The sequence below is a fragment of the Pararge aegeria genome, chromosome 1, assembly GCF_905163445.1.
Source record: "Pararge aegeria chromosome 1, ilParAegt1.1, whole genome shotgun sequence".
Taxonomy (NCBI): domain Eukaryota; kingdom Metazoa; phylum Arthropoda; class Insecta; order Lepidoptera; family Nymphalidae; genus Pararge; species Pararge aegeria.
The window spans coordinates 17,198,924-17,271,012 of NC_053180.1; the positions used below are offsets into that span (position 1 = coordinate 17,198,924).

Here is a 72,089-nt window from a genome sequence, read left to right on the forward strand (position 1 = left end):
AAGTAGATTTTATCATCGTAAATGTTGCATCTATATTCAAAGCATTTTGTTATTAACCTTACCTCTTTTAGTCATTTTAACGCAAGTTTAATTCACTTCATAATCCAATAAATCTTCTACATCTGCGATAAACTAGAATGTTCCTGCAATTTATCAAGTGACAAAAAGTAATCATGTTTTATAATACAACAGCGTCATCGTTCCCAATATAGTCCTGTGTGTTTCACCTAATGCATTTTTAATTAATACAATCGCGATTGAATTCTTTCGCGTCTCATTTATTATCCTTGACGTCACGAAACGGTTTTTAAGATAATGAATATGAAAATTTCGTCAGTCCACTGGCATTCGCTGAGCCTATAATAAATTGCTATAATATTTCTTTCTGAATACCCAAATAGAAGAAAGAAGGTAATGTGTTTAATATTAAATTCAAACGACGTTGGTGGTTTAACACGGTCATAAGAATTGTAATGATCAATACAACTGCGGTGGTCACCGAATACGCCTTTTTTAAAATATTTATCATCATCATCATCATAATCATCAACAGCCTACAAGCGTCCACTGCTGAACATAGGCATTTCCAAGAGCGCGCCACCATACACGGTCCTCCGCCTTTCTCATCCAGCCGCTTCCAGCCACCTTTTCTAGGTCGTCTGTCCAGCGGGCTGGAGGTCGAGCCACACTGCTTACCGATTCACGGTCTCCACTCTAGAACACGTCTGCCCCAACGGCCATCGGTCCTACGACAGACATGACCCGCCCACTGCCACTTGAAACTTGCTTATCCTTTGAGCTATGTCGGTGACCTTGGTTCTTCTACAGATTTCGTAGTTGCGAATTCTATCCCGAAGAGAGACTCCCAACATAGCTCGCTCCATAGCGCGTTGCGCGACTTTAAATTTGTGGATCAGGTCGACTGTCAGTCTTAAATATTAAATCTTCGTTATTAAAAAGTTTTTGAGTTTTATTTCATTTGGGTTTCATACTAAAATCACAAGCCCATATTAAATTCAGTAACCAATAATGTTCTGGACTTGAAACTGGGAATAGTTATAAATCATGCTTCACTATGCCAAAACCATAACCTATTGAAATCCGCTTAGCAGTTGATGAATAAATTACCTAGGAGATGGCGAACCTGATGGTAAGTGAAAAACCTTCGCCTATATGAGCAACACTTTGCAGGGCATGCAAGAAACACGTCCTACAATCTACCGGATTGTGTCCATCAACCTGTGGGGTAGGTGTCTAGCCTGTAAAAATTTCAGCAACCACGCACTTCAAACCCGAGAACAGCATAAGAGTGGCGGTAGTACTTCCTAAGACGAGATCTGTCACAAAAATCTGACCTAATCAAATATGACCTATATATTTGCTCTGTATGTATTTGTATATATGTTTATATATACATCTATATATATAAAATGTTTTGTTGGTTGTTTCTATCTATTTTTCTCAACCATTCAATCACAATGTGCCACAGCGAAGCGTGGCAGGGTACAGCTAGTATTTTTATATGTGTATATATTTATTTCTATATTATTTGTATTTGTATTAGCTATTTATGTATTATTGATATATATAGTTGATGTAGTTTATGATTTGACATATTTTAAAAATTGTCCTATCCCGTTTCCATAATCATTTTCTTTTTTCATTAAGGGTTGTCTGGGGGAGATCGCTTAAAGCGCTAAGACCGCCTTTGCGCATTTTTATTTTTCTTGTATTTATGTTTTCAATATATATTATCTTTATCCCTTAATTGTGTGCAATAAAGAATTTATATATCTATCTATCTATGACCTCATTTCGACTTCAATTAATAAATCGGAACTGTCCCTTCGTTTGCACTGCTCAAGTTCACAGTAATGTTTGTGAAGTCTAAAGTCCCTGCGAGAAAGTTAGCTTGTTCCCAGTGGGATTAATATGCCGTTACTTTAACTGTATATCCTCTTCTTATGAAAGTCTCGAAACTCAATATCCTAAATAAATTGAGTTAACAAAGGTGTATAAGTCAGAACATACCTATTCTAAGAGCCAGTGAATTATATGTTTGGTGTTGTTCATTAGATCTCATATTAAGGATGACTCATTCAACGTTTTTTTTTTAAATAATACAAAGTAGATTACATACATTTATTTTATTGAAAGCCTTTTTAAAACTAAACATTTCTGATACATTTCAAAGAAATCTAAATCTCTTAAGGAATAACTTTTAAAATTTTAATTGCTATGGCCATATTTACCGTGAGAGTAAGTGTGTTCGGATTGACCTTTAAGGTAACCTTCCATGGCAGCAGCCAAAATAGTCAATCAAGGAAACCTCACCATCTTTGTTACCAAAGCATCATTCCCTTTTAAACCACTCCCGGACTGTATGTCTGTGCCTTCACTTGAAATTTGGTTTTCCAAGTAAAAACATTGAAATTATTGACAAATTAATTTAGGTGTTAATACGGCGGAAACCTCATTACAATGAGTCTGATGTATGCGATGTATGCGGATGCTCAGAGAGCCTGTTTTGTTATATTCTATTCTGTTCTGTTCTATTTTATTCTGCTCTGTTCTGTTCTATTCTATTCTGTTTTGTTCTGTTTTTTTCTGTTCTGTTCTATTCTATTCAGCTCTGTTCTGTTCTTTTCTATTATATTCTGTTCTATTCTATGTTCTTTTCTATTCTATTATATTATATTATATTTTATTATTTTTATTCTGATCTGTTCTGTTCTATTATTTTCTATTCTATTCTGTTCTATTCGTTTCTGATCTATTCAATTCTGCTCTGTTCTTAAAGGAGACCCTTGGCCTGTAGTGGACTCATGTGGTCGGTAATGGGTTCATATTGATGACGATGATGATGATAAATAAGGCAACCCGTTTCGGTTGACCCAACTGTATATAATAAGTTACAATGTATTATAAGCTCTTTTATCATTTTGTACGAAAATCGCAATAAACATATCTTTGATGTTAATATAAAGAATTTTGTTAGCAATTTTAATAGGTTTATTTCATGTACGGTTTGACTCAATAAGAGGGTGTGTCCTGCAAACTTTGGTGATAAAACTTGCACAGTATTGGTAGTAAATCGACGCGACTATGTATAGGTATGGCATGCCTGAAGCAAATCTTAACTGTTACTTTGCAGCTGCTTTCACAGAATTGGAAAAATTGGGTATACGCGCAGCAAGACAATTCTCATGTATTATTTCTGCGTTGTCCAATAATTGGTTTTCGTAAAAGGATCAATAGACCAGCTGAGTTTATTCTACTAAAAAACTCTACCAGTTTTACCATTTGTGTATTTGTATACAATTTAGAAATAAAATTTGTCTTAAGTAAAAGTGGATATTAATAATCGAATTAGGAAACTGCTTTAAATTTTAAACATTTGAACATCGTCAGCAAAAGATACAGAAAATCTTAGTGGATTTTAGTCCAATTTTAAACGACATTATGCTGAAGTTTGGTTTAAAAAATTTTTTTATCACATTTAGGTAGGTACTTAGCAAACTTAACTAAAAGAACATCAATTTAGGATGTTCTTTTAGTTAAGTTTGCTTAGAAGCAGCAGGTTCCACTTTCATCTCACATGTTAATTAGGACTGCTTGAGTTTTTCCGGCTTCATCTCGGTAGAATCTGTGTTCCAAGTAGTGGAAGAGTTAAACGTTTGTAAAGTGCAAACAAAAGGACCAGTACGCCTTATTAGAATCATTGAATTTTTTGTATACCATTGTGTATACAAAACGTCATTGAATTTTGAAAACCGGAAACCGTAAAAAAAAACTTTTCCCATACACTCCGTAAGAAGAAAAGTGTTTGTTTGATGTAAAATTGCGAACGTTGTAAACGCTTCAAAGAAAAGGCACCCATGTGTTTTGAACCATTATAAACACTTCCAAAGAAACGTTCAGCAGCTTTCAGACTACCACTGATAAGCCAAGAGGCTTCGCGAGCGTGAACTCAAATATTGGCAATATTCTTTCCCCTTTTCCCTTGTTTGATAATGATATTGAGTGGAATTTAGAGCTTCGTCCTCGCGCAAATATTTTTATTGGTGACGACGAATATTTATTTTGTAACTTTAATATACGCTGATGTTTCAGATGGGACATTATAGGGATATGCTAATACTTCAGCCTAGTAACCTCCCACTGCCAGGTTTCCTATCTTATATAAATAAATAAATGAATAAATAGACGATGGCGATGTGACACATCGCCATCTAGCCCCAAAGTGAGCGTAGCTTGTGTTATGGGTACGAAGATGACTGAAGAATATTTTTTTGAATAATAAGTATAAATACTTATAGTAGAGTATAGTATACATATAAACACCCAGACACTGCAAAACATTCATGTTCATAACACAAACATTGTCGGAATCGAATCCTAGGCCTTGGACTCAGAATGCAGGTTCGCTGCCCACTGCGCTATTCAGACGTCAAATTCGGCATAGTCGTCGGCATGTCTTAAGAGTAGGGTTAAATAAATACACAAAAAAATATAACTCATTATTTACATCATCATAATAATTGTCAGACTATTCATGTTCGACTGCTAGACATAGCGTTTTAGGGAATGGAGTGAGAATGAAATCTATTATTATAATACTACCAGTAACATTTTCAGTTGCTATCATGAGAATTATTTATTTTAGAGAGAGAATATACATTTTTCTTCTTAATAAAACAAAGATAAAAAATTAAAAGCAATAAATTCCTATATATCGCAGGAACCCTGGACCTTCATAATGCGCACCAATAGCTTTTTTTTTGCTTTTTCGGAAGGACACTTGCCGATAACCTCCTAAGGGGTTGCTACGGCGTCACCGGGGGAGTGGGGCGAGCGCGAAAGCTCGCCATGAGAAGAGCCCCAGGGCTCGACGACATCGGGGGGAGTATGGGAGACGTCGACCCGAGGGTGCCTCCTGCGAGGACTCGGACCTCGGCTCGGTTCGACGTTAATCTGACTGTTGGTGGACTTTTGGACTAATCATTGTTTAGTCCGAACGCCCCCGTGACCGTGGTAAGGATCCACGTCCGGATGACATCAGAAATCGGGGCCCTCGACTTCGCCGGCGAAGACGCTGTGAATGTTGCGTGTGTGTGTGTTGTTGGGACACGTTGTCGGTAGTTATTTTGTCGTCAGGGTCGTCAAGGACATGCTTCGGACGTCGCCGCTTTGGTTCGACGTCGGGGACGGGGGTATAAGTGGACGCCTCGACCACTAGGGGGTTGGGGTGTCGGACTGCATTTTCAAAGTAGGTCTTTGATAATGTTTTCATGTACTGGGCTATGGTGGGAAGATCGAGGTCTCGGTGGAGATCTACGTTGCGCATGTACCACGGACTGTCCGTGGTAATACGCATAAATTTGTTCTGCAGGACTTGAAAGCTCCTGTAAGAGCTGTGAGGGCGATGGGCGAATACGACGCTGGCGTATGTCATAATGGGACGTATGCACGTTTTATACAAGGTTACCTTGTGACGGAGGGATAATTTGCTTTTGCGGCAAATCATCGGATAGAGACGACCCATCACATACGCAGCCTTGTTGCGGGCCTTGCGAATGTGTGCGGTGAAGCTCATTCTATGATCGAACGTTACTCCCAGGTATTTGGCCTTGTCTTGCCAGGGTATGGGACGCCCGTAGAGGGTGACCTCTGCGGGGTTTACCGTGAAGCGGCCTCTCGGTTTGCCCGTGAAGAGCACCGCTGCGCTCTTCTCGGGGTTAACCTCGATCCTCCAGAGGCGGAACCACTTGCCCAGCAGGTGGAGCGCCTTTTGGAGTCGACTTGCAATGTTGCTCTTTTTGGGATCGGTCGCAAAGAGAGCGGTATCGTCGGCGAATTGGGCCAGTTTGACCGTCGCCGGTAGGTCGCGGGGAATGTCGCTCGTGAAGAGCGCGTATAGAAGTGGGGAGAGCGCGGAGCCCTGAGGGACTCCCGCTCGTATGGGTCTAGGGGAAGAGAGCGTACCGTCTAGACGATAGCGAAATGTGCGATCGGTGAGATACGCTCGCAGCAAACGAACGAGACTAGCTGGCACGCCCAGATGGTGCAGCTTGTACAACAAGCCGGCGTGCCAGACCCTGTCGAAGGCCTTGGCAATGTCTAAGAACACGGCCCCAGTGGGGCTCATGTGTCTGTATCGATTGAATCCTGCCAGTATGTGCTCCGTGAGGCGGTGCGCTTGGTGGACGCAAGAGTGCTTGGCTCGAAAGCCGAATTGCTCGTCGTTAAGGAGGTTTTTCTCCTCTACGACTGCCTTCAGTCTGTGTAATATTACCCTCTCATACACCTTTGCTAAGGTGTTGAGGAGGCTTATAGGGCGATAACTGGAGGGAAGGTCGCGGGGTTTGCCCGACTTGTGGATACCTATGACTGTTGCTTCCTTCCACTGGTTGGGGAAGTAGCAGTTTGCCAAGAATACATTAAAAATTACCACAAGTAGGTTGACAATTTGTCCTGGGAGTAACTTTAGGGTTTTATTGGTAATGCCGTCGGGGCCTGGGGCTTTCTTAGAGTGGAAACCCTTGATAATAGTATGAACTTCATCGCAGGTCGTCGGGGCGAGAGGTTCACCATCGGGAGGGGTCGAGAGGATTGTTGCGAGTTCGCTTTCGACTCGCAAGACGTGGGGCCTATCAATGGATACGGTGCTCGGAGAGCATTGGGATTCGAGGCAGTCAGCCATGCATTCAGCCTTATCGATATCTTCAAAGGCGGGCGGAAGGTCGGGGCGTGCTAACGGTGGGAGGGCGGGAGCGCGGGTCATTTTGAGAGCCTTCGCCAGTTTGTAGAACGCACTACGCGATGGCGAGAGCTCCCCCAAGAACCTGTCCCATTGTCCGTGTCGGAGTGCGGTAATGATAGACACTACCTTCCTCTGGGCTCTCCAGAGTTCTAACCGATTCTGTCGTGTCGGATATTTGTCATGCTCCCTATGGGCCCTATTCTTGTTTGTGATTAGCTCTCGCGCGTCCTCCGTGAGTACCATGCGGTAAAATCCGCACGGCATCTCGCGGGAGCATTCGCTCGTAGCGTCACAAACGTGGTTGGTCAGGTGCAGTGAGGCTGCCTGGGCTTGCTCTAATGTCTCTACGACGTCAGGAATTTTAGAGAGGTGCACAGAGTCCTTCGCTTCGAGTAGCCCGGAGAGCTTCTTGAAGTCGATGACTTTACGGGTCGGGAGGATCGCGGGGCCTACGGGGCCTAGCTGTAGTTTGACAGGTCTGTGATCCGAATATAGCTCGGATAGCACTTCCACAGAGTTCACCTGAAGGGTGATATTCTTGAGGAGCGCTATGTCGAGTATGTCCGGTCGGTCGGTCGAACTATCCGACATCGGGAAGCGAGTCGGCGAGTCTGGGGCAACTACGATAAAGTTGAGGTCGGGTCGTCTGACAAGTATGTTAAGTTGTCGTCCGTGCGCGTTAGTGGAGCGGGACCAGTCGGTGTGCTTAGCGTTGAAGTCGCCAGCCAAAATGACAGAGTCACCTAAGGAGAGGAGAGCGAGTAAGTCACTCTCTAAAAAGGTTTTGTTCGGTGAGAGATAAACGGATGCTAGTATGATCGACGGATGGCCGGTCATACCCACCTGACATACGGAGGCTTCCATGTTGGTAAGCTGTGGAGGATCGAGAGGAGTGCAGTGAAGAGCCCTTCTGTAATAGATCGCGGTACCACCCAACCGGTTGGTGGTCCGATCATTTCTAATTAAGTTATAATTTCCAACTTTGGGATCGCTTCTACTAGGTTTTAAGAAGGTCTCTTGCACTAGGAAGATATCGATTTGTTGTGCACATATAAATTCACGGATTTGATGCATTTGATCGATAATGCCGTTTGCATTAAAGAAGCTGACTGCCAGGGAGTGTGGTTTTACCCTACCTTTATATGTACTACCCATTAACGGATTGCTTTTTGGATAGTCCCGATGGTTGTTAGGAGGCTAGAGTGCTCACGCATAGCCTGGTTGAGGGAGACCTTTGCCTTTGCAAAGAATACTTTTACCTCGTTCATGTCAACCGCAGACACGAGGTACTGGATGAAGTCCAGGGGGTCCATATCCGGAGATAGGTGCATGGGCGAGGGCGCTGAGGCCGGGTGGGCCGCTGCCGGTGCGGTGGCCTGAGGGGCTACCGGCACCGGTGCGGGGGCGGGGGCGGAGGCGCTAGGCGCTCCGTTAAGGGGCTTGGCCCATGCGCTGGTAGCGGGTACCGGCGCTGGGACGAAGCGTTGGGCGGGCTGTGCTGCGGGTCTCCGAGCCGGCGGCGGACCCCTGCGCCGTGTAAACTGCGGCGCCTTTGGGCATCCGCGATAATTCGCGGGGTGCCCTTGGGTGTAGCAGAGTACACAGCTCGGTGGTTCGTCGACGGTCGGGTCCCGTCGGGAGCAATCGGCGGTGCCGTGGTCGCCCAGGCACTTGACGCACCTAGGGCGGGCGAAACAATTCCTTGCGGAATGGCCGTACAGTTGGCATCGGTGGCACTGGCCGACCTTGCCTCTGTTATGGGGCTTCTCGATAGTGAGTCCTGAAAGGTGGCACACTTTTTCGAGATTGTAAATCTCTTTACCTTCGGGGGAAAGTTCTAATAAAACGAGAACCATCTCGTAGACATATTTCGTCCTGGTATTGTACATCCTATGTACCTCCAGGACAGGTAGATTTTGCGACAAAAGGTCGGCTTTTATTACCTCGGAGCTAATCTCCTTCGGTAATCCTTTAATGACGACGCGGAGAATGCGTTCGTCTCTTAGGGCGTAGGTATGAAAACCTATATTATGCTCTCTGAGCATTGAAGTTAGCCGACGGTGGTCGTCGGAGGATAGGCACTGTACTCTAATGCCTATAGCGGTGGATCGGGCACCGGTGAAGCCGATGCCGTTCGCTTCAAGAAGCGGGATGATTTTCATCCATGCGAGCTTGTCGCGGATGAAGAGAGGTGGGATTCTATCCCTGGGTTGGGGTTGCTCCTCCATAGGGGAGTCTTCGGGCTCGTCTTCGTCCGCAGGGGAAGCCTGGGACGCTGCGCGAGGCGCTGCGCGGGGCGCTTGGGACTGGGTCTTAATCGGGCGGTCCGTTACCACTTTCTTTGGCGGGTTCGCCTTGGATTTGGAAGCCTTAAGCTTCCGCTTTTTAGCACCGACGACGGTGAAGCCGTCGTCGGTCTCGGATGATGCCGGGGAGGTAGATTCTTCGATCGCTATCGCAGGGATAGCGACCGGGTCTTCAGTAGTCGGCTCTGCGGGAGCCGGGGATTGCGGGCTGTCCGTGAACACTCTAGGCCTAACAGTCCTAAAGCGGTTTAGGTAACCCGCGTTATTCTCCTGGAGGTCCTTTAAGAGGGCCTCCAGATTAAGGTCGGAGTCGGCGAGGGCCATGGCGGCCCCCGGGGTAGCGGTTGACCTCCCTGCCATGCAGGGAGGTGTGTGCCTAAAAAAAGGGTGTGGCCCTATGGGGCCTCGCCTTTAGGTGACGAGGGTGTTAAACTACGCTAATAATAACACGTGTACTTACAGGAATCCTAGACCCTAGAACTACACTGCACTACCACAACGCAGAAACGGACACTGATTTCCACTGACACTTTCACCTCGAGCAATCGGTTGCGAGACAGACATCCGTACGGGACGGATGCGCGAGTCGGAATCATGCGCACCAATAAGTCCAGTAAGTCGTTATAAACCTTAAGATGCCTCGCAGTTGGATGGTAAATAGTGAGGGGGGGAACTCGACGAAATAGTTTTAGTATACTTTTTTGCTTTTTCGGAAGGACATTTGCCGATAACCACCTGAGGGGTTGCTACGGCGTCACCGGGGGAGTGGGGCGAGCGCAAAAGCTCGCCATGAGAAGAGCTCCAGGGCTCGACGACATCGGGGGGGAGAGTGGGAGACGTCGACCCGAGGGTGCCTCCTGCGAGGACTCGGACCTCGGCTCGTTTCGACGTTAATCTGACTGTTGGTGGACTTTTGGACTAATCATTGTTTAGTCCGAACGCCCCCGTGACCGTGGTAAAGATCCACGTCCGGATGACGTCAAAAATCGGGGCTCTCGTCTTCGCCGGCGAAGACGCTGTGTTTGTTGCTTACAGTTTTAGTATACTGTCTGACATATACATTTCGTGGAATACCGATAGACAGCAACTTGGTGAAGATGTTCCAAACTTTGAAGTTAAATTTGATCAAAAAGATCCCAATATGTGAGTCTGACTGTATTATTCTTTCGAACTGCGAAAGTTTCGTCTTAATCAGTGTTTTCGTGATGCGTACAAAAACGGGAAACTTTTTCGACTTTACTAAACGGTCTAGAAGCTTAACTAAACAAAACACATCAACATCTATAGATGTGTTGATAAATCTATATCAACACATCTATAGATGTTCTTCTATCTCTATTATTTCTAGATCTATTATTTAATATAATGCAACTGCTAGATTGACTGATATAGTTTTATCAATTATGTTGTATTTTTGTTCAATCAAGTGGAATTAAATTAATTCCATCGTAAGTAGACCGCAGAACTCTAGAACGGCTATCATAAAATGTGTAAAATGGCTTCACGCTTCTCACTACAATAACATTAATTAACACTAAAATGTTTATTTACCGACTCATAATTAAAATTAATTGAACAAGTTCCGGCTTCATAATAATATTTCTTGTTGATTTTCATTAAACACGCAATTCGTAATGTCGGGTTTGTGATATTAATGTCTCAATTTATAACAATAATTATAATATTCGAAAATGTTCTGATACATAATAAGGTATTATTACTACAATTTAATCTAAAAGAAAAATAACAAAAAAATAAGGAAAAATAACAGAAAAATAAAATCCGATGAAAAGAAACACAGTGTATTCAATTAGGCCTTATTGCTACATAGCGATCTCCAAATGGCGTAAAAAAACAGTTACAGAAAAATAAAGCTGGTGCATATACATATATACCTACTAATATAATATCGGTACATATTTGAAAATTAATTTAACGCCCATAAAAATATACGTACATAACTTGGAAAAGGAAACGGACCGTATCAATGTGAATGTTATAAGTGAAAATAAACTCGTGCAGTTTACTAAGCTTCATAAAATAAGTAATTCATTCAAGAGAAATCGTATATTATTTGATAACTAATTACCGAATGAAATCTTTGAGATGTCCCTTAATAAGTACAAAGTATATATATATAATATATGTATATAAAAATCTCCTGTCACGATGTTTGTCCGCGATGGACTCCTAAACAACTTAACCGATTTTAAAATAAATTGACACACCGTGAGCAGTCTGGTCCGACTTAAGAGATAGGATAGCTTAGATCTTTAATTATAGTCGCAATTTTATTTTATTGCAAATTATTTGTCTATAATTAATTGACAGTCACATGTTATATATATACTACTATACTTATTTAAGGCTTAGCGATACTGAATACTTTAAAAACAATATCAAACGCAGACGAAGTCGCGGGCAACAGCTAGTATAATTATATAAAGCGTAATCTTATAGAAAAATAAATTACTCAAACAATAAAAAAAAGCTTGAGTATGAATTGCTCTAAATATTCATAGCTAATTAATACTAATAGAATGTGAGATGGTGATAACCAAAAAAAATAACCAGGCTAAGTTTGTTGTGGAATCTTATAGACTAGGGCGCATTTGGAACCCTCCTTGCTTTGGGTTTATGTTTAAGATAACGAAGTAGTAAACAGAAATGAAATACATAGAAAAAATGATTTTTTTTCTATTCCACGACATGTTACTGTTGGCCTTTGACTGCAATATCACCTACTGGTAAGTGATCATGCAGTCTAGGATGGCAAAGGGAAAAGCTGTCATGGGTATGGGAGTTATATTAAACCCATACTTCTTATCGCTTTATACGCGACATTTTACCGGAAAACCAAATAGCTTAGTGGCATGTTTATGTCGCTAGAGTGGTAACTAGCCACGGCCATGTATAGGCCCAGGATTTGGCGGCGTGTCACATGTATATTTAATCCAAAAAAAATGTCTGATTTCTTTATGCTTATTTGTTTTTTATCAACATTTCTTTTACCCTACCATTAAAAAACTCAATAAATAATTGATTAATTGACTAAATTATTTTATACATCCGCCTATCTACAAAATAGAACCTAAGTTTTGCCAGATATTGGAGCTGTATTTCAATCTATTATTTTTTAGAAATCGAATCAGAAATTACGATACTTTTTGGCTAATAAAAATGTTAATTTACCTTTATTTAGACTTTAAAATAATAATAAAATATCTAACTACCAAGTAGTGAACGAATCACGTGAAATCGAAAATTACTTGAAAGCTTCAATGCTTCAAATATAATTTTTCCTTAAAAATATAATTCTATAATGAATACTAATTACGATATTACTTAATAATAATAACGACTTCAAAAATCGAGTGTCAAAATAGTTATATCTAGCAACACCATATATACATTCAGCCAATTGCGGTAAGTTGTTTTTGTCTTACATCATAATACCGGATATATAATATTTTACCGGATATACTTCGGTGAGTGTGCTCATGAACTTCACAATCTTGTTCCTCCTTCCCCGTTCTACCACAGAACAGCGAGACACCGTGAGCGGTGGCATCCTTATGTGGTTGATATTCCATCAACATGCACGAAACGTTTTTTACCCACGTTTCTGATACGTGCCGCTAAGATGTGGAACGCCCTCCCGGCAACTCTGTTTCCTGCCACGTATAATTTGAGTACCTCAAGGCTAGAGTGAATAGGCTTTTTCTAGGCAAGCGTGCTCAAACCTAGACCTCATCATTGCTTTCTAACGGGCATGATTGTCGTCAAACGCTGGCCTATCGTTAATAAAAAATAAAATAATAATAATAAGATATAACCTCTATTTCAGCTACTTAAACAAAAAGATTTCTCTTAAACTTGGGTGATTAAATCAAAAAAGTTTGCAGAATTTTGAAAGATAATTGTTTTTCTACGTAATAAAATGAAAACCACCGTGACATAACATAATGTCATTAGGGGCCCAAAGCTCCTAAGAATATGGGCAATGTGCTTTACCAGGTGAGATTGCACTCGATGGCAAACTTTTAATAGAAAAAATCGAGTTTTTGCGTTGTTATTCTTATTTATTAAGCGAGGCTTTGGTGAAATTTTAACCTATTCATCAAAACTTCTAACAAATAAACTCAACTCAGTTCCGCATTATGTCCGGAACAGTATCCAGGAGTCACGTTCCGGCGTTTTCCTTTCCGGATGCCTCGCCCCGCACCTGTCAAATTTATATTTGTGGAAAAGAGATTCGTAAAGAGAACGAAATATTTTTTTCTCGTTCGTTAGATTTTGAGATTCACATGTGCTAAACAACAGTATTTTATAGCTAGTAGAATCTGTCCCTGTAGAGCCCTATTTGCGTGAAGTTATAACATAAACCTTAGTATTATATGTCACTGTAAGATCTTCACTGCAATAATAATATTTAAATTGAAAATTTTAAAAACATTATTCTACCAGTCATGCTATTTCATTTTATCTCGCACCAGGGCGTCCTAAATTACACAGTGCTGCACTTTCTAAGCTAATATAATAAAGCTAATATATAAGTTTACCAAACTGTGCTTTTGACTATTACTCTGGGTTTCGGAACTATATGATACTAGGATATCACATCGATAGCGCGAGACAAAGCACTAGTGATGCCATCTATCGCAATTGAAATTAAACTAATTGAATTTAAATATTGTAGTCATTCTAAAGTCCAATTCAAACTATTTCAATCAATTTGATGCCAATTTTGAGGAAGTTGTGGCGCAATATGTAAACCTGAATTTTGTGGCGTGTTGGCTTTTGAGCATGGACGTGTTTAGAACCTTGTTGTTACAGCGTTAACGAATGTATAAATCATAATAGATTTTTTTAATAGATATACAATTTGACTGCGCTAATCTCTAAAACTACTAGAAGGATTTAGTTGGCCATTATTGCAGTTGTGAGCCTCAATCGAAATTAAGTAAAGTTCGAAATGCATTTTTTCTTTATTCCACTACAAGTTACCAGTTACCTGTTGGTAAGTGATGAAGCAGTGTAAGATGGTAGTGGACTGACCTTTTCGGGGACCGGTAGTTATATTAAACCCATTCTCACAATCGGTTTCTACGCAACATAGTACCGGAACGAACAAACGGGATTATAACCACGGACGGAGTCTCCCACCAGACCACACCAGAATAATTTCCCAAATGTCTCCGCTGGGGATCAACCCCGGTATCTCCACTTGTAAGTCTGAGCGTTTCGCTGCACCACAGAGGTCGTCAAAATGTATGCACACTTGATTCGAACCTCTGCCATTTAGAAGTCGGTTGAACACACAAATTCTGTTCTATATTCAGTACACAATGCCTGTCACACAATCTGGGCGGGAAAACCTGGTCCAACAGAGAAAAATGTGTTGGAAAACAATACCAATAGATTTTGTACAGTTTCACTGAGTCACTGGATTGTGTTTGGGTCAACAGTTTGAATGGAGCTCCCCGGACAATTAAACGTTTCATGCAGGTGCGCACGAATAAATCGCGGGAAATTTAACTGGTTGGAGTTTTTATAAAATTCTACATAAATTTTATATTGTGCGGCGTATTCATACATATCCTAATCCTAATTAATATTATAGCTAATAGAAAATCCCATTATAGTATGAACGACTGCGTAATTGATTAGAAGGTTGGGTTTAAATTGTTGCTGTAACCAGGTTGCTCTTCTAATAATTTTAAATGACAATGTCAGATGGTGACAACAAAAAAAACACCCGACTAAGTTAGTCGCGGCATTCTTCTTAAACCAGGGTGCGTTTGGAACCCCTTAGTTTAGTTTTAAGTTAACGAATTATTTTATCGCCATTATCTCACTACTGTGTACACATTTATAATGTAATGTACGCATTGTAAGTCCCATTTATGGGCTTACTTCAATAAAGATATTTTTTACTTTGACTTTGACTTTGACTTTAGAAGTAAAAAATGTATTGGATGCTTCGTTAGGGCTTCGAGGAAGAAAAAACACTTTTGCATAATAATTAGGCTTTAACTTTTTTAGTAACGTATTTTGTATTTACAACCATGTGACTGATACCACAACCTGCAATCGTCTACCCTCTATCTTTATAACTTTCAAAAAAAAACAAAGGGCTGTTATAAATTTGACGTAACAGTGCGTGCGCGTGTGTGTGTCTGTCTGTGGCATTGTTTTTCCCGAAAGATCTATGTTTGATGAAAATTGGTCCAAGTCTTCCAAGATGGCCGCCAGTGGCGTGCATAGAGGGTATGCACAGGGTATGCAGATGATATAAAATGAGTTATATTATAAATAATAATAATAAATATACTACGACAATACCCACATCGCCATCTAGCCCCAATGTAAGCGTAATGCCTGATGAAAATTTTTATGAATAGCATACTTAAATACTTAGAATATAAGTACATATAAACACCCAGACGGTGAAAAACATTCATGCTCATCACACAGACATTTTCCAGTAGAGGGAATCAAACCCACGGCCTTTGGCTCAGAAAGCAGGGTCGCTGCAAACTACGCCAATCGGCCGTCGAAATCATATTAATCAAGTACGAGTTATAAAACTTAAGGATAGGATTTTTATAACTCTTACAAAACCTATCCTTAAGTTTTTTATAGCTTGTATTGAGATTTTTATAATTATATATAATCTGCATACCCTATGCATACACACCACTGATGGCCGCCCCCACAAGATGTCAGATAACATATTTTTCAACTTCCTCAATATCGTCTCAAATGAAAGGGCTTAGCTAGTAGAATACTTAAGTTACGATAAATTTCAAATACAAGATGGCCGCCAAAACAAAATGGAGATTTTTTTTTCTCAAATCCTTTAATATGGATATCAAATGAATGGGCTCATAAAACGTAATATTATTATATTGAAAGTCGGAGGTTTTAAATTTTTAGTTTTTATACATATTTATGCAAGTATAATGTTTATTTAAGTACATAATATTGTGAGTAGTACTTATCAGTTTATAAACATGATATGTTCCTGGTGTAAGCATTTAGTGTAAGCATGATTTGGACTGGCAGTAGGCAACATCTGTGCAATCGGGTAAGTCTTAAATATCTATAGACTTATAGTCGTAGTTAGTCTCACTAAACTCTGCGGCCAATTTCGTACTTACACTATTCGAAGGGATTAAGGACGTAGTCCGCCATGCTGGCCCAGTGCGGATTGGTGTCCTTCACGCACCTTTAAGAACATTATGGAGAGCTCTCAGGCATGCAGGGTTCCTCACGATGTTTCCCAACACCGTTGAAGCAAGTGATATTTTAATTCCTAAAAACGCACATAACTTTGAAAAGTTGGAGGTGCGTGCCGGGATTCGAACTCGCCCCCTCTAAAGTGAAGTCGAAGTCCTACCCACTGGGCTGGCAACGCTTCGCTTTATGCATGGATAAAATAGATTAATAAATATATACTTATCATTATTTCACCCGCTGTACCTGTTCTTTACTAAAAGAAACATTGAATAGAATAGTCCAAAAGCCCGAAAACATTTTGTGAAATTTTCAAAACGATGATACATCGTTCGGACCGGCTAATATAGAAATGATCGATTGCAGAGCGTAAAATTTCGCTAGCTTTGAAATGGAACTGATCCATCTTTCGGAGCTGTCTTTTCACATGAAAAATATACCAATCTAAAACATTTCCACAATTTCTTCGAGAGCATCTTCTGTGCTCAACATACTTCGAACATATTTTAAAATGAGTAAGAACAATAAACTAAGCCTAGTGATAGCCTAGTTGTTAGAGCTTCGGAGTACCGAGTTCGATTCTCGGCACGCACGTCTAACTTTCGGAGTTACGTGCGTTTTTAGATTAAGAAATTTCAAATATCACTTGCTTTAATAGTTAAGGAAAACATCGTTAGGCAACCAGTTTGCCTGAGAGTTCTCCATTACGTTCTCAGTGTTTTTTTTTATTCCACTACAAGTTAGCCCTTGGCTGCTATCTCACCTGGTGTTTGAAGGTGTATGAAGTCTACCAATCCGCACTTGTCAGCGTGGTGGACTATGGCCTAAAACTCTCTGGCCTAAAACTCTGGTGGCTGGCTCATTTTTTTTGCAAAAGATCAGCCGGACTTATCAGCTTTGGACATGTGATGTCAGATCAGAATACAGTTGTTACGAGGTGACTTTTACGAGGTGACTAAGGGAGCATAACGCAGAAAGGGTAGCAGCGTCCTCGGTGCTACTACTACCAACTACTACGATCAGTAGCTCGTCTGCCCCGCGTGGCGATTATGGTTAAACCCTCAAAGGCTTTTAGTATAGACTGGCATAAGCTATAGGTAGATTATTCACTTTGTTTCTTTACTTATTATATTTTAGGATACAGTATTTTTGATGTTTGTATCTTATACGATACTACCGCATAACGCATGCATACTCGAGCTAAGAGCCCTTTATCGAAAATAATAATATTAAGTGAACTTATTTTTAGATTGTTGTTTATTTTTACATGTTTATAATAAATAAACCTATTTCCTCATTTTTACTTTTATATTTATATTATATTCCATACGCATGTGGTTTGCTTGCTGACTTTAACAGGACAGCGGTCGGGACATAGGTTAATATATCCTGCAAAAGCTGCTGGTCAAAATTACCCGCAGTTTTTAAAAAAATATGCATTTAACTTATCTTGGTGAAATATTGCATAAACATAGAGCATCCTAGAGACGGACATAGCATTTCATCCGGGCAAAATAAAGGGTTCCTAGTGGATTTTTAAAAACCAAAATTAATGCGGACGAAGTCGCTAGCAACAGATTGTGAATTACAATTTTATTACTTATTGTTTAAGTATATTACTACCTCATTAAAATGTTAAATTAAAACTTCATACCCGGACAATAGCGTCCCCTTAACCTAATAAATTGTGGTGCAAATAGGAATGTTTAGATTAAACTTCTGTAGAGGTACTTGAACAATAAGAAAAACAGCGCAACCTTAACCTAATAAATCGCGGTGCAAATGAAAAAATTGTACAAAATCAAGAGGTTCATGTGAAATATGTGGCGGAAATTGAATCCCGGCTCGGCAGGCACTTTGTCAAATGCGATCTTTTGCGACATGATCACGTTTTTGTACGGCTTTTCGAAATGATTAGCTGTCTTTTGACATGCGGCCGCTTTCATTACGAAGCCTGACGAGTAGTAGTTACGAAGCTAGTGGTAAAATATTAAGATTCATGTAAACAGACATTGAAAATTGTCGGGCTAACTATAAATTTAAATTTAAATTTAAAATTAATTTATATCAAGTAGGCTTACACTATAAGCACTTTTGAAACGACAAGTCTGTCTGAAGCCGGCAAGAAAGTCAGTAGTTGCTCTTTTTCAACATCAACAATTAACATTTTACATTTTAACATTATTCTCTGTGTGCCACCCTAGGATATGAGTAAGATAATTTTATATTGTGGTTAAAGATCAAATAAAGATACAATACACAATAACTAATATATAAATATTTAACTTAGCAGTAGTGAGTGCTGGTATATAATATTCGTCTACAAGATACCCTTTGACAGCAATCTCACCGATACCGCGCGGGAACCGATTAGGGGTATCTTTATATATAAAGGGCAAAGGTGACTGACTGACTGTCAGCACAGCTCTAACCACTTGACGAATCGGGCTGAATTTTTGCACACAGATAGTTGCCCGCCTGTCTGCCCGCCTGCCTGCCCGCCTACCTGCCCACTTGTCTACCCGCCTGTCTGCACACTTGTCTACCCGCCTGTCTGCGCGCCTGTCTACCCGCCTGTCTACCCACCTGCCTTCCCGCCTGTCTACCCACTAGCCTGCCCTCCTGCCTGCCCGCCTGACTGCCCGCCTGTCTACCCGCCTGCCTGCTCGCCTGCCTACCCGTACTGTCCATTTTCACTTTAGCTTTGTGACTCGCTGAGCTATGTCGCTAACTGTGGTTCTTCTAGATATTCCCAACATTGCTATATTGTAATATAATGATATTTTGCATTAAAATATTAAATAGTTGTTAAGCTTGATAATAATATACTCCATCTTTCATTCAATCTTTCTTTATTAGGATACTATTCAGAAGTTTCTCTTCTATCCTCTGTGAATTGTGCAGGATTTTTACATGTTGTAGGTATATAGTTTTGAAGTAAGGTTTAGTAACTGAGCATAGCTTCGCATTATATTTACCAATGTTATAATATCACTGCAAACTATTAACTAAATACTAACTAACATACCTATAACTAAGGACAAAGAACTAGTACCAAAATTACCACTAGCTCCTTAGCTATAGGGGTACCTATAGCTCGTCGACGAACATAATTTGAAATTGAAATGTTTTTAAGTACCTACTTGTAGCAACCAAGGTTATGCTTATGAGTTAGCTCAACTGGCGTGTCTCGGTAATTTTCAGTGTTTATTTGATTTCTATTTACTTTCGTACGCTCTTTAGTATTTATGTTAATAACTAACATTTATCAAAGTTGTGTGTGCGTTTGCATTTTGTATTAAGAAAACTATGTTGCACTGTTCATTAAACTATGTTTTTTTATTGAAAGGTTAGTTTCTATAAACTAGCGAGAGAAATTTGTAGTAATTAGTCGTCTGAGAGTAAATTCCATAGTATATCCTTGCATTCAGCTAAAGGCAGCAGTCTGCTATACGAGACGGCACTGCAGGATAATAAATGAAAACATCAAAAATAAAGTTGATGGTATCTCTTAATTAAGAATATAAAATATGCATAGTATTGATCATATTTATCTTTTATCCAATTACTAGTATATAATAAATTAGCTGATGCCCGCGACTTCGTCCGCGTTTGTTTAGGTGTTTTAAGAATCCCGTTAAAGTGTAGGTAACTTCATAAAGAATACACCCTTCGAAATTCATGAAATGGGCTGTGCATTGATTTATCAGTAAGTCAGGACTTTGAATTTTATATTATAGATTAATCTTGCAGCTTACAGAAAAATGACAAAGATACTTTGCGATCGCAATTGCAGACTCCCATTGCGTATAATTTGGTCCTTCTTTACTACGTCTTCTCCGCTCTCCAATATGGGGTGGAAATCTTGACGGAACCCCATGCAAGACAATAGAAGCAAATTTCGAAATTTGGGTGTATAGAAGAATACTGAGAATTTCATGAGTAAAGCATGTAAGGAGCACCACAGTATTACAGATGCTAGGAAAACATCTAGAAATACTTAAAACAATTTTTATACGGGGCGGCAATCTGGACGGAACCCTATGCAAGACAATAAATAGAAGGTTTCGAAATGTGGGCGTATAGAAGAATACTGAGAATTTCAGAAGGTGCTAGGAAAACATCTAAAAAAACTTAAAACTTAAAAGCAGAAGTTTTAAGTTTTTCTAGATGTTTCGACAGATTATGGTAAACAATAAATATGACCTCCGTCAGCTCATTATGCAGCGGAAATTAGCCGGCAAAAGACGACCTGGCCGCAAAAGACTATCGTGGCAGAAAAATTTACGCCAATGTTTCGGGAAAAGTACCCAATCGTTGTCCTGTGCAGCTACGTCCAAAGTCCAGGTAGTTGGTTGGTCCATTAATGGCTGCCAACTTCCGATACGAGACTGCACTGCAAGAAGAAGATTCAAGTTGTGCTAGTCTGTCGATCAATCAAACAAAACTAAATAAATGATGCTCACCAAACAATAGACAATAATAAAACAAGTTCATTCGAATCAACCTCATAGAAAATAACTAATCGATCGATGATAGCTCATAGAGCATTACAGTTACGAATGATCATTGATCTAAAGTTGATGTTAGTTAATTCCACTGTTATAATATACCAATCGTGTAGGTATAAAAACACCCTTAAGAATCTGAGTTTGCAGGCACTTTGTCAAATGAGACCTTTGCGGAGTGGTTAGGTTTTTTTTTTTTGAAATAATTAGCTGCCTTTTGATATGCAGCAATTTTCATCGCAGGCCTGATGAGTTTTTTCGCTACGTCGAAGTCGAAAGAGCCTTTTTGCGTGCGCCACAGGCCTCTGCCACTCTGCGTAAGCTTATGCAACGGCGTGTATTAAAAATGCACTACTTATTTCGCTTTTAGTAAGTCGTGTTTTTATTCAATCTTCATGACGCTTGTGGCCTTTCTAAAATGACTCGTGCCGTCGGCTTTATTATCGTAAACCGTAACTTCGTTTTAGCAGATATTTACGAGTAAAAAAACAGATGCCTACATCTGTTAATAACCGGCTAAGTCTTAGACCATGGTGCGTTTGGAACCATCGTAGCTTTTTTATTTAAGTTGAAGAATTTAGTCATCGCCATCAACTCACTTCTACGTCACATTTTACATGTAATGTACGCATCAAAAGTGCCATCTATGTGCCTATTTGAATAAAGAAATATTTGACTTTGACTTTGTTTTTTTTTACTCTTAAATATTCATATTTTTTATTTGCGGAAACTCCAATACTTACAATAATTAAGCTAAAATGGAATTGATCTATAATTTCTAGAATCTAGGTTAAGCTAAACAACTGTAGTTTTTAATTAAAAGGACGTGAAATCCAATTAATACTTTTGTTAGAAGTACCCTAGAGTACGCTAGTGTTTATCATTTATATTACAGTAACATACTATATACTTTATTCCAATCGGACATTAAAAGTTATCGTGGGATTAAAAAAAAGAAAGATTATTGTTAATTTGTACCAGGATTGAAGAATAGTTATGCTCCAATAGCACAGGTGCGATTTCAACCATTTCTTCGCCAAAACAAAGCTAAACTATCACGAAGTAATATGGGATATAATCTATTTTTCACTTCTTATGCTATTATATAGTACTTTAGGCTATGTGTAGGCGCACTAAAACTCTTAAAAAGGTTATTGTTGATCATAAGGTATACTTAACGGGTGGGGATAATTTTTGTTGATGTAAAGAGCATGTACCTATGTAAACACTACGTTGTTTGTTACTTTCCTAATTTTCTTTCTTTTTCTAGTTCATTAAAACATTTTCATCCAATATTAATTTATTCCTTGATTTTATAAAATTCCAATTATCTGTATAGGTATAGTGCTTTCATCATATATGAAATCTAAATAAGAAACAAAGCTTATCTCGTTCATAAAACCCATTTTTTCGTTCACTTAGAAATTGACCTGACCCGGAAAACTAGAACTTTCCTGATAAATACTTGATGATTATCCTGATAATAGATAGTTATCACCCGAGCCGAAGTCGAGGGTTGATATTTAAGTCGAGGAATGTATTAAGCCCTTGTAGCACTATATACAATTAAAAAAAAATTGGATAACCCTCATAAAAGTGCAAAAATGTAACCCAAAGTAAAAAAAAATATTTCTATATTATGCTATTGATAATTTTTTTTATATCGGTTGTAAACTCAAAAGATATACAAACTACTTTGAAAGACGGACGGACGGACGGACGGACTAAGTCAAGTAACTTTCAAATAAACTCACTTTTCTCGGTCGATTATTTTAGTCTTATAATACTTTCATCGTCAGCTTATTACTACAAAAACTAGTACGCTTTGAAATTTCAAAGACTTTTATTCCATAAGTTCCCGGAATTTAATAAAGTGCGGGGCAAATTCTTTAGATATTTTTAAAGATAATATACTACATTTTATATCTACGCTAGTAAAGTGTCTTAAGTCGGAAATGTGCATTTATCTGTAAGAATTACATGAAATAAACAGAACGAGTGGTTGAATAGAAAACCAATACCGGCCCACTACAGGGCACGTGTCAAAATGAGAAGAGTTTAGACCTTAGTCCACCATACTGGCCCAGTGCGGATTGTTGGACTCCACGCGCCTTTGAGAACATTGCAGAGAACTCTCGGGTATGCAGTTTTCCCCAAGATATTTTCCTTCACCGTTGATGCAAGTAATATTGTAATTGTTGAAAATGCACATAACTCGAATAGTTAGTGGGTGCAGGGATTCGAGTTCGGCCCCCCGAAACTATAGCCGAAGTCCGAACAACTAGGCTATATCACTGCTTCAAGAGAGATAACCTCTTCTACATTATTATCTAGTCCTATAGTATGGAAGTTAACTCTACTAAGTTATTATTATGCGGTTATTATTATATCATTTTTACGATGCACGCATAACATATATTGTGCTAAATTTCATAAAGATCGGTTGATCCTAACACAGGTAACAAACAAACATACTTTCAAATTTATAGTATAAGTGTATAGAACGTATGTAGCAAAAGTCCTAATTGATATTAATATTATGTGGATTTTTCTTCCTTTCCTTATAATTAAAAAAAAAACCCTTAACGAATGGAATGATTTTCATGTGATTTTTACGGCTTGACTGTCAACTCTCCTTATCAAGCTCATGTTGAGGGTAATTTCAATTAAATTTGATTGTACCTTTGAAATGTCAATTAGGATATCTGTCTTACCCTGATCTGTTTAATAAATGCATTTATATTTAAATAAATAAAACTACGTTACCTTCTATTTTTACCAACGGTGGGTCATCTTAAAATTGATAACCATTAACTAGGTTAAAACTTAAATTTAATTAAGTACGCACCAATTTAAACACTAACTCATGTAGGTAATAATTATTTTTTAAGTTGTACCACTTTAACTTTGATGTCATTTGAGCGTGTTAGCACATTCCTAAATATTTCATACTTATGAAATTCGTTTCAGCAAATATCAATTTTACAGCAGCGACGCCCCGCATCCGTAACTCCGTACACCGGAAAAATAGCGGAACGTGACTCCCGGATACCGCTCCGGATAAAAAGTGGAATTGTTTCCGATTGGAATTTATTTATTTAGGGTTAAACCGAAATTAAATTATCCGTAAAATTTAGGGTAGGGTTTACGTCCCTTCGATTTTAAATCACGCAATTTTACGACTCCAAAATTAATTTTATTTAACTGACAGTAAGCTTAAAATGCTGACAGGCGATTTTAATTAGTTTACTTAGGACACTACCAGCAAAGGTAAAGCTGCATACTGCTTTTAATTTAAAAAAATTTGGGCATAATTTGAGATAATAACGGTAGGTAATGGCAGATCAGAGCATATTTGACGCCGTGTGGTGAGGGCAGATCAAAATACATTTGCACCCAACCCTTCTCTTAATACAAATGTCGTACGAGGCCACTAAGGGAATATTGCAGAGACCCGCTCTCTAGTAGCGTTATCTGTGCTACTACTACCATCTACTGCGACCAACAAACCGTTGCCATGCGAGATTATTATAACCAAACCCTCCCATGAGGCCTTCTCTGATTTAAATCCAGCAATGGATTGTTGGAGGCTATTACTTTATTTATTTATTTATTTGACATCTTGGAGATGTCTCTTAAAAAGTTCAAATTTTGTATTAAACGTAAGCTTATAGAAAAGTCCTATTATAGTATAAAGGACTACGTAAACGATAAAAAAGCTTTTGTGTAAATTATTGCTCTAACCAGGTTGCTCTCCTAATAATTTAAAACGACATTGTGAGATGGTGATAACAAAAAAAAAAAAAAAACCCGGCTTAGTTTGTTGTGGGCTTCTTCTTAGACCGGGACGCTTTTGGAACCCTCGTAGCTTTAGTTTTAAGTTTACGAATGTGGTTATCGCCATCATCTCACTACCGTGTAATTCTTATGTACGCATCAAAAGTGCCACCTGTGGGCCTGTACTTGAATAAAGATATTTTAAACTTTGACTTTGACATTGACTTTGACTTTATTTACACCAACAAATTATGACGACCTCACTGGCGCAACGGTTAGCACCGTGAATTTAAGTAGGAGGTCCCGGGTTCCATTCCCGGCAGGTGCAATTTGGAAATCGAACCCGGGACCTTCAACTATAAAAATAAAGACATCAGCTCTAGTAGGCCAATTTTTCTCTACTTTTTTGATACGTTTTACCCTCTTACCTTTTAACACAGCTAGCATTTACCGAGCTTTAAATTAAAATAAATACTACATCCATTTGGCTAGTCAAAACTCATATAAAAACATAGTCTCAATTCGAATCCGGGACCTCCAAGTATAAAAATACAGACATCTGCCCTAGTACGCCATTTTTTCTCTACTTTTTTGTTGCGTTTTACCCGCTTACCTTTAAACACAGCTAGCATTTGAAAATAAGTACTACATCCATCTGGCTAGTCAAAGTCATGCAAAAACGTAGTCCCAAATCGTGGAAAAGCAAAACAAGCTATTCGAATACCGCCTGCAAGCGTGAACACAAAACGTGAAGGACTCTCAGTTGCTTTGATATAAGACCCAGTCAGTGCGCCTGAATCTTTTACCACTTTCGAGTTTCCAGAAAGTTTTTATGTCTAGGCACTTTCAAAAATAACAAGCGGTGATAGCCTAATGGATAGGACGTCTGCTTCACTTTCAGAAGGGCCGAGTTCGAACCCCGGCACGCACCTCTACCTTAAAAATAAACGTAAAAACCGTATAAAATACTGTTTATTTAGAGTCACTTTCACATTTATAATATAAGTAGGACGGAATATAGTAGACGTATTCATATTAGTATGGATTCTGATTTTTGTGTTACGTTTAAGTGTTCAATCAGTCAAATTTTTAGCACCATTTTACTGTAAGTTTGGTATGTTCCTATGTAACGGAATCTATTAACCTGATTTTCACCCCCTTAGCAAGGTAGGATTAATTTGAAACTTTGAAATTAACTGTAGTAGCATGTAAGGAATATCACGAATTTAAATTAATAAGAAAATAAATAAAGAGTATCTCAAACAAATTTACTAACAAACACCGTAACAACATACAGTACATGAAACATGTTAAATTAACTGTCGAGTGTTTTTTACACTAATAGAGATAGCAAACACTTAATCGCTGTCCAAGTCGGCTAATATCTGCAAAATTTGAATGAATAAGTTCACAATCGACGTGTAAAGTATATATGCCGCTAAAATGTGATCTTCTTCGCTAATTTCTATGGATTTGCCGCCTATAACCATCTGGAGTTCCATGATCAGTAACTGAAAAGTTAAATAATTTAAAAAAAATTGTAGTAAGTACCTACGAAGAAAGAAACAAAGAAAATTTATATTTTCCCACATAATTTCTTACAATTGTATACAAAAAAATATCTAACAAAAACAACAACAGAAAGCATGTGGACAAATAGGGTTCCGCCTCAGCATGAAGCTTTCGGGACCCTGTGTGCTCACAGACGTGCTTGCGACTGCTTCCATCCATGCCAAACCCTAAATCTATACATATTAAAAATAAAAATAAAACACGGTACGTAATATAAAATTTACAGAGCTAAACAAAGAAGCTAACAACAAAGTCAGCCAGTGTCCATGGTACGAACGAATACCAATTTTTATTTAAAATGAATGAATGCATGAATACTCTTTAATTCGACGTCACAGAGAAATTAACAAAAATTAAAAGCAAAAACATTAGAATGATAAGGTAAAAGGTAAAATTTTGCAGCCTTATCGCAATCCTTTGCAGGCTTTAAAAGGCGTTAAAATAAAATTCATATTGTAAGTTTCAAGAAACTTCTCATTAGCGTTAGCGTAATTCCTTTTAAAACTAAGGCGAATTCGGTGCGCGACGCGGCACGCGATTAATAGCGATTTGCTTGCTCGCTTAACCTCTCAAAGTGCCGGGACCACCTGCTCTATTTTTGGTTTCTCAGTGGAGAAAATGTCTGTTCATTTTGAAGAAAAAGTGTTTTATCTTGTTAACTTGTCATCATCGTAAGATTCAAGTTAGGTATAAATCCATTTTTAAAAAGTAGTTTAACCATCGTATCAAAATAAAATGAATGCGGAGCGGGACGCGACGCGACGTCCCGTTATAGTTTCGCGTTAATTCGCATGTTTAAACACACAAGTTAGTTAACACGATCGGCATCTCACGGTACATGTTATGTAACGTACGCTATCTACGTATTTGAATAAAGAAATATGTGAGTTTCTCTTAGACTTCGAGTGACTTTTGTCCCACTTCCCGCACTTTGTTACTTTTTAAAAAAAACTGAAATTAATTCATTTCGCAAGATGAACGACCAACCACATAAATAGTAAGATTATTTTTCGGTAATCTGCAACCAACTGCGTTTTGCTATATATTTGTTTATGTATGAGAGCCTACATTAGGGGATCCGTCCACAGTAACTTGCGTTTATGGCAAACCGCGTGTTTACGTACCAATCCTAGGTGTTACGAAAATTGTTTTATCGCTAGTTTACAGAACAGCCCCTACCTTGCTGGCTATGGGACTAATTGTGTCGCGAGAATGTTATGAACGATATTAATAAATATATGGGTAGAACCTTCGCGCGTCGCACCGGCGACTTTCGTCGCTAACCGTGACGTGCATCGTATATTTCCCTGCATTTCTTACAGCCATTAGAAGCTTCACCGGTCGCGCCGAGTTTAAAATGTTGCAGCGCGAATGTCCCGTGGCCATTCATCATCATCAACCGATAGATGTCCACTGCCGGACATAGGTCTTTTGTAGGGAGTTCCAAATTCCACGGCAGTCTTGTGCCGCTTGAATCCAGCGGCTACCTGCGACGTGCCTAATGTCGTCCGTCCACCTCGTCGGGGGCGACCAACGCTGCGTTTACCAGTGCGGGGCTGCCATTCCAGCACCTTGGGACCCCAACGTCCATCCCTCCTCCGAACTATGTGCCCCGCCCATTGCCAGTTCAGCTTCGCGACTCGTTGAGCTATGTCGGTAAGTGTGGTTCTTCTACGGATCTCCACATTTCTGATTTTATCGCGTAGAGATACTCCGAGCATAGCTCTCTCCATCGCCCATAGTTATAGGCCCATAGTAAGCGACCGTGGCCATTACGTAAGGGTAAATTCAAATTAGCTGCGACATTCCATAAGACTCGTAAAAACGAGCTTTGTGCCCGATGGCCTCATACACCAAGGACACATCAGCATTAGCATAATATGGTGAAGTGGACATGGAGTAACGAACTAATTTTCTAGGATAAAATGAAACTCACGAGCACTTGAACAAGCGTTCCTATGTACAAAAGTGCCATATGCAGTGGTTTAAAATTGATGTCCATTGCCAGCGACCCGATCGCCAGCGCCACTGATAGGACCGACAGCACTACCATTACCACGACTAAATATAGGTACCACGATGTGAAGTCGAACTGAAAAATAGTAAAGTTTAAATATTTGGGATTAGGTTGATAATTATTAACTGCGGGCATAAGATGGTAGCGGGCTAATCTTTCGGGTATGGCAGTCGTATTAAACAAATACTTTAATCGGTTTCGATGTCGCATCGTAAGAGTATCGTCGTAAAGGCAGGATGGTAACTAGACACAGCCGACCATACTAGATAAAATTCTGAAATTATCAATTCCCAAAATGGGGCAGTTTGTTATTATAAGACATTGGCTCTCGACATTGTGCCACCGAGTTCGATCAAAATATATTTATTTTCGCATTATTACTCATTCCAGCTGAAGTTTCACTCTGGTGCAACGTGCAATCAGTCTCTGAGGCATTATTTATGCTTTGTACAAAGTTAAGAATTTTTATTAAAAAAATATGATGTTCACAATAGGTACTTACTTTAGAGAGAGCCAGAATTAGGCAAACCCCTACTGTGACACTCGTTCCTATGAGCGCAAACGATATAATTTGCGTTTCTACCATTGTCGTGAATACAGCCACGAGGTTACTCATCGCTGCAAGCTGTGAACATTAAGTGCGAATCGTTATTTTAGACACTGCTAGTATTAGGCAAAACCCTACTAAGACACTCGTTTCTATGAGCGCAAATTATATAATTTCTGTTTCTACCGTTATGAATATAACCATTAGGCTTCTCTTCACTGCGAGCTCGGACATTAAGTGTGAATCGTTACTTTGGAACATGCTAGTATTAGACAAACCCCTACAGTAACACTCGTTACAATGACTTTTAATTATATAGTGTTCGTTGCGAACTGTGAATTGGTTGAGAATTGTCTAGCAGTTAGCATGTTTAACTGTTCTTCACGAGCTCCTGAAGGACCGATTCCAAGGTCGGGCCAATGAATTGTATTGGGTTTTTCTATCAAGCCACCCTCGTGCCACGGGGAGCCAATGAAGTTGTCAGTCTTGGGCCTGATCTCTTTCCGGTCGTACCGGATCTGCCGTCCCATCGGACTGTGAGAGTAAGGGAATAGAGAGTGCACCTTTGTTTGCACACACAATTGTGCAATGGCTCCCGCGTAACTGATAAACATCTCTGACGGTTGACCACCATGGGCATCAGTCAGAAAAACTGTAAATTGTCAATTACGAAAATGGAAGACTTACCACGATCAAAAGTGCAATAAAATTACACGGAGGCGCTCTCACGAGCGGCAAGCAGCATATCATGACGTAGGACATTGAAATCAAAACACCCCTGAAAAAGAAGTATTCAATATTATCATCATCATCATCTCAGTCTATAGATTTTGCATCCAAACTACAATGTTGCACTAAGCTTGCATTTTGAATCTGGAAACCTGGAGTGTTCTTTTATTAGGCTATTAAAGTCCAACTTCTGTTTACAGGCCTTCTCTCTCATAGAGGACACATCAGTTTTAATAATTCGAACTGACAGTTTAACGTACTCTCCAAGGCACGGCCAGTCTTGACCCCGACCTGGCCCTGAGATTTCTCAACATATACATTCAATTCATTACAAATCCGGGAATCAAACCCGGGACCTAGTTATCCATAATTGAATACACTAACCACTATGGTTAACAAGACAGTTTATTATCACCATCCTCATTAACTATATTAGTCTGGTGGTCGGCCGTGGCTTATCACCGCCCTAACGAAAACAACATGCCGCCAAATTATTTAGCGTTCCGGAACGATGCAACGCGTAAACCGATTAGGGTATAACTGTCATATGACTAATAGGTTAGCCTGCTACCATCTTAGACTGCAGCATCACTTTCCAGCAGGTGAGATTGCAGTCAAATCTAACTTGAAATGGAACAAGGTTAATGAGGTAAGTTGTTCTACGAACGCATGAAAAAAAAGAGAAAATGTTGTTTCTTACCCAGAAAGAAATAATAGTGGCCGACGATGATTACGATAGAATTCAGTCATAGAAGGCCTGCAACGTGGAGCTTGGATTAAAAAAAAAAACCTAGATACATGCACGTATTGTATACTACTAATTATACAGTTTACAATTTGCATTTGCAAATGTTGTACGTTGGAGAGTTCCCTTTCAGAAGATCTTAATAAATAATCGTTCTCAAATTTAAATAGAACCAACTAGGTTCAAATTGTATGCACTCGCATTCCTTCTCCAAATCTCACTGAATCGTCCAAATTAACTTTTTTACCACCTCTCATCTCATATTATCCTTAAACTCTACAATTCAAAAGATAAAGATAAAAATAGGTCTGGTATTTTTAGAATACATAATTATAAGCTAAAGCTTAATTTAATAAATGAGAGATAAGAAAATTCTGACTGACTGCTGCTAAATGACTTTAAAAGAACTCAAACAATTAATAATCTATGTAGCTATTCACAGCAAATAAAATATGTTATTCTCGACCACATTTCTGCAGATGCAGTAAAATTTTGTTGATATTAAAAGCCATATTTACCCGTAACGAAAATTTTTAGCATGATTTTCTTAATTATTTATGAAAAAAATAAAAAATGAAAATATATGTTTATACAGTATTTTTGTAGTTTTTAATTATTACTTATTTAAATAAATAAACAAATATACTACGACAATACACACATCGCCGTCGAGCCCCAAAGTAAATAAATAAAAATATGTTCATCACACAAAACATTTTCCAGTTACGGGAATCGAACCCACGGCCCTGGACTCAGAAAGCAGAGTCGCTGCCCACTGCGCCAATCAGCCGTCATTTTATACTATAAATTATACTGATATTTCTACCAAGTGTAGGAAAAAACTCTGTAAATATTTAAATATAAATAAAAAAATTGATGAGCGTCTTTCTTCCTGGCCGGAAGATTATCCCAAATGTTTGCGATGCGCATCAGAAAAAATGAGCAAGGCGCTTCGTACTAAGTACGAATCGATGATATTTCAACAAAGTAATGGTGCAGATTCATTCGGTGCCTCGCGGATCTTAAGTAGAAAGGATATGGTTTGACCAAATTGAATAGCTCCTGGGCACACTCTCCCAAATGTATCTTATCGAATACCGTTAGACAGGCAACCTTGGGGCCGTGTTCAAGGCTGAAATATAATAGTACCTACCTTAAATCTAATAAAACAAATTAACGAATAATATCTTGATCATGTCGATTAATTCAAAGTTTTACTAAACGTAAGATTATATATTATTTTAACATTATATCGTTCTTATAATGCAAAAGGACCAAAACTTACTCAATACTTACGAGTTCAGAACTAAGACATTATATAATAACGTTAATGCTAGCATAGCCAATAGAATAGTGAACACAATCCTCAAAAATCCATTCCGGGACTGTGGGTCATAGTCCAAGCCACCTCCACCTCCAGATGGTAGATTCTGGTAATTCCTTCCCCCCGGCTCACTCAGTCGTCCAAATTCAACTTGTTTACCAACTCTCATATTATGTCCTTTAACTTCTAAAATTCCATAGATAAAGATAAAAAATGGTCAGATCGCATATTTTAAAGCCAAGTTTCATTCCATGTCCATACAGAAATCACAAGTTATCAGAACGTTGTTCTAGTGTATCTATCAAGCTGACACTGGGGTTATTATATTATATTATCTCTCTGCTCGTTGATAATTTCGTAATGATATGATCAAAAAATAAATCATATAATTGATGGTTTGAAAAAATCTAGTATTTAAATTTGTAAGTATCTCGAAAAAAATCCTACCAAAAGAGAAATACGCTTTTATAGTGTTGGAAATCCTCTTAAATATTTAGTTTCTCCCACGTTTAGGTCATACACTTACTCCTATGTAACTGTTACGTGTTTGTTTACCTCCCTATTCCTTAAATGACTCTAGCATTCACAGCTTTTGTAACATAAGTTTATTATAGTAAAACAATCGGTACCTTAGGGCCTTAGGCGCTAAGCTTAGATTCAGCTCAGTGTGCGATTGACTGAGCTAAGATCAGTGTAGATCTATATGATCCAATAAAAATTAAGGAAATCCTTAGAAGATTCAGCGCAGTAGAAACCATTGCGAGTAGTAGTGACAGTAGCAGAAGGATCTGATCGATATCCGGAACGGAAAAGGTTTGGTAAATGCTAATAGTGATTTTCCCTAGTTCACATATCTTGATACATGATATCAAGTAAGTCTCAGTGAACAGGACATCACTGCTACCAATCAATATTTTAGCAGAGGGTCTTTACCGACTAAAACTTTTATTGTAAAAATAATCTTACCTTGAAACTGTACCCAAATATCCGGAACTTTTCGTCGCTTATCAACTGATTCAACTGTTGGTACTTGTTGATCGACTTCTTCTACTATCGCTATATTACCAGCCTCACTTTTTACGGAATTAATAACTTTTTTGCCATTGTGTTCATTATTTTCTTCGATTTGCTGTTTAGTAATCTTATAAGATGAAATAGCATTCGCATTACCGATTGTAATTTCATCAATATTGACGATAACTTCCTTCTTTTCATTATCAGTTTGTTTTTTTTCTAACTTACTAGTTTGTAGCGATACTTTAGTATTGCTCATTCGTTTATAATTTTAAGATTTTACATAAAATAACTATATTATTTTTTAGATAGAAAATAAATATTTATCCAAAAAAAAGAAAAAATCACAAACATAAAAGTTCTTTGGTGACTGTCAAAAACACTTTCATTAGTGTCATCAATCAAAGATTATTCTTCAAAACGTTTTTAGTTAGGTATTCAGTCATGCTTTTGTAAACACGCAAGAATAAAAAGTTTTAATGATTGTTATTTACTAATCCATAGATATAAACTGATCTTATAAATATATCTAAAGTAGAATTATAAAGTAAAAATGCAGCTAAGCAATAATCTTCAACTCCAATTTGTACAACACTATTCATCCCTAAAATCATTTGAAGTTGAATCGTAAACATCTGGAAAAAAGTTGTCTTTTTAATAAATTATTATTGTTAGTGATAAAATGAACCAAAATAGTATCGGCACTTGTAAAGTGAAACTAAGAAAACCAAACGACTACCGCTTCGGTACAAATATGAAACCGTTCAAAAAAACTTAATGTTTAACTAAAAATTAATGATATAAAACACGCCTATACACGGCATGCAATAAAATGATTATAACATTAAAATATTCAACGACATATCCCACAACGCGGTTTATTTCTCGTGCGAATAATAAAAATTGGCAAAGAGTCAGAGTAGCTGAGAAAATTGTAATTCATTTAAATGAGCAATTTATTCATTTAAATGCGCGCATTTGCCGAGTTGCGGTAAAGATTTTCATAAAAGCTATCGTTCATACGTATGCATTTTCGACCATTATTTTCATAAAAATGTGGAAATCCTTTAATGTCATTTAAAATTTATGTCTTGTCTGATCAGTCAATATGACATGTTTTTCTGGTCACATATCGCGGACGAGGTTTACTTATTTGATGGATAGGTCTGAATCCCAAAACCGTCCAATTTATCTATAGTATAGTTTTCAGTGTTCAGTGGGACCGGATCACCGTTGAGACCCTATGAGCACGGACGAATTATTGCTCAGCCTAATCAGATTGTGCATTAAAATCTTAAAGATTGTGTGGTTTGTTAGTGGGTGGATTACTAGTTAGTGTTGACAATAGTGATTATGTAAAAGTTTAAGCTTCATTACAGAAAAAGGTCAGAAATATGTAATATCAAAAAGTGACAAAATAAATGGATTAAAAAAAATATTTTCAATCTCTACAATTGTACTCGTATATAATGGTTATCGTAAAAAGTTAGGCAAAAGTGACTCGTCGACATATATGATATTTTAATTTATTTACACCTGGTTTTTCACATCAGTGGCCTTAGTCATGTTGATGTTATAATCGTTAGCGTGCTACAAAAGTCAGAAAAGTCAACATGGCCGTCGCGTCGGTGCGAAAAAGAGAGAGTGAGACATTATAATTTAAACGCGAGGGGTTTTAACTTAAAAAAATCCTTATTTAATACTTGCTTTGTTTTTTTATTATGTCGACACTTGTATTCCGCAAAACATGTTTTTTATATTTCTAAAATAAGTTTTACTCAATAATATAATTTGCAGCAAACACGTCCTGGCATGTTTTAATTCATAAGTTCCTCTTATGCCGAGTGCACTTTAAAAAATTCATAACGGGCTATATAAATTTATTCCCCTTTATTTTTTCCGGTGTCGCGGAAAAATTACTTCATGAATTTTAAACTTCTCTGCAAACTTTAACAGTTAAATACGAAATATCTCAACGTTTCTTATGAATTCTGAGATAAGGAGTGAATTTAATAGACTTTTCATGTTACGGTGAATAAAAAAATTATGATTTTATTTCTGTCTTTTAATAGAACACAACGTGTCACGCTGCTTCTTCTTTACTGAATTTCACATGAATTAGTATATAGTTATAGTAGTGCTATAGAGTGTAAAATTCTATAAAGAGAAAGAGCAAAATCACACAGACTATGGTGTCAGGAAAAGTTTAAAAATGCGTTCCAGCCGCCACGCCCATCTCCGAAACATAAGCTATGATTATATTATGTTCCAAACCAAGCCGTTGTATGAATAAAGTATAGACGGCCGAGTGGCGCAGTGGGCAGCGACCCTGCTTTCTGAACCAAGGTCGTGGGTTCGATTCCCACAACTGGACAATGTTTGTGTGATGAACATGAATGTTTTTCAGTGTCTGGGAGTTTATCTATATATTAGAAATATTGATGTATATTATTCATATAATTATTCATCAGTCATCTTAGTACCCATAACACAAACTATGTTTACTTTGGGGCTAGATGGCCATGTGTGTATTGTTGTTGTATATTTATTTATTTATTTATACAACGACTTGGTTTGGAACATATTATTTTGTGCAGCATGCAAGAAACATAATAGTTGTTGCGTGTGCGTGTGTATGAGTCTCTGTGTGTGTGCCTGGGTGTATGTATGTTTGTGTGAGTTAGAGTGTTTAAGCGAGCGTTTGCATGTGTATGTATATGTATATATATAATAGTAACACTCACGATTATTTGAAATAAAGTGCTGCCGTAAAGAATAACAATAACCAAGGGCTGCATTATTTTACCAGTGATAGCTGCTTCGACATAAATAACGATCGTCAGTGTAGTGAAAGCAATGGCAACCATTAACACAAAAACCTTCCTGTTTGTGAAGTTGAACTAAAACAGGTATAGATTTTGGCGTAGCTTCATGGGCTGAAGCCCATTTCTAAGATAACTAAAGATTCTAATGACTCTATGCCCATATTCTAAGTTCATCACATCAATAGCCTATAACGGTCCATTGCTGCATTAAAATCCATGCCCATAATCACCACGCTGAGCGGAGTTGGTGATCTCAGTAGATGGTAGTAGTAAAGACAGTAGTAGCAAAGAGGTCGCTTCTGCCTGTTTATATTCCCTTAGTCGCTTCAAACAACACCTGTGGGAAGTGTGAAGAATGTGGCGTAATTCTGATTAAGTTATTAGTGATGGATCAAGTTCAAGTATATTCTGATCACGGCGGCAGAATAGTAAAATTCTAAAGTAATCTACACTTAAGGTTTTATATGTATTTTCTAAGTATTTATGTATATATAATTCATTAAAATATTCATCAGTCATCTTTAGTACCCATAACACAAGCTACGCTTACTTTGGGGCTAGGTGGCGATGTGTGTATTGTCGTAGTATATTTATTTATTTATTTATTTATCTATTTATTAAAATATTAACATAAACCTGAAAATATATAAAACGAATAAAATATATTTTTAAAAACTCTAGAAAAATTTATTTCCATCAAGAGGATTTACTAAAATCGGTAGAACGAGTATGACAAGGGAACCCTGTATCTCCAGTAGTTTAAAATCTAGTTAGAATAATTAAAATGACAATATACTAACAGTTGAACATGCAAGTAGAATACAGATAAACACGATAACACCAGTCGACAAAATGGCATAAAAAACCACTTCAGTATTGAAGAATACTGATATTTTTGCTGCTAACAAACTCATTGGTATAACCTAAAAATACAGTTAAAGCAAGTTATTTAAATTGGGACAGTAGCCCTGCTTTCTGAGTCCGAGGCAGTGGGTTCGATTCCCACAACTGGAAAATGTTTGTGTAATAGAATGTCTTCCTGTCATGAATGTCTTTCAGTGCCTGGGCAGTTATCTATATATTGTAAGTATTTATGAATATTATTCGTAAAAATATTCATCAGTAATCTTTAGTTACTATAAAACAAGCTACGTATACTTTGGGGCTAGATGGCGATGCGTGTACTGTCGTAACATATTTATTAATTTTTTTTCAATTTGAAATTGTAAAAGAAATAATAATAAAAATGCACGAATAAAAAAGTCAGTTCTAAAATAAAAAAGAGGAATATTTTTCATGGTGTTTTGGAAAGTCAATTTTTTTTATGAAAGGATACTTGACGGCCTAAATGGAACATAGTATCTCAGACTCAAACATACTTGAGGTTTCCTGCACAGCATTGGAGCGACAACTTCATTGCTCTACATGCCTTCCTCGCATGAAATAGGTGTCTAGTGTCTTAAAATGAGCCATTATTTTTCTTTATTAATTTATTCAATTACAATTCCATTACAATGTCATATATTACATAATTATTGTATTTTCAAAAGAGAATGTCAATCTAATTTTTACATTTGAAATGGAACCCTTTTTAGAGCACTGTAACCAGATTGATTATCTTACGATGATGCATTATTTTATTCGTGTACAAGTAGCCTTAACTTTAATCTCATCTGGTGGTGGGTGATGATGCAGTCAAAGGTTGTAGCGGACTAACCTATTAGGGGTAAGGCAGTTATATTGACAAACCCTAATCGGTTTCTACTCAGCATCGTACTGGAATGCTAAATCATATTTCTCGGTAAACTGCTAAGTAACCTGACTAGACTAGGGAAAATTCAGAAATTATAATTCCAAAAATGCCAAGATTTCCTCCATTACATCAGGTCATGCTCACCACTGCATCAGGGAGGTCGACAAGCATGTTTGTCACGTAACTAATAACAGGTCTGAGAAGGCGCCGCGATGCCGTGTAGCGCACGCCTCCCTGGAGGATTCGGCTGCGACGGGACCATCGACGATGGGACCCCAACCCACACTCTTTCGAGGGACAAACAGAGTTTTGAGTGCTACATTTTGTGTTCACGTTTATAGATTAATTCATGTTTTGTTACTAAGTATAATTAAATTTAAGGAAATAAGGGTTGTGTTTTAACAGTACACTTTATCAGTATAGTATTTGCAATATCAATCTGTTCATGCCACTAGTCCGGAGATAACTAGTTAGAAGTCAGATATTAATATGAAAATTAAGCTTTTTTGCTATACTCCGCGAAAAGCAGGAAAATCTGATTGGTGTAATTTATAATTTCTTCAATTCTTATACTCCTTACCAAACAGATATTCGGCAATGTACCCTCTAAGCGCGTTTCGCTCCGAAACCGGTGTATCCTCAGGAGATCTGGACTTTGACTTTGACTGAATCACTTCAAAATATATCATGGATTTCCGCAAAGTAAAGCCTGCTTCTATTCAATGTCAGATACTCCCCCACACTACGGGCACTTTTTAATTTAACGTATTCAAATATTTGTGGGTCATAGTAAATCTTGTTTATATATATATAAATTAAAAAAAAATACTTAACTGCTCCGTTTCCTCCAACGGAGTGGTATGCGTCAGGTAAAAAACAAAATATATTATGTTTGCAAGTGCATTCCAGCGATACGATCGGGAAGTATGGCGACGCGGAATGGAATCGGAATATTAAGTAAGCTTAGGCCCTGGTCTGAATGTGCCGATTATAGTGCAAATATGTATTACCTACTTCAGAACAGAAAACAGAATATAAGCTTTATGAATAAAATGTGTGTGTGTATGTTTAAGCAGTAAAAGCCTGGTAGGTGACGACCTCCGTGACGCAGCGGTGAACGCTGTGGTTTTAAGCTGGAGGTTCCGTGATCGATTCCAGTTATAGGTAATTTTGGATTTTATAATTCCTGAATTTTCTCTGGTCTGGTCTGATGAGAAGCTTCGGCCTTGTAACCAAACGATTTAGCGTTCAATGTCACGTAGAAACTGATTAGGGGTATGAGATTAATATAACTGCCATACCCTCTAACGGGTTAGCATGTTACCAGGTTTGAATTTGATAGGATATGCTTACTGCATTTCTTATCAAATCCAAATCTTAACTTAAAAGGTAAGCATATAATTTCATAATACAAATTTAACTATGCAATTTTTTCTTTTTAATATATTGTTGGACTAAGTTAGGATAAGCTGCAATCACACCTAAGTAGTAGCCAGTAGTTAAGTAATAATCGCTTATCTGCAGTGGCGTGCATAGAGATGTATGCAGATGATATAAAACGAAGAACATCTCCAGTAAGAGTTATAAAAAGCCTACCGTTAAGTATTTTCTTCATTTTATATCATCTACATACCCTCTATGCATGCCACTGCTTATCTGTATAACAATTTAAGATTATTGATCCCAAAATTATAGTATAAATAAGAATAGGGCTTTTGTTACTGAAGTTATTATAAGTGCCTCTTTATCTAGAACGAAACCACTTCTTAGTTCTTATTAACAGATATCAACAATTTACCAGTTAGCTCAAAATGTCTTGCAATGTCTTAGTATTATTTGACGGCCGATTGGCGCAGTGGGCAGCAACCCTGCTTTCTGTGTCAAAGGCCGTGGGTTCGATTCCCACAACTGGAAAATGTTTGTGTGATGAACAGGAATGTTTTTCAGTGTCTGGGTGTTTATATGTATTTTATCAGTATCTATGTATATTATTCATTTAAAAAATATTCATTAGTCATCTTAGCACCCATAACACAAGCTACGCTTACTTTGGGGCTAGATGGCGGTGTGTGTATTGTCGTAGTATATTTATTTATTTATTTATTATGCTGGTCTACAATAAACGTTATATACTTATCATCATCATCATTATATAAATCGATTAAACCATAGGACCTTTGTAGGGAACCTTTGCGGCTCCAGCGACTCGTTTAATGTCGTCTGCCCACCTTGTGGGGGGTCGACCAACGCTGCAGTTTCCGGTGCGGGGTCGCCATTCCAGCACCTCGGGACCCCAACCTCCATCGGTTCCCCGAGCTATGTGCTCAGCCCATTTCCACTTAAGCTTGGCGACTTGTTGATCGATGTCAGTAACTCTTCTAGGTAACTTCTCATTTCTGATTTGATCACGTTGAGATATTCCGAGCATCGCTTTAACCATCACCCGCTGCGATGATATCAGAAGTAGAATACCAATATACAGGCATTCTTGCGACTATGCTCCAAAATTTGGAGTTTATGAAATATTTCTTGGCATAAAATAGTATACACGGCTGACTTCTGACCTTTGCTTATCGAGGAAGCTCCTCAAGAAGTGTACAAATACCCAAATTGGCATAAAAGTTTAAAAGCATGATATGAAATGTTTCTTACCGTCAATACTAAGTAAATAAAATTCCAAGGGGCTGATCTAGCACATAAGAAGCAAATAATACCGCAGTCCGCTAAAACTAACAATAATCTGAAATAACTAGATTTAAGAGAAACGAAGAGAAATAAAAGTTCGCATACTTTTGTTAAACACGGCAGAGCTTCGCTAGTGGTCAACCTAATAACAATTCCCATTTTCGTAGAAATTAGGTAATGAAAAAGTATAAACAACCATTGTTAAATAGAAATGCATATTTGTATACATTTAAAAACTATCCATATTATTTTTATTTGGATATAAGGAGTAGGTTATAGATGCCTAAATTTGAAATTAGGTATTCAATACAAAACGGTGATAGCCCAGTGGGTAGGACTCGACTTCACTTTCGGGGGAGCAAGTTCGAATCCCGGCACGCATCTCTAACTTTTCTAAGTTATGTGCGTTTTAAGCAATTAAAATATCACTTGCTTTAACAGTGAAGGAAAACATCGTGAGGCAACATGAGATTAACCATAATAGACGGCCGATTGGCGCAGTGGGCAGCGACCCTATAATACTTTCTCAGTCGAGGCTGTGGGGTCGATTCCCACAACTGGATGTGTCAAGAACATGTTTTTCAGTGTCTGGGTGTTTAATTGTATTGTATATTATAAGTATTTACGTATATTATTCATAAATATATTCATTAGGCATCTTAGTACACATAAAAGCTACGCTTACTTTGGGGCTGGATGGCGATGTGTGTATTGTCGTAGTATATTTATTTATTTATTGAATGTTCTCAAAGTTGTGTGAAGTTCACCAATCCGCACTGGGCAAGCGTGGTGGACAACGGCCTTATTCCCTTCTCATCGTGGAAGGAAACCTGTGCCCTGTAGTCGGCCGGTAGTCGGCCGGTAGTGGATTGGTATGATGACGATGATTCAATACATTTTTGGTAACATTGGCCAATACTTACATAGCAGGAAGTAATATCTCCCATCCACGCACTTTAAAATATTGTTTAATTTCTGGACTGAAAAAGAATAAGAAAAGTTACTACATTTCGAGAGCTAAAAAGATCAACCTACCAGAAACTGAAATTATATTAATGGCATAGGCATCAAAGTACATAAATCCTTTATTGGGTAAGTATACGCTTGTAAAACATGATCACAAAAGGTATGAAGAAGAAACAATTTATTGCACGTATAACATACAGGAAGAGAAACATTAAGGAGTATACAGTAAACAATGTAGGCATGCAAAGGCGGCCTTATTGCTGCAAGCAATCTCTTACAGGCAACTTTTGTAGAAAGGACTTTGTAGGGTATGACAAGCAACACGCTCAGCAACACGGAGTAAAAGCGCTTACATTCTATGCCAAGGTTATTGAATAAAAGAATGTTCTTTTTTTTTTTTTTTTTTTATTTTTTTATTTAGTTCGCAAAACTGACAATCAACTGCTTACTCTAATATAAACTATAGGACAATACATACTATTCCACTACAAGTTAGCGCTTGACTGCAATCTAACCTTAGTGGTAAGTGATGATGCAGTCATAGATGGTACAGCGGGCTAACCTCTTAGGGAGTATTGTAGTCATATCCCCAATGTCGGTTCCTACCGCGACATCGCACCGGAACACCGGAACACCGGCCAAAGCCTCCCACCAGACCAGACCAGAGAAAATTCAGAAATTATTAATTCCCAAATATCCCCTGCCGGGAATTGAACCCGGGACCTCCTACTTAAATTCACGGCGCTCACCATTTCTCCAGGGAGGTTGTCAACCATTTAATAACAAAATATATAAAAAACATTTATTGCACACTACATAAACACAAGTACATAAAAAAGGAAAGTATAACAAAACAACGTATACAACTCGGTGGTCTTATCGCTTCATAGCGATTTCTTTCTGGCAACCAATGGTTATAATAAATTTAATGAATTTATTTTTAACAAAGTTCAACTCTGTTTCGTCTCTGCTTTTTATCTCCTCACAAGAGAGAATAATGTTCATTAAATTCGTTAAATTGTTGATGTTGGGAAAGAGCAACTGCTGAGTTTCTTGCCGGCTCCTCGCTATAATATACGTTCCAAACCATTAAAAACAGTCAGACTTTACATTTTAAAAGTGCTTATAATAAGTGGAACAAATTGATTTTTTTTTATTTGAATTAATAATTTTTTTAATGGATCGTATTGCGGAAACTTTAGTTGAAATTCATAATTTACTACGTAGCTTACTAGTTATTGCTAACACTAATTACAATAAGGTAATAAGTGTTGTTGAAAAGGACAAACCAACACACTTTCGCAATTATAAAGTTATACATTATATTGAACCATAAAAATGTTAGCATATTTGTATGTACATTGGGTTAAAGATAAAAAGGTATCTTCGTTCAGACTGGTCAAAATTATGCATAATCTGTGGTCGGTATAAGTTGGAGTAGGAATTCAAAATGACAGGAACCGAAAGCCAAAAGGGAGGTCTTATAAAATAGCGGGAAAAACAGAGGTACATAAGATCATAGACAGAAGTGTCAAGAGAATATTGAAGGTAGTTAATAAAGTGAGTATTACAGTAATTTTATAATGTGGGTAAATAACCAAACTTTTGATAATTATAAATTCATATTTGCCAGATATTTTCTTAAATTGATTAGGATTTTACAAATACCCAAATAGATATTAATAAGTTACAATTAAAATTATATTTGATTAATAACCAATGTTCATGACATTGAGTTGGTGGGTATTTTGATATAAATACGACTGCATTATCGATACACTTCAGTCCTACATGGACTCGAACGATGCAAAGATACCTCCCGGTGTCTTAGTCGTTTATCATGAGCTATAAGTTCAGATAGATTGATTGATAGTTTGAGTTTATAATGTGCTTAGTTGTAATTAGAGATACTAAAACGATTAAACGTTGTGAGATATGAATATGGGGTTTCTTTTAAAAATAACTAGCAAACATTCCGAATACCAAAAAACATTTGTTTCAGTCTAGTACTAATCGATCCGGCACTACAAGAAATGGTCCCGAAAAATTATCTTCACGTTCCAGTACACAACACTAATACATGTGTGTAAGCACTAAGCATTGAATCTATGTCCTAATCTCCTGTGACACTATCGACGTAACTAAGTCGCTACAAGTTTCTCACGCTAGATTGGGCTGGTTTGTATTGGAAAACTAGTAGGTAACGGCTTTGTCCACGCAAAACACCCGTGATATTGAACAGCCTAACTGTAAAAGTTACTTTGAATTGTAACAATCGTAGACGCTTAGATTATTTCTTACAAAACCCTATAACTGCCTATGAAGGGTTTTCAAAGTCTGAAGAACCGATCTGCAAACTAAAAACAACACTTTTAAAAACTTCTTTGGGTTAGGCGTTCAAATTGAAGGCAGTTAATTCTTAATATTTTGGTGTATGCAAATTAGTTAATTGTAGAAGATTTTAATCCAAGTCGATAACCAGATGGATGAACGTCTTCGTTGGTCTGATGATTTCCCTTCCGTCGTGCCTCGGAAAACACTGAGCTATCAGACTAGTAATTTTTTGATAGTAACCTAATACTAAAGCATGACTAATAATTACTAAACAACGATCATTCCGACAATAACGTGCCGCTAAGCGAATTAGCGTTCTGATACGATGTCGGTAAGAAACCGATTTGGGATATGGGTTTATTATTATATCACTACCATACTTCCTAACATAGGTTAACGCAGCGTTGGTCGGCCACCAACGAGGTGGTCAAACGAATCGCTGGGAGCCGCTGGAAACAAGCGGCCCAGGACCTTGGATTTTGGAATTCTCTACAAAAGACTTATGTCCAGCAGTGGACTTCAATCAGTTGAAGTGAAGATGATGATGATGATGACATCCTAACAGGTGAGCCCGTTACCATATTAGACTTAGATAACTTGTAGTAAAAAAATGACCGTTATTTATTTATTTATTACTAGCTGTTGCCCGCGACTTCGTCTGCGTTTGATTTAAAGTATTCAGTATCGCTAAGACTTAAATGAGGGGTTTGCTGCTGTCCGCTGATGAGTTCTGTCCTCCAACCACATTCATCTGATCTACACAAAGTTTGGGCAAAATTAAACGCTTACCTCTATAGTACAAAAACAATTATTTGAATCGGTTATAATTTGTCGGAGTTATTGTTTAAAATCGTCAAACACTTTTATCCCCTCTCCCAAAGGAACCGAGCTTAATGTTGGGATAAAAAGTATCCTATATTACTTCTAACACTTCCAAGAATATGTGTACAAAGTTTCATGAGGATCGGTTAAGTAGTTGTTGCGTGAAATCGTAACAAACAAACTGACATTTGCATTTATAATATTAGTAGGGATTTATGTACCATAAATTGTGATGGTGAGCATAGGATACATGAAGTGTGCAAAGGAAAGCTTATCTCTATAAGAGATCTCTTCCAGCTACCCCAGGATGTGAGTAAGATGATGTAATTGTGATATAAATAATAACTACTAAGGACATGCAATATATCTAAATATCAACAAAATTCAACATACTAATACTATACAATTTTAAGATATTATATTATATACAAAATACATAATTATCCTATATACATGTCTGTGTCGCCTTTTACATGACATTGTTTCTGCACACCTTTAACTATAAAGTTTTGTTGCTTGGCAGGGTTCGCTTTTCAGCGATAAGGCTAAATATCTACTCAATGTGTCGTTTTATGTTGATTATGTATGTGTTTCTTGGCGTATAATAAAGTATATATTCTTTTTTCTCTTTCTAGTACCGAAATATTTTATTTATTTTATTATTTATTTATTAACATAAAAGTTCACAGAAAAATAATTAAAGCTGCATAGCTAGAAAACCACCCAGAGGTTTGTAATTTATGCTAACAGAGAATTGAGTTTAAGTTAGTTAACTACAGAACATTATTGCCAGTTTAACATGTTGTGTAAAAAAATGATCGTAAATGACTTAAAAAGTAGGATTTCAGTGATTTTGTTTTCTGATGTGGCATTTCTGCCCTCTATGTCCAACCACAGTTTGGGCAAAATTAAACACATATTATAACCTCTATAGTACAAAAATAATTATTTAAATCGGTTATAATTTGTCGGAGTTATGGTGTAAAATCGTCAAACACTTTCATCCCCTCGCCCAAAGGAGCCGAGCTTAATGTCGGGATAAAAAGTATCCTATAACTTCTAACACTTCCAAGCATATGTGCACAAAGTTTCATGAGGATCGGTTCAGTAGTTTTTGGATGAAAGCGTAACAAACAAACTTACATTGACATTTATAATATTAGTAGGGATAGGGATAGGGATAGGGATAGGGAAGTACGGACAGGGATATTATTATTGAAAAGTTTTACCACTTACGTAATTAATACATACACGGTGAACAGAGCTGTTATGATGATCATTATCAATACCATAATGAGCACGCATTTAATGAACTCATTTCGTGACTTGAGGTCAAGCTCGCGCAATAGTGGTACGCTTGAGTCGGGAAACGCCGCTGAAAAGTTTAAGAATGTAGAAGTTTCGTACCTCGGAAGAAAACGTATGAGTAATTATTTGTTTATTGGAAAATGATTTGACCACCTTCAACACAAAAACGCAATGCCAAGTTAAATTAAGACGGGCGAGTGGCGCAGTGGGCAGCGACCCTGCTTTCCGAGTCCAAGGCCGTGGGTTCGATTCCCACAACTGGAAAATGTTTGTGTTATGAACATGAATGTTTTCAGTGTCTGGGTGTTAATTTGTTTATTTTTATTAATAATATACATAAATACTTATTTATTATTAATATACATAAATAAGTATTTATGTATAAAAATATTCATCAGTCATCTTAGTACCCATAAAACAAGCTACACTTTGGGGCTAGATGGCGATGTGTTTATTGTCGTAGTATATTTATTTATTTATTTAAATTATGCTAGAAAGAAAAATTGTTTTATTCTTCTTGTAATATTTACAAAACAGACTTGTATCAGCTGAATTTATTACAGATTATTCGTTTTGCGACATTTGGAAACCAGGGAAAATGTTTTTTTCTTAACTCAAAAGTACCTACCTATATTAGAAAGCGCAAACTAAGAATTTTCAATATTCGTAAATTACTAATTTACGCCCTCATATTTTCCATTCCTATTTATGTTAGTAAAATCTGTTGTTCCAGACTTATTCCTGTACACCTACACGGACACTAAGAAGCTTCTCTTTCAATGTAAAACCTTACACAAAAAAGGTCGTTAAAGGCGAAAACTTCGGACAGTAAAATATTCACCATATTTATGTGTCTAGACTTAAAATTGGGCACATAATTTATAAGACAATGCTTGAAAATTCTTGTCACACGTCACAAGTATATTGTTTAATTCTAATTTGAAAATCAAATTAATGTGTTAATTCTAACTTAATTTACCTTTAAATTTCTGTTCATTTTCTTTAATGCGCAACCTTGTCCTCGAATGTAAAATTTTGGGTATGTAAATCGAGGCTACCTTAGAATCTACTTGTTAATAATTCGTGAGATCTAAAAGATTCCTTGGAAATCCCTAAGCTCTATTTCTAGTTGGCTAGGTCTCATATAATTTCCTTCCACGTGGTTTGAGGATAGGATGACGATAGTAAGATTTTAGAAATAACTCAAACTAAATGTTCTGAATTTTAAGAGAGAGTTAAGTAAAAGTTGATAGATTAAAACTAAACTATATTATTAATGAGTAAAAAGGTATTTTGTTGTTTATACTATTTTTACATAGGAATTATAATATTATTACTTGTAGAGGTAACATAAGTTACTTACGCGACGGAATAAGATCTCTCAATCTATGTATTAATGCTACATGTTGGTCATTCCTTGGTTTTTTATATGCGTTATCTTCTTGAGTTGGCTTTTCTATACATTCATTAAATTGTGCACTATAACCGTGAATTGTGACTGAATTGTATGGAACTGGTTGCTCTGTAATATTTTTATGGTTACGCTTAAAAAATATTCCTACTTTATAGATATTGTACTCATAATTTTGTACTCATGAGAAACAGTAAAATCTCCTAACAATACCTTGCAAATGCTGTGATTGCTCCTTTACTTGTTCTGTTCCTTTATCGATATCAAAAATATTATCATTTACTTGAATTAAAACATCATTAGGTTCGGTTTTATATAATTCTGTAAACTTGTCCGCATAAGTTTTCGAATGGATAACCAAAGCAATGGATATACTAGAAGACTGCATTTCTGAACTTTTTTTATCATGTTATTTTGGCTTGATTTTATTATTATGTTCTTTAAGTTTATTTATATCATCATATCATAATATTTAAAACCATTTCGTTGTTTACGTTGTTGATGTTTTCGTTACTTTTTATGACAAACTAGTCTGACTTGATTTTGGCATTGATATTGTCATAATATTAAACGTCTTTAGAAAATTAAGCAGACTATTAAAAGTTATTGTTTGAAATCAAGAAGGACTTTGTTTTTTACCATCTTATTCTTTGATTTATTATCTCACTAATATTCTTAAGCTCCCGGTTCCTATTATGTTAATTCCTTTCTAAGGTCCCATTAATATTCCCTTAGTATGGTAAGTTAATGTATTAACTATTTGAAGTTGGTGTCATAAATAAGAGTTTTTCAAAAATAATTGTATAGTAGTGATCAGTTAATGGAAAAATTACAATTGAGGTAATATGGGCGCTAAATAAAGCTAAGGTCATAATATCAGCTTTAATTTTAATAAGAAATAATAATAAAAAACTATAAAAAGCCAAAATAAAATACAAACCAAAATAATTCCTAATCGATTTTCAACTTCTTTAAACCAAGAGGAAGTGTTATGTTTTTAGGGTTCAATCATGTAGATGTGTATGTTTCTTATTTCTAACGTAACTTCTAAATTCCTTAATAGATTTGGATGTAATATCGTTAGGACCATACCACATACTTTGTAATTTTTTTATTATCCACTTGTACAAAATATAGTGTCATCAGCACATATACAAAAAACAACGAGATAGATGATACTGATAACGCATTTTAGATTCACGCGAGAATCTAATTGAGTTTAGAAAGTGAACTATAGAAACGTACTTTCTATCTAGAGCTCTAAAGTTGGTGAAAGTGTAATTACTGTACTAACACGAACGCATTAATTCACAACGGGCTTTTTACGTAATAGAAGTGAGTTAATAATTAAATTACAATTTTTAAATTTCTCAAAGTGTCTATCAACGCGTTTAATAAACACACCAACAGTTGTTTCCCACCTTTTACCACTGTACAAACAAAACCCGCTCTCATTACCATTTCAGCGAGAAAACAAGTATTTCTCCACAGGAGAACGTTTACGCAACGCGTTACTATTTCTTTTTTGAAATGGAAAAGCCTGAAATAGAATCTAGGCTAGCCTGAGTACTATAAATGCAGACGGTTTATACTTTGAATTTAGTTTAAATAATAGGATTGGATAGGAACAGCCTCGTTAGTCTATTAGTACAAATGTTCGAGTACTTACTTAGTTTAGTTCGGATCACGAGTTTTTTTATAGTTATAAATTATAGATCAAGCCACCAGATGTTAATGAGAGGGGAAGAGTATCTCATCATCATCATCGTATCAACCCATTACCGGCCCACTACAGGGCACGGGTCTCCGCCTACAATTAGAAGGGGTCAAGGCCGTAGTTCACCACGTTGGATCAGTGCGGATTAGTGGACTCCACACACCTTTGAAAAAGTTATGGAAAACTATCAGGTATGCAGGTTTCCTCACGATGTTTTCCTGCCTGGAAGAGATCGCTACAAAGCGGCCGCCTTTTTTATACTGCTTCTGTCTGTGTTTTGTTTAAATTCTTCTTCTGTTTTTTTTTTGCGTGCAAATAAAGAGTTTAAATAAAATAAATAAATTATATTGGATACTAAATAAATTATGCTAAATACTCACCCACAAATCCCGACTTGTTAGTAGTACTGTAAAAGGTTATAAACAAAATTCACAAGATAGAACAATAGAGTTTATTCCCGCTTGTCTCGAGGAGTTTAGAAGCGGAATTTTTTATCACTCCGTTTCTTTGGGTTATTTTCCTAAAAGGTTCTTTTACCGAAATCTCAATTATTTACACAGCGCCGAATTAATTGTTTGCCATTCATAATGCAAATGGATCGTAATTATGTTTACATAAATTCTTTCGCTGTGTTACAAGAAACTGACGTTCCTTCGGACTGAGGTGGTGTAAAACACAAAAATGTCTGTTAGCCTATTCAAGATATATATTTTTTTTGGTTTTAGGTACGTGAAAAACCATCGCCTATAAACAGTGGCGTGCTTACAAGGTATGCACTTAGCGGGCTTAAAAAAATTTACAGTACAGGTAATAAAAACATAAAAATAGGGCATGTAACATTTATAACAAGCCTACCATACAGTTTCTTAAGATATTAGATTAGAGAGATTTTTGTACTGGAGATTTTCTTTATTTTATATTATCTGCATACGTTATGTCGGTGAGATTGCAGTGCTAACTTGTAATGAAACAAATAAAAAGGCATTTAAAAAATTTAACGGTTTAGTTACATCCGTTGAATCGCAGAGAGCAAAGGCTGGTGGCCACAGTCAAATTTTAGGAAGCTGTTTGTTTTGATAAGGCCCCGCTACATTTGTATTCGGAGCACGTACGCCCATTTCATATCTATCTAACAAAGGGACTTATCACACTTATCGGGTATTCCGTTATTATCCTCCACCCTCGTTCCAATTGTAATGGCATGAGATGAATAGCGATGGTGATAGTTCGATATTCCTTAGTCAGCTATACTATCTATTTCGCAGTCATATAAAGAAATACGTTTGTTCACTATAGAAATTGAATAGAAGTAGTTGTCTGTTATCTTGAATTCTTTATTGCACACACAAAATATGTAAGATACGGATATGCAAAATAAACAACACATATTTTGAAAAACTGTTTACCGCAAGTGCGTACGTAGCGTACGAAAATTAGGATAAAACTGTTTTTAATGTTTGGATTATGCTTTATTCCACAATTATAATATATAATTAATGGAACGATAATAGATTTAATCCAGGGTTCCCCAACGTGGGCGCGGAGCCGTAGAAAGCATAGAGGTAGGTAGTAGTAGTAGCCAGGCGCAAGGCACTTCATCTGTATTTAAAAAGAAAACCAACAATAATAATTCAATTTCACCGCCGTGAAAATTCCTGATCAGCCCACTGCAAAACAATGCCAAGCCAACCAAAACACAAGCCATTGAAAAATTGTGCGGGTGCCGTGATAAGTCCTAAAGTTGATAGTGTGCCGCGAGCTTAAAAAGGTTGGGAACCCCTGGTGTAATACAAATGTTGTTAAAATGGCTTATCTATCTAGAATGAAAAAGTTTAGGCCGTAATCTACCACGCTGGCCATCTTTGGATTGGTAAACTTCAAACTTAATGCAGGTTTTCCCACAATGTTCCCTTTGTTAACCTCATATACTGTCTGTTTGTAAATCAAATTAAAGCATTTTATATATATAAAGCTTAAAAAAGCATAAAAAAAGCTTAAAACGCAAGGAAACTTTAAAAAGTTAGCGTGCCGATGTTTAAAGTAGGTAGGTAAGTTGTAACTTTTGAGTAACATAACAAATTAAAGTAGGTAACAAAACTATTATTTATTACAATCACAATAAGATGCATATTTATCATCAAACAGTTAGTCTGTATCTACAAGATCAAAGGTTTGCACTAATTTGAGTATAAAAGTGAAGGTGGACGCGTACAAAAGCCACGCTGCTAAAGCGTGATCATCTTCGAGTATTTCAATGTATCTGCCACTCAACAACAAGCGCAACTCCGTGACTAACAACTGAAAAAGTATAAACATATTTAAAACGACTACATCTGCAAACACTGACTTTGCAAAGAGTTATGGGCGAGCTTTAATGACTAGGCTAGACTAGGTTATTAAATTAATTACATGGTTTCAATTTTTCTTTTCATGTACAATTTCCTAAAAACGATAGTTAGGTAAGTTATGTAAGGATGTAATTTTGTTTTCTTCCTTTATTTTCTTCTCTCTGTTACCTTCTTATAAATAAACTTCGTAACCGATCTTTTTGACATCTGGCACATAGATGACTTGCATACCAATATATAAATAATGGTTTGTACGCCGTAAAACAGCTTCCTCAAACGAATTAACCGTTAACGATAGACGATAATTCAAGAGCTGGTCAAAGCATTTACTTACTATGAAGATAATAGTTGTTGCGATCAACAAATAATGCAATTTCGCAAATATAAATGTATATCCCACAAAAAGGTAGCATATTAAAGCCAAGATTATAGCGGAAGACCCAAATAGTATCACAACCAGGTATAAAAACCAGGTAGTGAAGTCCCACTGAAATTAAAAGTATACAAATTATTTTACCACGTTATAAAACCTTTAATAATAATAATATATCTATCTTCCGTCTTCAGTAAAATCTTAGTCGTAGCACTTTTTTCAGATTTGCCTCACAATCGTTCGCCAATCCTCCTTATTTTCTAATAGCCTAGTATACTCAGAAAAAGAAATATCCTATACTAATTTGTACATTCATCATCATCATCATATCAACTCATTACCGTACAAGGCACAGGTCTTCTTTCACAATGAGAAGGGGTTAAGGACATAGTCCACCACTCTGGTCCCGTGCGGTTTGGTGGACTCCACACACCTTTGAGAAAATTACAGATACTCTCAGGCATGCAGGTTTCATCACGATGTTTTCCTTTAACGTTGAAGTAAGTGATATTTAAATTTCTTAAAACGCACATAACTTCGAAACGTTGGAGGTGCGTGCTGGGATTCAAACTCGGCCCCCGAAAGTTAAGTCTAACTCCTACCCACTGGGCTATTACCTATTATTCAAACCGCAGATTTAAATTATTTACATCCAAAAGGCAAACTTATATTTTTAGATCTAACAAAGTGGATAACAATTTTGACAAAGCATTAGAATGTATAGTAAATAACAAGTTTTTTGACAACCTCCCTGGCTCAAAGGTGAGCGCTGTGAATTTAAGTAAGAGCTCGCGGGTTCGATTCCCGGCAAGTACAATTTGGAAATTTATAATTTCTGAACTTTCTCTGGTCTGGTCTGGTAGGTGGCTTTGCCGGTGGCTAGTTACCACCCTACCGACAAAGACGTGCCGCTAAGCGATTTAGTGTTAGCCCGCTACCATCTTGGCATGCATCATCACGCAGATTACGCGTCATAAGACTGCAGTCAACGGCTAACTTGTAATGGAATTTAAAAAAAAGCTTGAGTTTCTTCATACCGCTCAACAGACACAATACAAGATGTAATTGCTTGATACGCTAAGCAACATAGCTTCAAATATGCTATCCAATAGCCATATGAGACTATATCGTAGACTTCCGGTAATTTACGCCTGTTTCTATCCAATACATAAATAGTTGGAAAATCCAAAAGTGCAACCCTCATAATCTCATTCATTACAACATTACAATTAAATTGATTATTTGTAAATAATAATTAAACTACATCTAATTAAAAAAAAAATAATAGGCTTATATTCCTCAAAACACTGAAGCCTATGAAAAAAAAAAACTCGATAAGTGAAGTATTTCGCTCGTTATCGTGACCACAAGATACGGAATCCGCACACACAGACACACGGACGTCCAAGACAGAACTCTTTTAAACAATTCTTCAATTAGTTTAAATAATAAAAAGAGATCTAAAAATATCATGAGTGTTAAAAATTGTGTTTTTTCTCAAGATTTGTCTATTTATATTCACTTATAAAAGCAATAAAGAATAAAAAAGTGACATTTTAAGTTGGAGAATCACTCGGTGTGCGTAAACTGACAGTAATACTCACCTCAACGCTTCGCTCATGAGGCGTGCAAAAAGTATTAAACTTACAGGTGTTAAAGCCAGTAATAAGCATATCACTATAGCAACTGTTAATCCAATGATCGCCAACATAAGATGAAGCTGTATCTCCCAGAGAGCAGCGAATCCTGCTATAAGGCAGCTCAGCGCTGGTACCTGAATATTAGATATATGAATGTCCAGATTTGAACAATGCAATGCCTAAACATGGAACGCCTAATCTAAGGAGATTCCTAGGCAGTGGCGTGCATAGAGGGTGTGCACAGGGTATGCAGATGATATAAAATGAAGAAATCTCCATTACGAGTTTTATAAATACTTTTTATAACTCTTACAATGTCTATCCTTAAGTTTTTTATAACTCATACTGGAGATTTTCTTCATTTTATATCATCTGCATACCCTGCGCATACCCTCTATGCACGCCACTGTTCCTAGGCATACATTAACCGTTCACCAGAGTTGGTGAACCGTTTATTATCAATAGATATCGCCTAAATCCAGGTGTGTTTAGTGTGAATCGGTATAAATAAATATTATCGTCAGCCTATTAACTGTGCCACTCTAAATACGGGCAATCTTCCTCATGGGAGAGCTAGACCTACCAACTTGCTCTATTGCGGGATCGTGGATTTCCAAGTTTAAATCACATAATATCTAGGGCAAGCAGTGATAGCGCATTGGGTCGGAGCTCGACTTCACTTTCGGGGGGCCGAGTTTGAATCCCAGCACTCACCTCTATCTTTTCTAAGTTATGTGCGTTTAAAGTGGTCAAAATATCACTTGCTTCAACGGTGAAGGAAACATCGTGAGGAAACCTGCATGCCTGAGAGTCCTACATAATGTTCTTAAAGATGTGTGAAGTCCACCAATCCGCACTGGGCCAGCGTGGTGGACTACGCCTCGCCTTCTTCGTGTGAATCTCAATCCCATGATCTGTAGTGGACCGGTAACGGGTTGATTCACTGTATCTAATCCTAATCGTTAAAGTTAGTTTTTTGCTTCTATGATATAACTGAGACAGTGATACGATTTTTACTGGAGTGGTATAACTAGAACTGGAACATAACATAAAGCCATCACACAAAGTTCTTACCCCTAGAACCAGTCCAATAATATTATGTGGCTTCACTCTGGCCCACGCTGAACAAGCCCAAAAATAGTTCACTGCCATCGTGGCGATTCTGAAAGAGAAATCATTGACACCATATTCGACTGCTGATTACAAATAATAGTCATCATCTTCAGTTCCCTCAGTAATGGAACAATAATCAGGCTAATTATGGTGATTGATGAAAACTTGCTTCCTACACACATCAAAGTTCTACTCACACAGAATAAAGTATTATCGAACCACAGTATTTTTCAAACGTCCTTCGGCATCTGCAATAAAAAAAGTGTTATTTTATAATAAAGGTAAAACAGTAAAAAAAGAAATATAAGGTCACGACTTTAGCCTTCCCCATTTCAAGGGAATCCACGTAGGCTACTCCACCTTTTTGAAATTATGTGCGTTTTTAAATATTTTCAGGACTTCTACTTCACTTCGGGGGGCCGAGTTCGAATCCCAGCACGCAACTCTTACTTATCTAAGTTATGTGCGTTTTGAGTAAGTTAAATAACATTTGTGTCAACGGTGAAGGAACACATTGTGAGGAAACCTGCATGCTTGAAAGTTTTCTATAATGTTCTCAAAGAGGTGTGAAGTCTACCAAACCGCACTTTGCCACTTTTGCACTTTGTAAATCTTTCTGATCTTAAGAGGTCTATCTAGGGATATCTTCTCAGTAAAAGGTTTATCAAAATACCCTTATCTGGCTAACTAGTAAAAACAGTATTTCAGTAAACAGGGACTCCTGACTTAAGATACCACCAGCAAAACCGAAACGCAAGCATACACATACACTCGGTATGTGTATTTGTTCTTTAAAGTATTTTTGTGAGATATTACAACATGTTATTTAAAAATAAATATAATTACACAAGTATAATAACAATGTTGAAAATGGCCGTTGTTATGAGCATTGCCAATAATATGAGAAACACTTTCGTGAGAAATTTGTTGCCAGTTTTCGGCTCATATACCAATTCCTTAACAAATACACGCTCCTGACCTTCTTGTTCTAGCCATCTAATCGCATGTGTTCCTAAAAAAATCCATGTATTTTATTATAATATTACTGCACTTAAATTATAAAATCGATCGAATCGTGTCTTTTTTTTAATTCTTATTTAACCTATGCTAAGCTCAGTAACGATCTTCACCTCTGATACTGAGATAGCTTGCTTCCTGGAGTACGAATTTATTTTCTTGGGAAAGCATCCTGCGTCTGTTGCATTGGTATTGAGAAAAATAAACATTATTACCTGCGCACGGAGTAATAGCAAAACCAATAAGTCCGGAATAGTGATAGTTTCCCGCGGGTAACTATTACTAAAAAAAAAATTAAACCAAAGGTAAGGAAATATTAAATGAAACGCTCCTTTCTAAACCCACTTTTATAATCTAGTAATCCTCAGCTTGATTAGTATTTAATTCATTTTCCATATTCCATGATTCATCTTACCTTGAGGTTTTTCTATCTTTTCTACATTGACCTTAGTATCAAGTACTTCTCCACCATCTCCGACTTTTAGTGGGGCTTGTTCTGCTTCCTTTAATTTAGCATCTATTTCATGTTCTCTAAAGTGACCAAATTTTGTATCAACTATCACAGTCTCCTCTTTATTTTTGTCATTTGCACTTCTCATTTCTTAATTATTTTGACGTATTGTCTAGTTTTATGTCCTACGAGCATATATGCTGTACTTTGTGTGTATTTTTAATTCTCTGAGTAATTTTGATATCTAAAATTATATTACGGAAAAAAATTACACATACGCTGATTCACAACCTAATTTAAACAAAAACGATATTATAAATCTCTTTCTTGTGAAATAATCACCAAAATTTAACCTTAACCTATCTTAAATTGCACATTCCTTTAATTTTCTCGCGTTACAATTTGTGTTTCTCGTTGATTATAAAAAAAATAACGCTAACCTAACTTGGCTGTAATTATAAACGATTTTTTTACACAACTAATTTTAATTTTTTCCACCACAGAGAACACGTGGAGAAAATTGTGAAAAACTCACTCAGGCATGGAAGTTTCTTGATCATTAACCGTTAAAGCAAGAATTATTTAAATAATTGCTTTAATTTAATGAAAAAGTGTTTTTGGTTAACCAAAAAAAGTAACCACAAGCTAACTAAGCTGTTAAATAGTAGGCCGCATCTGACAGTCGAACCAATGCTATAAATAAACCAACCAACACTCGGCAGCTAAGCCAACGATGATAATTTTCCGTATTTTTTAACTTTTTAACTAGATAAGATAGATTAGAGAATCGCATACACGCCTAGTCTAACAACAAACTTAACCGCGTTTTATTTCTCTATTTTTTTTAGGTTCTTTAACAAGAGCATGCTGGAGTTTCTTCAATATTCTCGGCAACAGCCTTCTTTTTATTTCTATTTCGTTACCGTAACTTTCGGAGTTTAACCGTTCATTAATTATTGAATGAAACAACGGAATGACTGTCTATCCCCCTCATTTAAAATGCCTGTGGCCAGTAGAGGGTCAATGACTGACTGACTCATTAGTCAGCTGATAATGATTATTATGGATATTAAATTATAATATTTTATACTTACAAACATTAGTCGAATATGATCATAATTTTGACTGCAGAACTGCAGATAATAAGGAAAATAATATTTGCCTTATTTACTGAGAATAAAAAAAGATTGATTCAATTATTGGCTCTAGTAGTAACATATTATGATTTTCTCTCTGACAGATTGTCTTGTTTTCAGAGTATCATCGAGATGTCAGATCAGTTCAGAAATAACCTAAGAACAATTAATAGGTATATAAAATCGTTCTGTATATTTACGTTCATCATATAAATTCGGTATATATCTGATCGCTCAAGGTAAAAGACAAAACAACCAGTTTTTACATATAATAATCTTGTACTTAGTGTTGTTTATTTAAACGTACTCTCTGTGTTATTCGTAAAGGATTATTGTTACAGTGTCTTATGAAATTATCCATTGTTGACAACATAAAATCTCAGTAAGCTACTTTCGTGATAAGGCTCCTGTGTATTGGATATTCGGATCACGTATTCCCATACCATGTCTATCTAAAGGACTTACACACCTATCATGGATTCTATTTTTACCCCAAATCCTATACTAATGCCTTCATATAGAGGGAATCATATCAATAGGGATGGTTACATCATTTCAACCGTATTCCAGAAAAGAAAAAGGTTATCAATTTGATCCAACGCATGTATTTTATTTATTTGTTTATTATTTACTAGTTTCTGCCCGCGACTTCGTCTGCGTGAACCTACTTAAGGAATCGAGATAAAAGGTAGCCTATGTTATTTTCTATGTCGAAGGCTATATGCATGCCAAATATCATCCAAATAAATTCAGTAACAAACATCCACACTTTCACGTTTATAATATTAGTACGATGTATATATTGTGATTGTGAACATAAGATACATGAAGTGTTTAAAGGAAAGCTTATCTCTATAAGAGATCTTTTCAAGCTACCCCAAGATACTAAATGATACTAATACATAATAAAATTTGAATATATTATAATAAATATTATATTATGTAGTAGTCCAACCTTAAATTTCAACATGCCAGTTTACGTTGGTACTGAACTATACGACCTGTCCTTAGATTCTACTTTTTATTTTACCATTACAGAACCGTCCTCTCGCTTCTCTCTTTCTCTCTCTTCATCCTTTTCTCCCTTTTTCTCTCAATTTCTTTACTTATTCTTTTATTCGTAAAGATTTTGGTCCTGGTGAGATTTCAGTATCGAACACGTATCTTCATGACGTTGTTGCCGCTGTATTTACAGGGACATAAGACTGACCTCACATAACCTACGCCCCAAGTTTATTAACACTGCGGCATGACCTGCAATATGTTGGCTTTAGGATATGACTTACCATCATATCAGTTAGATCGTACTTATTATTTAAAATTATAAAATAACAGCAAACTTTTCTAGTAAATAATGCTTTTTTTTATTCTAACCATCCTGGCCAGGACCTAGCCATTCAAATTCTTACTAGCAATAAAAGCAAACGTTTAAGTGTCCATTTGATAGTCTAGACTGTGGCGTTAGAGCTCTCAGCTTGCGTGGGCTAGATAAATAGTTCCATGAACGTTCTGCGAACTGCCTTTTAAATACCTCAATTATACAGATAACTACGTTGTTGATTCGTTAAATCTTTTATTAATTTGATGTATAAGGTTTAGGTGTCGATTTTTTTTTTTATTCCACTACAAGTTAGCGTAGTAAGCACACCTGGTGGTAAGTGATGATGCAGTTTAAGATGGTAGCGGGCCAACTGTAAGAGAGCATGGTAAAGCGTCGCACCGGAACACTAAATCGCTTAGCGGCACGTCTTTGTCGGTAGGGTGGTAACTAGCCTCGGCCAAAGCCTCCCACCAGACCAGACCAGAGAAAATTCAGAAGTTATAAATATCCAGATTGCCCCTACGGGAATCAAACACGGGACCTCCTACTTAAACTCACAGCGCTCACCGTTGCGCCAGGTAGGTCGACATAATGTTTCTTAAATAACGTAAATGTAACACAACTATTAACCCATAAGTACTTACTCGTGATAACCGAGCAGTAACTTCAGAACATATATGCATCGTGAAGGTGTTTTAAACATAAACATAGATAAAAACACTACGACAATACACACATCGCCATCTAGCCCCAAAGTAAGCGTTGCTTGTGTTACGGGTACTAATTATTTTTATGAATAATATACATAAATACTTATAATATACAAACACACCCAGATACTGAAAAGCAGGTTGTGGCTCTGTGCTCTATAACCCTGTCTCCCCAAGGAGTAAAATAAAACAACTGTACCAACTATAATACTGTATATTAAGCTTCTCTATAATTCTATATCACTTATTCTTCTCTATATCACTTGTTACCTTGAAAAAACTCTAATACCAGTTCGAAATGCTGTCTTCTGCAGAGAAGGAAACTGGCAAGAAACTCTACCGTTGCTCTTTTATTCAATCAATTAAAACAAGACTTATAAACACAATTCCAACATTGTCATATGTTATAACACTAGGCCCTTTGATACAAGACATATAAGACAGGTCAAACATAACTACTATTATCACTTATAACACCAGGACTTTTGGAACAAGTTGTTTGTATAGAGCAATCTCGGCTACATATACTGTCTGTATAACATAATGCTAGGCCTACATATATGATGACTAAGTAGTCCAAAGGATATTAGAGATATACTTATCTTATGCAACATCAGGTACCACCATAGTACTTTTAAGAACTCCATCATCAGTATACATGACTCTTGTTCCGCCACAACAATATTTCGATAAGTACATCGTTTTTCATTTTAAATCATCAATTCCCAATTCGTAACGTTCTATTACCATACTTTACTTAATCTCCTTTTTTCAATTACTTAATTCAAATCCGTGCTAACTTTTCTTTCCCGCCAATCGATCTTGTCACTCGCGTCCCCGCCATAGATCATATACTTTTCTTTGATAGTCTAGTAGAAGCTTTAATTCTATTTTCAAAACTCTATGAATATGCTATCAAGGAGTATATAAACAATGGTTTGTTGATATATTTAATATAATCATCGGGTTTATCATCGATAAAGTGCTGTAATGCCCTATTTCCTAACAAGCGGGACTTAACGCTAATATGAACACGCTCACTTTATCAGCGATTTCTGGCTATTTCAAACTTATATCAAAATTTGGTACAACCAAATTCACAGCGGTTTGGTGTGTAGACTTCTCAAAAGCATCAACAAGTATTGCACGCCTCATAAGCGAACAGTTGAGGTTGTGCTCTACTCTCGACATTTCAAAAAAAGCAGTTTTCTCGAAACTGAAATTGATTTTTTGTTATTTATATTGCACTTACAGGTTAATTTGAGTACACTAATATCAAGTCAAATAATTTGTCAGGCACATAAAATACATTTCAATAACAATTTTTTTGTTTAACATAGTAAATAATAACATTAAACATAATCTTTTCTGGACGTCCGTGTATGGACGGGTGTATGTGGCATCAAAATTGGTCGAAAAAATGATCGTATCGGAATAATTTTTTTTTAATTATCTAAAGTAACACACGACATTATTTTTTAGTTAATATGAGCGTTCAATTCACTGTCGTTAAATTTCCATGTAATTATTCTAGCTAATTTTAATTGTAACTTTCAATGTGCAATCATTATGACATTCCCGAGTCTTGTTTACAAAAAATGAATAATAATTAATATGAAAAAAAAAATTGTAATGAGCATTGAAAGTTTCAGTTAAAAAAAAAACAATTTTATTGTGAAAAAAATGAGATTATGAGGCGTGCACTTTTGGATTTTCCAAATTTTTTTATTTCAATCTATATAAATCAAAACTATTTACTTTTCTAAGTTTTAGACGGGCAATAAAATAAGCTACACTCCATAAATCAGCATGTAGAAAACTGGGGAACTGTAGAAAACTCTTTGGAGTTACACAAACAAAAAGTTACTCGACTGAAGTTAAACAGATTGAAACAATACGAAGACTTAGGTAGGTAATATAATGGAGGATTTAAATCATTATTATTATATCAACCATTATATCGACCATTACCGGCCCATTACAGTGCAAGAGTTACCTGAAACACAATGAAAAGGGGTTAAGGGCTGTAGTCCACCTGGCCCAGTGCGTATTGGTGGACTCCTTACACCTTAGAAAACAATATGGAGAACTCTCAGGCATGCAAGTTCCTTCACGATGTTTTCCTTCACCGTTAGAGCATGTTATATTTTATTTACTTCAAAAACGCACAAAAGGGTTAACGAGTCTACCGGTGATCATAGGACGAGGAGTTACCTTGCAGTGGTCTCGAAGACGTTTTAGATTTTATTTTCATACTTAAGTTATTTTAGGTTATTTTTGTAAAAACGCACATAACTTAAAAAAGTTAGAGGTGCTGCGTGCTGGTAACCGCACTTGGCTCCTCGAAAAGGGAGTCCTACCCACTGGGCTACCACTGCTTTCAAAGTTTAAAATAAGAATAAGAACTTTTAAACACGGAGTCAAATAGGTTGGCTCTTTGAAGCGCAGCAAGTTATCAGTTTGTTTTCTGGCATAGTCATTTAAGAAAATATAAATTTTGGGATTTGGCTCAAGAAAAAAATATCATAAAATACAATAATAATATAAATACAAATACAACGCCTGTGTGCATGTCTCCAGAAAGCTACATTCAAAGCTAAAATTAATTGAAAAAGTACTATAATTTGCATGGATTCCTTCGAGGACCTTCCTGGCTCAGCGGTGTGCGCTGTAGTTTTAATATAATTGAGAATTAATAATCTGTGTATTATCTCTAGGTCTTCATGAGGTTTCGGCCCGTGGCTAGCTACCACCCTACCGACAAAGACGTACCGCTAGGCGATTTCACGTTCCGGTACGATTTCGGCTCAAAATCGATTAGGGGTATGTTTTAAATATAACTGGAATACTCCCTCACAGGTTAGCCCATCTTAGACTGAATCATTATTTACCAACAGGCAAAATTGCAGTCAAAAAAATTAAAAAAACGATAAGCCTAAATACCAACTTACATGAAGCTTGAAAAATAAGTGTTTGAGATCATTACTTAAGCTCGTTCAGTTAGAGCAGCATGGTAAGGATACGCTCTGTATCATGTCCAACGCGTAAGGCTCTGCCCAGCAATCGAAAATACTTAGCTGATGATGATGAATATAGCATGTTCGTACAAATATACGTGGCTGCTTTCGAAAGTAGTTCCAAAGAATAGTATCAGTTCAAAAACAACATTCAAATAGCTTGCGGGATGGCATAAAAACTGATTGAATTTCTGTACGAATCTCAACTCAAATTGTTTTTATTTGAGTTGTGTAAACTTTTCCCGTTTGAGGCCGAGTTCACACGGCACTGTAGGTTTTTTCCAAGCGAATCGCTTCGTTAGACGACCGTCTCATGCAGCGGTACATAAAAGGACGTATATTAGGTATAATAATTCGACAGTCAAAAAAGTTTCGTTCTCTGTAAAATCGGTTTATGGACGATAATTTTTCGTGAAAATGTGCGTCTGAGCAGAAGAGAGATAGATTTATCAAAAGCCGTCCGCTAAGGCCTATCGTGCCTCTGTATCGCTTGCCCCGCGCTCTCGCTTGCACGTTCGGCTCTAACGGAACGATACAATGTGTCATGCTTTTTCGTGCATGCAACCGGCATTTGTCGATATATAAGACGTTATCACTCTACTAATACAAAATTGTAATTTCAGAATGTTAATGGATGTACGCTGCGTGCGTACGTCTGTCACGCTAAACAGACGTAAATAATTAGGTGCCAAAAAGCATAGGTGTATTTTTTAATGAAATGAAATGAATGATTCATTGTGTAAGGAATCTGTTATAATAACCAATAGTCAAAATTTGTCATAACTTTAAATTCTTAACTACGCAGTATATTTATTTCGTGACGCACATCTGTTTGTGTAAATTTTAACGGCACAAATTTCGGTTAACATGTGTTAAAATTCATTTAAAAGATAATAACAATGTACTCCAGCCGCGTACTGAGAATTCACTCAAGAGAATCAAGAGATCTAGCATAGATTAGAAAGTTAGCTAACAGACAGATTTTTGTTATTTGTGTGATAAAAACTCCCATAAAACATCTATCAAACGTAGATAGATACAAACGGTACAAAATTACCGCGACATTTTGTTGTGTAAAAGAATTGTGGTGTGTTTTAATCTGATCCTAGCCTTATAATAAAAGTTGGAGGAGGGCTGGGCAACTTTAATTCGATTGCTAGATTAGTTTTTATGAGATGCGAAAGTTTGCTTATTAATAGAATAATTTTTCTCACGATCAATACTAATATTATAAATGCACTAACCTTTATAACATTTGGTAAAAGATTGAAGGATACCTTGTCATAACGGGTTCTTGTGGGTTTTCAAAAAAGGACGATGTCACGGGCAACAGCTAATAAATAGCAATTTGATTATAATAACGCTTTTCTAAAAATACCACTGACAAATGCAATACAAAGGAAAAATTTTGTATTATAAAGAAAAATGCCGAATAAATAAAAAAAAACCTTTCACTCTACCACTCTTATCATTAAGGGGTTGAAAAAATAGATTATGACAAATTCTCAGACCTACCAATGTACAATTTAAAGCAGTTTCAGAGAAGTGTGTCGAGAAGTTTCAGTGATATATTACATGTTTATTTTAGTCGAACATTCTAAGTGCAGACTAGGAATTCTAGACTTCTAGACTTTAGAATTCCTAGTAAAACATCGAAATCGTTTAGCTTAAAAAAAGTTAGACAGTGCCTACACAATAGTATGTGACGCAATGATAACCTTCTTTTGGATGTCGGTTGACAATGAAAACTTACATTAGATTAAACACGTTTTCATACCCTCGCTAAAAACATCCCTCCTCACAAAAAGGACTTCAATTAAAATTACAAAGACCGGAAAATGTGACCGGAAACAGATAAAAGACTTGAAAAATGAGACCAAATTGTGTAAAGGAGTGACAAAAGACACTTCGTTAGTCAAATAGGCAAGAATAAATGGACTCCTAACCAGAATGTAATGACTTTGCATAATAGAGGAATAAAATCAATTAGGGAGCGAAGTGAGTCGAACTACTTAGCTTGTTAAAGCGATAATATTATTAAAGAACTTGATTAGTATTCTAATGTGTGAAGGGAATAAATTAATGTTTTACTACAATTCAGATTCCAAAGAACCCTATCTTTAGAAGGGAAATGAAATTAATTACCTCACTTTTAAAGCTGAACTAACTTACTTTTTTATAACATTAAGTTTTAACATTTTTAAATTCTTTTTGCAGAAATATAATCCTTATTTTAGCTACAAGGTCACATCACTTCATTTAAAAACAATACTGCTCTAGATGGTAGAAAAAAAGCGGTTGTAACAGCATTATGAAAAAAAAATAGAAAAAAAAAATCCTTTTATAATATTAAGGATTACATGTATGTTAAAAAAGCTTGGGTATGAATTGCTCTAACCTCATAGCTCAACATTAAATAGACTGCGAGATGGTGATAACAAAAAAAACCTGGCTAAGTTTGTTGTGGGCTCTTCTTAGACCAGGGCGCGTTTGGAACCCTCCTAGCTTTAGTTTTAAGTTAACGAATGCAGTTATCACCATTACTAACATTAGTGTAACGTGTTAAATATATGAACGCTTTATAAGTGTCTGTGATAAGGTGAATAAAACATTTGTGAATTTGAATTTATAAAAAGAAAGAAGTACATAATTTTTTTCTGGTTTTACTCTACAATCGACACATCTTGTACTAATAAATGTCTATCTGTAACATCACTCTGAACTGGTTAACTGATCAGCATTAAAGTAGTAGTAGAGCTTTTCGGACAGAGCTCGTCCGGGGAAGTTCTACCGTCATGCTTATTTCTGCCGCTATACAGCATTATTGCAAAGCTGTGTTTCGATCTGAACGAAGTGGTTGGAGATGTGAATATACACACGCACCCAAGCACATACATTTGCACACTTATACATACACGCACACACACACCCACTCTCACTGATTCTTGCTGTTGTGAATATCGTTATTGATTGTTTTGTATATTTTGTACTTGCACCTGTTACTTAATTGCCACAGTTTAGATTTGTAATCTAGATTTGGTCTTATTTTAGTAATAAGATAAACCCTTTTAGTAATAAGATAAATAAATAAGAACATGCGGCTTAGCACCTACGGCTCAGGTTCATGCACACATGGCAGCAAAATGCAGTTCGTGATCCTGATATGTCCTGGGAAGTTTTGCTATGGTTATTAACGATAATTCCACTTTCTCAAATTTCAAAGATGGCTGCCCACGGGTTAGCTCGTAAAAAAAAATCCTTTTTTTTTACTTTCCTCCGAGTTCCTTCGGGAACTCCTTAAGGAATCGGGATAAAAGGGAGCCTATGTTCTTTTCCATGTCAAGCCTACAGGCATGCTAAATTTCATCCGTTTAGCCGTTTTCCACACCTTCACATTTAAAATATTATACTAGCTTCTGCCCGCGACTTCGTCTGCGTGGACTTCAGAATTTGGTCTAAAGCTTAGCTCGTTAACAATTTTCCATTTTCCCTCGGGATCGGAAGAATCGGGATAAAAGGTAGCTTATGATCTTTTCCCTGTCAAAGGCTACATGCATGGCAAATTTCATGGAAATCCGTTCAGCCGTTTATGCGTCATTGAGTAACAAATATCCACCCTTTCACATTTATAATATTATTAGGATATAGTAGGATCACTAGTTGTAAACAATTTACAGACTGTCTCGTGCAGATTATGCATGAAGATATATGAAATGGGCAATGTTTAAACCTATTGCATTATCAACTAGTTTATCATCATCAATCTCATTCCTCAGCAGTGACCTTGGCTGGCTGAAGTGGGTCCAGCTGGGTGTCCTATCAGTAGCCTCAGGTAGGTAGAATGTATAGACAACTACACAATATCGCTAATCTAGGAAATAGAAAAACAAAGAATATCCCTACACAGATTTGTCTCAATATAATAAACAGCAGTTTACTTTGAATTCATTAATAATATTGTATTCCTACGGGATTCTGGTAGAGCTTAAAGTAAACTTATTAATGAAGTTATTATTTTTCAAAACCAAATAAAAAAAAACAAATAGTATAAAATAGCACATAATCTGCTTTTTCTGTATCCGGTGCAAAAAAACAAAACCGACAATCGGATTAAAGTTATCAACTCTCTTCAAACTTTTACACTCAAACTGTGAAACTTTTACCCAACTCAAATGAAAAACATTTGATTGAAACTAAAATTCAATTACTTTTTGCAGCATTTTGCAAGCTTGCTAAAGTGTTTTATAGACACAATAATTGTACCTACCGTCATAGCAGCGTCTACCGCCGAGCTATTTAACTATAGATTCTCAATATGTTGCCACGTAGAAACCGAAAAGAGGAGACGAGAGTAGGGGACGATTTTCGCTGCATTTAACCAGAACATAAACTTGCTATCAGTGTAAGGTATCATGCAGTTGAAACAAAACAACATAATGGGCATGCGTTTTCGGATAGCGATAACAGATGGCGCTGCTGGTATTTTATTTAAGGTTATGATTTGTTTTTATACATACACTATCCTCTTGGACTATAATAAATTGAGTAACAATATTAACTCATAGCGAAAGCGAATTAAACAAATAATTTAAACATCTATTGTTAGCGCATTATCTCGAAAAGTAACGTAATTACTAAACTTATGCTTAAAAACGAAGCAACATTATCTTCAAATTATCATTATTTTCTCTTTTTTTTTGTATTTGAAACTTAATCATTGTTTTTATTTATCTTTGTTTAATTTACTAACCTGGCTTAATTTTTTTAGGCATTTACTATGTTCTACTTTTGTTTTATTGGTACTTTACATTTATTGTTGGAGGGCGTTAATTGTTGCGACACAGTTTTTACTACTGCAACAGTTATCGCGGCACCGTATTTATTGTGTCAATTCTGTACCCTTACCAATATTCTGAATAAATAAATAAAAATAAATAAATTGTCCTAATGTTTAGTATTACTCTCAAGATGTGGAGATTAACAATAACGATTTTATACGACAACAGTCATTAAAGTCGATGTTGGGTTCCCCAAGACGCGCACATATCAGTTATACGATATCCTTACTTCCGCGAACTCTGGGGCTCACTCTAGCTAGCAATCCTGGCTTGCGCCATCTCTCTCAATAAGGTCATCATCTCATCTCTAAGTCACGCCAATATGTATACATAGTCCTAAAAAACAATATTCATTAACCTTGTTGAATGTAAAGAAAACGACTAACGATTGGACCTTGACAAATTAATATCTATTACATCAGTATAAGCGAGCTCTTAATCAAGTACGCTGAACATGTAATCATCGATAGTAAAAGCTGCTCTGTGTAATATGCCATTCTCTATCAGAACAAAGACGTAGCGGGAACAAAATATCGGTCTTTGTCTCAAATGAATTTCTATTTACGCTTCGCAAATACCAGACTGCATGCCTTCGCAGAGAGCTCCTCTTCTGTTCTTTGTGTCACTAGAACGAACTCGACTGGGTGAACGTTTTATGACACTTTTAAGTACCAACGAGTATGATATTAGTTTATTTAATTAAGATGATGTAGAAGTTTATGAAAAGTAACGTTCTGAATCAAGAATTACCTTATTATTTCATAAATTGTTATTCGTAAATGCGAATTATATATCAGGAAACTAACATTTTTTATTGATTTCAGTAATGAGCGGAACTTTCTAGACACCAACAATAAATCTTTATGCAACACAGTAGTTTCTTATTGGATCAATGATATCATATAATCCTTTTCATTTAGTTTTTAATATTCATTAACTAACGGATTTTTATATAGAACAATTAATTTTTTACATCTTTTTGGCAATGATTCTCAACATCACTGATCGTCTTATATTTTTATGTGAAAATTGAATTTCATTACAAGGAATGTAGGATATTGTTTTTCTCATTTAAATTTTATCTGAATTTGATAAAGATCACGCTCAGTTTAACACTTCAATGAAATAGTTAAATAAACAGTATTCAGTACACTTTTGGTAGGTTTTAAACCCTAACCAAAACATCGTATTTTCAATTTGGTACAGATATTGTTATTTTTTCGACGTATCACGTACAACTAATTAATCTTTTACCCATTCTAGCGCAGGCAAATAGCAAAGTTTTCTAACCTTATTTACATGGGGGTAAAGACTATATTCCAGAGACACTAGGGTTCAATGTTTGCGCCTATCGTGACTCCAGTTACACAATAGCCTCCATTAGCCTGAATCTAGGCAAAAAGATAGGAACAATTGTTCTACCGGACAGTAGGTATGCAGGTTGGTAATTCGATAGCTCTGTTCCATTTTAATTAATTATTATCGACCTACCGGCTTTATATTGTAGTTTTGTTTTGTTTTCAATTAGAAAATACGATGGTATTGTCTCAATAGCTTCGGCACAATTGGCTTTCAAAATGGACCTTCTTATAGGTAACTCGTAACTTCCTTTTATAAACATTGTATTGAACAAATAAGCTTTACAGGTATCTTATCATAAATCATATTAATTTGGGTCTTTAACCCGTAAAAAATAATATATAAGGAGCCAAACATAATCCATACTTATATAATAAATGCGAAAGTGTTTCTTTTTGTAAACTATGTTCAGATCTTCATTATAACTCGCATCATGGACAAAGTCATTAGCTATTAATGCAACTATTGCGTAATGATGTGTTATTCTTGATTTCTCGCTTGCCGAGTATCAAGATAGGATACCACGAAAGATAAATTCATTAATTATATAAATAAAGTTGCATATAAGATTTTCGCATAACAATTTTTTTTTTTTTACTTTACAAATTAACATAATAGTTAAATCAATTTATTAGGAAGACTAAAAATGTACTAATAAAAATAGTTGGCGCCCTAATAACAGATATAGAACACTTTTTATCCCTGGAAATCTAACGGTTCTTGCGGTGTTTAAATAAACCAATACAATCTTATGCAGATATTATAAGCTTATCTTTACATTTTGGTATTTATGTATATCTATCAACACTCTTGACACTATCCCGTTCTCTTGCTGTAAGTCCTATCTAAAAAGGTTGCCTGTAAGAGATTGCTTGCAGCAATAAGGCCGCCTTTGCATGTCTACATTGTGTACTGTATACTCCTTACTGTTTCTTTTCCTGTATGTTATACGTGCAATAAAGTGTTTCTTCTTCTTCTTCAAATACGCTACATTTTTTGTATATGTGTAGGAAGAAGATTTCATCCTGGAAGGGGAGACCAGACGGCCAGGGGTTAGGGTGGCAGTTTAAGAAACCATCAGAAAATTCGATGAGTCATTACATTTTAGTTCGTAGTATAGTTAAATCCCGGACGTGGATATGCCTCCTTCAGAAGACACTATAGAATGGTATGTACTATCAGGTGAATTGCCAACTACATTTAATAACATTATATAAAACTAGTTTCAACCCACGACACGGAATTTCTATTTACCCGCGAGACTAAAACGTTTTCCCGGGATAAAAGGTATTCTTTGTGTTAATCCAGGACACGGTCTACCTTTGTGTAAAATTTCATTTAAATCCATTTACCCGTTTCAGCGTGATTGAGTTACAAACATTCAGAATCCTTATATTCAAACATCTTCAAAAACTCTCACATTTCTATTATTAGTGTCATTCCTATTCGCCTTTCTCAGTGTACCTTGGAATTTTCGTTATGATTTTTTCTTCAAATTGATCTAACATTCTATCTAACTGGAACAAGAGTATTCTTTGTGGAATTGCATATATACTTTTGTAACATTATTTCGAATATCTGGACCTACCAATGCATAAGTTTAAACAATAACTTAAAACACATAAATTAAGGCGAAGTTAAATAACAATTAATAATAATAATAATAATAGTTTTTATTTGCTTAAAAGAACAATGTTTTTTTCTAAAATTACCCTGGACTCCCAAACTAGGATATCCCGTGTCTTGGGGGTCAGTGTCTTCCCGTATATGAGAAAAAAAACCGAGAGAGTACATATACAATTCATTATGAGTATGTGTGTATGTGCGAGCATGTGTGGGTGTGTGTTTGTGTGTGTGCGTGTGTGCGTGTGCGTGCATATGTGTGGGTGTGGGTGTGCGTGTGTGGGTGTATGTTTGTCTCTACTACTCAAATTAATATTCAATATCATATGATACATATTTAGTAAATTTATCTTAACGAAAAAAAAATATTTTCGGTATCTTGATAATTTAGATGACTCAGTAATTCTTCAGTTTATTAGTAACATTGTATTTTATTTGAATGTGTATTTTTTTTTATTAATTGATTTATTTCCTAATTACAAAGTTACTTTGAAGCAGGCATCTGTAAGCCAATGTAATTTCCGACAAGATAGAAAAATTATTGTTAAATTGAAAATGTTGATGTTGGAAAATAGCAACTGCTGAGATTCTGGCCGGCTCCTTGGCGGAGTCTTCTACTGTCATAGTACATTTAAATTTATTATATTTATTTGAAAGTTTTTATAAGTAAGCCTTACTAGAAATAAATGAAGTTTAAACTTTATCCACATCTAATCACGTATGAGTATGTAGTGCATGCCACAAAACTTAGACAACTATACATTAGGTTGAATTGGGGAATTTGGGGATTTTTCCCGTAAAATAGTAATAATTATACCATAAAAGAGCTTTTTTAGTAGAATAGGAACAACACTTTTATAATTACACTGAGACATATTATTGAGTTGAGTTAGAACTATAATCTATCTTAATATATATAAATCTCCTGTCACGATGTTTGTCCGCGATGGACTCCTAAACTACTTAACCGATTTTGAATTAAATGGGCACACCGTGAGCAGTCTGGTCCAACTTAAGAGATAGGATAGCTTAGATCTTTAATTATAGTCGCAATTTTATTTTATTGCAAATTATTTGTCTATAATTAATTGACAGTCACATGTTATATATATATAGATACTACTATAATCATTTAAGGATTAGCGATACTGAATACTTTAAAAACAATATCAAACGCAGACGAAGTCGCGGGCAACAGCTAGTAATTATATAAGATATGTAATCTAGGAATTAGAATACCTAACACCGGAATCGTGCCTAGCCGTTGATGTTACATGGCTACCGGGATAACTCGAGGTCAAATTAACATTTTTATTACACAGTATCCTGAGATGATGCATCTAATCCAAGTGCCCAAAAAGTATAAAACCTTAAGCATTTGTATTTATTTTGTACTTTATAGCTAAAATGCTATTCAATTAAATATTCATATCATTTTTCTTGTAGCATTACTTCGCAGGCATGTACGGCACACGTCCTACAACGGCCCTGTATCCGATAACCTGTTGTTTATTTAATAGTAATAATTGATGGGCCAAGCAGATGACGTTACTGGTAAGTGGAAACCAGAGCAACACTTTACAGGGCATGCAAGGAGCACGCCCTGCAACAGGCCACCCTGTCTCCATCAATTTGAGGTGTAGGTTATAAGGCTCATTTGCCTGTAATAACACCGGCAACCACACTCTTCAGAGCGGAAAACAGCATTGCAACAATGCTGCTTATGATAGGACTTACACGGGCGATCCTTGTCAAAGCTCTAATAATACTAAAGTTTAAAGCGCTGGTGTTAAACCTTGTATGCCTAATTGAACCGGCATCCACGCCCTTCTGCCGGCATCCAAGACACACACACAGCAATGCTGCTTGGCGGAAGAAATAAGCATGGCGTAAGTACTTCCACGAACTATTATGTAACTTATTACAAATACTATATTAATATTAAGAACTAGCTTACCCAGATTTTAGATTTTGCTTTATTCTTTTTAAATTATAAACTTACATCATTGAATTTTTAATTTATGTCTCATAATATATTAAATCATTTTTTTCTCTCCGCATTCATTCTCTTCTATTCTCTTCTCGAGCGGGTGAAAATAATTATCTACACCCATGTACACCCAACAATAGAATATCATCATCTATATATATAAAAGAAAGTCGTGTTAGTTACACTACTTATAACTCAAGAACGGCTGTACCGATATGGCTGAAAATTGGTAGGTGGGTAGCTTAGAGCCAGGAGACGGACATAGGATACTGTTTATCCCGTTCGACAGCGTTCCCGTCTGAGTTGACATAAAAAGTCAGTTACACCATTTATAACTCAAGAACGGCTGGACCAATTTTTGTGATATTTGATTTTTTTGATTCCTCTTAGACCGGAATAGGATAATAAGTATTAAAATAATAACATTCATCAAAAAAAATATGATGCGCGGTACGAAGTTCGCCGGGACAGCTAGTAGTAAATAAAAGCTGTATTTGACAGTTTGACAGTTCAAAAATAGGAGTGCTCCGATCTTCGCCAAACTTTACTGGATTACTCGCCAGGATTCCCTAAAAGTTTCATTGAAATCAGTCCAGCCGTTTCGGAGCCTGTACGGAACATACCCACACACTTTCTCTCTTCTTCTTCTTCTTTTATATATATATACTATATAGATATTATTTATCTGTGAGGTCATAAACTTATATATGTGCTCTGTATGTATTTTTTTGTGTATTATTTCTATATATTATTTGTATTTGTATTAGCTATTTATGTAATATTGTTATATA

General features: G+C 36.4%; 1 protein-coding gene and 1 long non-coding RNA gene across 2 annotated transcripts; both read right to left on the bottom strand.

Annotated features, from left to right (window-relative positions):
• Nucleotides 1–25,897: 25,897 nt before the first annotated feature.
• LOC120634909 lies at nucleotides 25,898–45,925 on the bottom strand. Its single transcript, XM_039905829.1, has 12 exons — nucleotides 45,918–45,925; nucleotides 45,163–45,333; nucleotides 40,728–40,784; nucleotides 39,772–39,859; nucleotides 39,418–39,565; nucleotides 32,494–32,802; nucleotides 31,500–31,713; nucleotides 30,159–30,215; nucleotides 29,417–29,507; nucleotides 28,685–28,807; nucleotides 28,102–28,257; nucleotides 25,898–26,104 (listed from the first exon to the last, which is right to left on the bottom strand). The coding sequence occupies exons 1-12, from the start codon at nucleotides 45,923–45,925 to the stop codon at nucleotides 25,952–25,954; spliced, it is 1,575 nt and encodes a 524-aa protein (XP_039761763.1). The 3' UTR covers nucleotides 25,898–25,951.
• Nucleotides 45,926–52,763: 6,838 nt separating this feature from the next.
• LOC120637788 lies at nucleotides 52,764–54,065 on the bottom strand. The gene is made up of 3 exons (XR_005659457.1): nucleotides 54,034–54,065; nucleotides 53,798–53,885; nucleotides 52,764–52,857 (listed from the first exon to the last, which is right to left on the bottom strand). It is a non-coding gene; the product is annotated as an uncharacterized LOC120637788 (long non-coding RNA).
• Between the last annotated feature and the right edge of the window lie 18,024 nt (nucleotides 54,066–72,089).

What these genes read in the sequence shown, in the direction of transcription:
- LOC120634909 (XM_039905829.1), bottom strand. An exon ending in TTATTTACTTAGTATTGACG is followed by an intron (nt 39,566 to 39,771) that starts GTAAGAAACATT and finishes ATATCATCGCAG; the next exon opens with CGGGTGATGGTTAAAGCGAT. An exon ending in AATGTCTTAGTTCTGAACTC is followed by an intron (nt 30,216 to 31,499) that starts GTAAGTATTGAG and finishes TCCACGTTGCAG; the next exon opens with GCCTTCTATGACTGAATTCT.